Source organism: Lolium perenne, chromosome 7, assembly GCF_019359855.2.
Source record: "Lolium perenne isolate Kyuss_39 chromosome 7, Kyuss_2.0, whole genome shotgun sequence".
NCBI lineage: Eukaryota > Viridiplantae > Streptophyta > Magnoliopsida > Poales > Poaceae > Lolium > Lolium perenne.
Window position 1 is genome coordinate 261,886,843 of NC_067250.2, and position 72,089 is coordinate 261,958,931.

A 72,089-nucleotide genomic window follows, 5' to 3' on the forward strand; every position below is an offset into this window, starting at 1 on the left:
ATAACTAATTTATTATTGCCTCTTGGGCATATCTCCAACACAAGGTCCACACAATCAACAAACACCGCCAAAGATTCATCAAACAAAATCCTGTCCCCCGTACAAGCTTCAATAATATCCATCGAATCCGACTCTGCTATGATAGTAGAGCATCCCAGTTGGACGGCCAGGGTTAATCCCTCTTTCATCGCTCTTGCCTCAGCTGCCCTAGCCGATCAAGTATTCTGGAGGAAAATAGAAGTCGCCGCAATAAACTTACCCTTATAATCCCTTAGGATAGCTCCGGCTGCCCCATTCATAGAATCAGAGAAAAAAGAACCATCAACATTCAGTTTGATTTGGTGCATACCCGGTTTATTCCATCTTATCACCTGGACCCTCTTACTATCATGAGCTTTAGCGCAATTTGCTGCAATTGCTAGCACCGACATTCTGCATTGGGCCATAGGCGGAATGTTCTCATCATGAGTTCTTCGGTGATGAATCCACCATAAATACTAGCATGCGCGCGATGACGATGGTTTCCTTCAGTCCAAAAGTAAAACCCTGGAACGTGTTGTCCTGGAGCATCATGATATGTTCAAGAACTGCTGATCCAGCCCAATCAGCTAGCATTGCTTCATCAATGACATGGTCGAGACCCAATAAGGACCACAATGCCGATGCAGGTTGGCATTGGAATAGAAGGTGTAGAATATCCTCCGGAGCCTGAGAACAGATCGGACACTATCTGCTAGTACCAACATATCTATTAGCTAGGATAGATTTCAGGGGCATCAGCCCATGAAGAGAACGCCATGCAAAAATATTGATTTTACTTGGTATTTTGAGCTGCCATAATTCCTTCCAAACTGGGTTATGGATGGATGTTCCAAGGATAGCCATATTACCTGACCGATGAGCAAAGGAATGCTTCCATTCGAGGTGGTACGCTGATCGGACCGAGAACTGACCATTCCGATTATGATTCCATGCGATAAAACCATCAAACCCATGAATGTTTAAGGGAATTTGGAGTATACTGTTAACATCAATAGAATAAAAGTGAGCCCTGAGAAATCCCTCATTCCACGTCCCAGTATTAGGATCAATTAATTCATCCACCTTTCTAAACCCGAGGTGTAAGAACTCTTCTATCAGCACTCGAGGGGATCCATGGATCACGAAAAATATCAACTTTCTCGCATGTACCGATCCTCCATATATATCCTCTTTTAAAGGTGGTTAATCCAGCGACAATGCTTTGCCATGTGAATGAGGAGGCCGCCTTTGGACCCGCCTTAAGGATATCCCCGTGAGGGTAATATTTAGCCCGAAGCACCTTCGCACAAAGAGAATCAGGCTCGCAAATGAGGCGCCAGACTTGTTTACTCAGCATTGCCAGATTGAAGGAGTGAAAATCACGGAAGCCCAACCCTTTATCTCGTTTTGGGTAGCACATTTTACACCAGGCTAGCCAATGCATTTTTTGTCATTTTCATCATCACCCCACCAGAATTGTGGTATTGCATCTGTCATGCGCTTGCAGAGCCCTTTTGGAATTTGAAAAATCGACATTGTATAGACCGGGATAGCCTGTGCCACAGCTTTTAAAAGGATCTCCTTACCACCAATGGAGAGATGCTTCTCCTTCAACCCATTGATTCGTTGAATAATTCTCTCGATAAAATGCTCAAAGCAATCACTCCTATCCGCTCCCACCAAAGCAGGCAATCCCAAGTATTTATCAGAGAGAGCCTCAGTGTCAATATGGAGGTCCTCACATATCTCATCTCTCACTAGAGCATGCGTATTAGGGGAAAAAATATGCTTGATTTAGGCAAACTCACCAATTGCCCAGAATTAGCACAATAGGTATCCAGAACTCGCTGTAAGGAAGTTGCATTATTCATATCCGCCTTCATGAGAATAAGGGAATCATCAGCAAATAAGAGATGTGAAACTGATGGTGCATTTCTGCACACCCTGACCCCATCTATGCCACCAACTTCTTCTTCATACAGCAACATACTAGATAAACCTTCCGCGCAAATAAGGAACAAATATGGAGAAAGAGGATCCCCTGTCTAAGACCACGAGTAGGAATAAACGTATCACTATCCTCAGAATTGACCCTACAATCTCTCGACAAACTTTCTAGGGCGTCGGCCGCCGCTAGCTGGTGTTTCCCCTCTTCAGCCGCCAGATGATAGGAAGGTACTCAGATCAGGTGCCATCAAGTCCGTCAATTCCCGCACGCTGCTCGCCCTCGATCGCCACGCGCCTCCATTGCCCGCTCCCGCTCCTCCGGTGTGATGCCTCGCCTCGCGCACCCCTGGCCCCACGCGCTCGCGTCACGCGTGGTGATTCCCCGCCTGGTCCGCACTCTGCTCGCTTGCCTCGTCTCCGTTCGATCCTGCCGCTCGGGCCGATATATCCGGCCCAATATTCCTGTTTTTTTTTTAGCTACTGCCCGTAACTAATTCGGTATTGATGGACTAATTAATTACGTCCTAGCAGTATAGTCCATTCGTACACCAGCATAAGCAATGTATATGTTTATTAATGAGATGTTTCTTAGATTTTTTTTATCTGCTAGCCTTCTATTCCTATATTCCTTTGTTGTTGATTCAGTTAAAGTGTTCGTGAATGAAAGAACACTTTTTTTCAGCAATTTCATTCAAGAAAAGAATATATAATCATAATTGATGGTCCAAAATATGGTTAAGTGGCAATCGGTGTTGAATTAGCCTCCATATGTATAGAAATGTAGATGTCTCACGTGAAGACTACTTGAAATTGCTTGACAAGGTCTATTTTTTCATAAATATTCTCACAAAGTTTACACAGTTCGACTTTAGCCAAACCTAAAAGGCGGTGTAATTGTGATCGGAAGGAGAAGTGTATGAAAAGCAGATAATCTGATCAATGTAAAAAAGGAATTTTGTTGTTGTCAGCACAAGAATCAAAATCAATCAAGCTTCTTGCCTTTGGCTGGCTCTGAGCCGGCACATACATTAATTTTCTTCACAAAAGAATAATGATCAAACCCAGGAAGAAATTAAACTAATAGATGATCTCCTGGAGCGGTCTGTGTCTCTTCTCTCTTTGTTGTAAAAAATCAAAAATAAAAAAGATGAAAATTAATTTACGTGGTAGATTACAAATACGAAGAAAGAAATCATGCATGCCACGCAGGAGAGTGCCTGGTGGCAACGATCCCCAGGATGCACGCGTGGTCTGGTGGTTAATTATCTCTTCAAAACTGGCTTATGTCGGATGCCAGACGGTGTGGAAGAATGGCTAGCTCACGCGTCACAGCTGTTAGCCTTGTCGACACCCTTAGCGGTGACCTTGGCGTTGGTGCAAACAGCCATGGTCTTGTTGTTCTTGCCGGTGTACTCAATCTTGACGTCGTTCATGGTGACACCTTCACACGGCTTCTTGTCGGAGCAAAGCAGGCTGACGGCCTCGGGGGTGGAGGAGGTGCCGGTGATGTTGGTGAATGTGACGTCCTTGACGGTGACCCTGGCGGAGTCTCCCTTGGAGGTGCAGATCTTGTTGGGGCAGTACTTCTGGTCGATGATGATGGGGTAGCCGACGTCGTCCATCTGAACGTTCTCGTAGTGGAAGTTGGACGCTACGACCGGCGACTTGGCGTCTTCGTACGACTTGATCCGGAGGCCGTTGGTGGAGCCCTTGAGCACGCAGTTCTTGACGGTGACGTCTGTCACGTCCTTCTCGTCCTTGTACCGTCCGAGGCTGCCCACGCTGATGCCGTGGCCTGGACCGCAGGTGACGCCGCTGATGTTGACCTCCTTGCTGCCGGGGCCGATGGAGATGCAGTCGTCGCCGACGCCGATCTTGGTGTCCATGATTGTGACCTTGGAGGAGTCGCCCATGTGGATGCCGTCGGTGTTGGGGCTGTCCCCAGGCGCGCTGACGATCACGTCCTTGACAGTCACGCCCTTGCACTCGTAGATGTTGAGGTGGAAGAACTTGGAGTTGAGGATGGTGATGCCTTCGATGAGCGCGTCGTCGCAGAAGTCCAGCACCAATGACTGCATCGCCACATGCATTGATTTGATTATTTGAGAAATAAGCACGTCAATGAAATGTTTGCAAGAACGATGCAATTATACACACGTACGTTGGGCAGGATCTTGCAGTCGTAGCTCTTGGCGCAGCTGTTCTTGGTCCAGACGGCCTTGCCCTGGCCGTCGAGCGTGCCTTTGCCAGTGATGGCGAGGTTCTTGACGCGCATGATCTCGATCCAGTTAGACTTGTACTTGGCCAGGTCGTTGGAGGCCAGAAGGTTGCCCTCTAGCTTGATGGTCACGCTGTCCCCCTTACATGGTCCGGTGAAATTCAGAGGTCCAGTCAGGAAATCCCCCTTTGGGATGACGATCGTCTGTTTCCCGGTGCCACCGCATGCCGAAGCCCATGCCTCCTCCACCTCCTGCCATCGCATCGCACCACGACCACATGATCAGTTATCGTAACTCATCGTCACCCATGCATATCGTCGTCGTTTCTTGATTGCGTACCTTGGTGCAGTCTGTCTTGCCATCGTCTTTGGCGCCGAGCTTGGTGATGTCGTAGGTCCCGTCAGCCTCGGACGCTGCGCCCTCCGTCTTCTCATCCTTCTTCTCATCCTTCTTCTCCTCCTTGTCTTTGGCGTACGCCACGCTCACCACCAACAAGAGGAAGAAGACTCTGATCGCAACATCCCTGATCGCCATTTTGGTTGTGCAAGCTCCCTGGTCCTTGATGCTGTGAGAAGCTCGAGTGGTGAAGCTTTATATACATCTAGGTTCGGGGGACAAGTGTTCGCTATGTTTATGGCATGCCCATTTGCTATTTTCTGGTTGTGGATGCCGGTTAAGCAGGGTTGCTGTCCACTAGTTATTTTTAGTTCACCTCTGTGAGATCAGAGTAGCTACTAATTTGGGTAAGACCTAGCTAGGGATGAGATACTGTAGCGGAACTTTTATTTATTAGTTTTCTTTTTCTCTTTTTTCGCTGTGTGCATTCGTAATGTTATTAGGACATTGCGTTGTCGTAGAGGCTGGGTGTAATTGGTATCTTCTGATATTAATATAGTTTTTTATCGAAAAATATTTGATGTCAAGCGACTAGTCATCAGTTCGCTATAGACGGTTTAAGTTTTACATGCATGGTGGTCTCCAGGACACCGCTGCAAAATTCTTGGCCCAGCGGCTATAAAAACAGGAACCATCAGCGGCTTCCTTAACCTTCCGATTTATTTAAGCGAGCGCTCTTGCGCATCTGATCATGGGAGTACAAAATGGTTATTATGTATCAAAAAAAATTCAGTGTACGTAATGCTGGTCTTCAATAACTTTTCCTATAGTCTGTCAAGTCACAAAAATAGGGTGCAAAAAATCTTCTAATGGTACAAAATAATCTCACATGTAACATTGTACACCACTTATGTAACAAATGTTAGTCCCTACTGAGGTTTCACTTTAAATGGCTGATAAATCTACTGCTATTTTTATTGGTAGATGTGAAGATGTTTCTATCATGATTGCTAATGTGCAAATTCCTACGAATTTTGTGATATTAGAAATGGCTGAAGATGATAACTTATCTATTATTATTGGTATATATTTTCTAAATACTACATGAGCTGTGATAAATTGTACTGAAAGCAATTTCACCTTCCATGTAAAAGGTAAAGAGCACACTATACATTTTCCAAAGAAAAATTCTGTTGAATTAGCCAAGAAAAGTGTTAATGCTATTAAACCAAGGGTTCTTAAAATTGGAAGATTTGAAATACCGATTCCTCCTCCAACACCCAAGTACCAAACATTAATGGTTGGAACGATTCCAATTCATTATGAGGCACCCTGCAAATTTCCTTCATTTTATTATTGAATCATTGTTTCTATCTTTATCATAGTGATAATGAGACTTCATCAACCTCATTCTTAACATGATAATGATAAGATAATGATTCCCATTAAATTATTGTTGCATTAGTAGCAAAGTTATTTGAATTCTTTTACTTAATGTTGAGTTTCTTTAATTATTTTCTGCCGTATTTTGATAGTTGTTGAGTTCTGAAATGTTTTACATAGAAAAAGTTCTCCAAAAAACGCCAAAAAAATTCCCAGGTCATTTTTCTGCAGGGGATGCACCAGGCGAAAAGACAAGGCAAAATAGAAAACATGGGAGAAAATAGCACTGGTGGCGCGCCCACCCATGCAAGGTGCGCCACCTGGCCTTGTGGGCCCCGCAGGGGGAGTTAGGTGAGGACCAAGCTCCTAGGCTCTTCCCCTCGACTCAAAACCTGACCAGGTACCACTCAAAAAATAAAAAATCTCCTGCTCCCTTCCCGCTCAATTTTGATCTCCAAATTTGGGCAACTATTTTCACATCCCTTTGGAGGGATTGCTCCTTGGTATGTGACTCCTGCACCGATCCAATTTATTTTTGATATAATGCTTTATATTTTGAGGAGGATGCTGCTTTTAGTGTCACATATTATGCTGAGAAATCCATGGATTTGCAAATTTTAGGTTGAAATAACTTATAGTTTTGCTTGGTAGAGCCTTCTGTGAGTATTCTTAGGTGGTTATAATTTGCTAGATCTAATTACTTAGTTGTTTGTGGTTAAGGTGATGCAAGGTTTCATCACCCATGGACAAGGAAAAGGGACTCTTTAGTGGGCTAAGGTCAAGAAGGAACTCCAAAGTGTACATACCTTGATGATGAACATCAGTGGGAAAATGATATGATTTGCAAGGCGGAATGCTTAGACATGCACACCACAAGATGGCAAGATCCAAGTATGTTGAGTGTGCTGCATGTAAAGGAATATTTCAACCACTTCATGAATCAAACAAGGTTTGGAGGCTTTGCAAGCTACCCACAAAAGACTTATGCGGAGATAAGTCGTGAATTCCCCGTCACCTTTAGGTTTGTGCACACAAAAGAAAAGGTAGACATGAAAGGTAAAATCACTCCTAGCACCTTTGATGTTAAATTTTTTAGGATGCAACACAGATTTGTCATGTCCTTGGATGAATTTTGCAAAGCTATTGATGTTCCTAATCTAATGAGTTGGGAAGAAATCCCAAATGACAATGATGCTAGCCTCCAGGATTTCTGGAGAAGCATAAGTGTAGATGTACCCATGGACAACCATAGAGGAAAATTTACTCATATTCAACATCCTAGGCTTACATATTTTGCTTTGTTCCTAGTTAGGGGATTCTTGGCTAGGAAGAACACCACTCCTTGCACTTGTCCTATATTTACTTATTGAGTGTGCAAAGGAGGGAACATTTCATGATTATAATTTGGGTGCAATTCTTGGTAGGACATTGTCATATGTTGTAGCCCATAATTATTCTAAACCTATTTATGCTGGAGCTATTGCCACCATGATCTATGAACATATTAAAATTTAGAGGAAGTTTAAACATTAAAGGAACTGAAATCCTAGAATCTAACCTGTTGGATTCCACTTTGTTGCTTAATATGGGAATAATAAGAATGTGGAATAATGACATTGTCACATATAGATACATGGGTAGGCGTGGTATCTTTGAATGTACTTTGCTCCCTCGTCTTCAATATTTTGACTGGTTATCAAACAAATAAATTGTTGAGGTGGAAGAACATCAATGGGAAGCAGCTCCTGCAACACCAATAAATGATGCATGGTAGGAGGTTCCTGAACCCCAACCAGGATGTGTTGGAGGAGATTCCTGCACCACCAGCCCAGGACGCATGGGAGTATGCGCCTGAAGCACCTGAGTACCACCATGGGGAAGGATTTTTTTCCTAGTGGGGGAATGAGGGGGATCCTTCAGAGTGGGCACAGTGGGGGTAGAAAGTACCCTACTATGATGATGAATCATATGGTCGGGGGCCAAACCCTGACTACCCTGGCTACTAACTTCCACCCAAGCTTGGGGGAGTATGTCTTATTTTCCTCATCTCCATTGTATATTTTCATGCTAGCCTTGTTTAAGTTGATTGGATTGCAGTTTTTGTTAGTTTACGATTTGGAAAACCCAATTTTTTTTTATTTTATCCTTTGCATGTTGTTTTCTTTTAGCAAAAACCCAAAAAGGTTTTCGTTTTTTAAAGCAATGTAAAGAGAGTAACAAAATCTGCATGATGATGCCCAATGTTTTATTTTTAGTTCTTCACCTGTAAATCCGACTGGGATGATTTTTTGGCATAAATTATAACTTTGCATCTCCCACACTCACAAAAATTGGTAAAAATTCTTGGGATGTTTAAGTATGTCAAAACGTGGATGCATAGCTGCTGGAATTTGTTGGCAGATTTTGATTTTCATCACTAAAAGTGGCTAGTGGAACTTGCAAATGATCCAAAATGAATGCTATAAATATATGGATCACATCCACCATGAATCACCTTATTGACATCATTCTATTAAGATTGCTAAATGATGTTTTGAGTGAACCAAGTATCTGTTAACTCTATATGTGAGCATATTGCGCAGTTCAAGTTGGGAGACGAAGAACAACAATGATAAATCAGTATGTGAGGATTTATGAAAGAGGTATGACACCTTTTCTATATTTATGTATGGAATTTAACAATAGAAAATACGTGTGCATAGTTTCACCAATACTTGGGAAAGTGATATTAGATGTTTACTATCTTTGTGTTCTCCTCGCTATATATGATGCAAATGAGATATTATTGATGAACATTACTTATACTTGATTGAGAGATAGTATCTTTGAATAAAAGTCTATGCATCCCATTATGCTTGTTATTGCGGACTTGGTACATATTCAACGATGAATAATATTCCTATGTGTCTTTAAAATATGAAGGTTGATGTTTGTGTGATGGTCTAGTCTTTTAAATACTAAACATCATAGTTGAAGCATATGTAAGTTGGTTGATAGTATATTTAGTTGACCAACCAACCTCCTACTAGTCTTTGAACCAATGATCCACCACCTAGAAAAAGAAAATGAAAAATGAAAAAAAAGAAATAGGAAAAGGAAAAGGAAAAGAAGAAAAGAAGAAAAAAAAAAAGAAGAATAGAATGAACCCAATGAGTTGGCCATTATGATGACACCAAAAAAAAAGGGCTAAAACAAAGAAGTGCCCAAAGGCAAATCAAATAAATGCCTATACACTCCAAAGGGGAAAGGCCTTAGCCACTCATATAAGGTGTTAAAGCTAACAAGCAAGCACATATCCCACTTCCACTCTATCATTTGGTCAACTAAAGATACTAGCTACTTACTCATGTATGAGTCTTCTATGCGTGTTTAATATTATAGGACTGGAAGGATAAAACATCCTCCCATTATTTGGTTTGCGATGCAAGCATGATGAATTACTAGTCAACAATTGAAGAAATCAAATGTCTCAAAAACCTTGCTAATGAGTCATGGTTCAGTCAAATGCGATGTCGGAGAATTTTACTTATTGCTACTATCAATTAATCATATCCAAATAGTGTTGCCATATATTATTTCTTTTACACCATGCATAGATAGCAGTTCTCAACACCCGGATTTTTAAGTCCAGATGCCTATTATGCCATTCATCGCAATCCCAGGAATATTGTTTTTGCGAGACATAATAGATTGATATCATAACACATCATTCACTACAACACATAATCATCTTACAACAAAGGATCACATGATCCAGTCTTAATACATCATAGTGGATCTAGAGATCCTATTACAAAACACATAGAGGAAGCGAAGTAGCGGTCTGGTTCATCTGTTCCACATGCAACTATTGACGTCAGGAGTGGTCCTAGTTGTCGTAGACGTCCTGCTGTCCATCTTCAGTGTACTGGTTCTGATACTCCTCTTCACAGTCTGGCCAGTTGAATAGCCAGGGATAAAGCCATGAGTACTTTAAAGTACTCGCAAACTAATACTAGTGTAAGCACTATCAACTATAGTAAGGGGGTGCTAAGCTCTAAGTTTATTTGCATAAAGCCAATTTTAGTTCACAAACCTTTAGTAAAAGCCTCTTAATTTGCTAACTAACTCAAGTGGGAACATTAGTGTCATTCCCACAACTCTGTTGTGTTTCAATTCAAATTCACCATTCACCTTTCAAGTTCAAGTCACAAGTCACATGTCACATTTTTGAAAATGATCCGATGACGGAACAGTATGGCCTTTCCAACCGTCCATAGCCGTGGACGCGGCTATTCGAATAGTTTTACACTCTGCAGAGGTCGTACACTTGTGCCACAACATTTGCAATAATCCGTCAGGGTTAACTGGCCCTGATTTATCACACTCCGTGTGCGGACTACCAACCATAACCTTTCACTTACATATCCTAGTATAGGCACCTCTCCCCTTGAGCTTGGCCTCCCAGTGAAGACAAACGGTCAGCCTGGGAACTGCATAGGGCTTGGGCTGGACATTCACCTCATTTCACGTCATTTCACATCATTTCTTTTGTTGTAGAGGCAGCTTTCGGCATAACCCCGATGACACTTGTTTAGAGGGAACCCATACTAAGATACATAAACTTCCAGTTAAGCCCTTACCCATAATCAGGTATTGTGGGGGTACTTGTAAAATTGGAATGGTATCGCATCCGAACCCAACCATCAGTTTTTGTAAAATTCACCATGTCATTCACCCGTTATATTCACCTTCAAAATCTTTCAATAGAATGACTCCTCATTCCAAAGTTTTCAAAGTCATTTCATTTCACATGCTCCCATCTAGAGTAGTCAATTTTATTTGTTAGCACTAGCAACTAGTCATGAGGGGTGCTAATTAGCTGGTATTGCTCTAGGCTAAATTTGATGCTCTTGTACTACTCCATATCTAGACCAAGTGAATCATGAATCAAAAAGTAAACTTTGATAAACCAAAGTCAAAACTTGTAAGGTAAAAACTTGGGATAGGATCATTAAGCATAAAGTAATATGTAATGGTGCCTTGCTCTTGTAGAGCTTTGCATTAGGGTAGCTTGCAAGAATATTAGCTTGCCTTCAGTGGTGTATTGATCAAAGTTCTCTTCTTCTTCTTGGTAGAATACCTCCTCCTCTTGATAGTCTCCGGTACTAGCGTCTATAAACGAATACGAGGATACAATCACCAAACAAAACTTAAATGCTAGACTAAGCACACACATGAGTCACACAAGTTAGGCTAGCATCACAACATTATTATTATGTTGGTTGACTTTGTTTTCTTCTTAAGAAAAATAATTTCCTCTCATTACAAATATTAATTAAGGTTTCTATTTAATTCTTTGGAGAAATAATTTCCTCTCATTGAATCTTGTTAAGATTTAATTTCCTCATATGATAATATATGAACTCATGTTGACCAAGGTCATCACTTCATAATCATCATTTGGGAAAATGATTTAAATGAGGTGCTACACCTCATGCAATTTAATACTAACATGGTAATGATTTAATGTCCTCAAATAATTCAATATGAGATAAAAATTAGACCATAGTTACTACCTCATGTTGATTTACTTAAGACAAAGATTTAATTGAGAAGAATCCATCTCAAATAACAATGTATGGTCACATGTTGACCAAGGTCAACACTTCCCACTTATTATTTGAGAAACATAATTTAAATGAGGTTCTATACATCATGCAATTTAAATCCTATTTGATTTAATATCCTAAAGTGAGCAAATATGAGACCAAGCAACAAGGGTCATCACATTACTTCATACCACTTGGGAATATGATTTAAATAAGGTGCTACACCTCATAGATTTAAAATCCTAAATTTGGAAATAATTTAAATGGGCTAGTATTGACTAATTTTTTTGATTCTAGCCCATGATCATATGAAGCAACCCTATCATATTCTTACATAATCAATTAGAGTATTTGAAATGTGAATTATGAGAATTTGAAACACCTCAAAATTCATTATGGTTGATTTTATAAATTTATTTGAATTCTGAAAACTCTCTGTCTTGTTATTTTTACTATTTAAATTCTATAATAGATCTTGATGTAAATCCAGTGGGGTTGGATAGAACATTTCATGAGCTTTCCCAGTATATAAAATTTGTCAAATTTGGTTTGGTGGATTTTGTTTTATTTAAATTTAAAGAGGACATCTGTAAGCATTTGAATTAATTTGATTTAACCTAGTTTTGAATTCACGGGCCGGCGGGAAAACAAGGTGGGCTGCACAGAGGGGAAAAGGATTGGGCCGGCCCAGCTAGCGCGTCTCGCCCGCAGCGGGCCGCCTGACAATGGCCCCCGCTTGTCAGTGGCTCTATAAAACCGAAACGGTATGGTTTGGTTTGGACCGTAAGATTATAAGTGAGATCAACGACTCACGTGCGTCGTCCACGTCGACGAGAGGGGAGGTGCTGGCATGGCGGAGGAAGGGGGTCGGCGTCGATCCTGGGCTCCGGCGAGCGGCGGCGTTGACGCGAGGCGACGTTGTCGACGACGGCGAGCTCAACGGTGGTCGTGGGAGCTCCGGGGATGGACGAAATCGACGACGCCTTATGCAGCTCCGCCCGGACTTGAGCTGGCGATTGGGGTTCTACCGGCGACAATGTGGAGAGGTGGTGGGCGGAGGAGGATCAGAGAGAGGAGGGAAGTCGATTGGTGTGAGAAATGGAGGCTGGGGTGCTCCCCATTTATAGCGGCGCTAGGTGGCCGAGGGTGCGGGTGAGGTCATCGCCGTCGACGCGCCTACAGTGGGCTAGCGTCACGGGCGAGGGTGCTGTAGGGTTGGTGACGTCGAGGCGGACACGACGGGCGTCCGGGCGTTGAAAATGGAGCACTGGAGCGTCGTCGTCATTATCGTGTACCCGAGCACGGCGGCGGACAGTCGTCGTCCGTGACGATAGCGACAGTGCTCCCCCATCCAAAACACCATGTCTGGGAGCTAGCTTACGTCGTGGAGGGTGTTCGTGTAAAAAGAGAGAGGGAGGGAAGGTCTGAGGCGGTGAGGTACTGCCGTGCCCTGTCGTGTCCAGAGCGTCGTTGTGCACGCTCTGGCACGACCTGGCCGCGGTGACCACATCACGGTCTGGCGTGTGTCGTGTTCCCCTTGACCTGAAATCATGTCTGGCGTGTTCAGGGTGATGAGGTCGACTGGTTTGACAAGATTAGAGAGGTAGGAGAGGACAAGGGGCAGGTGGTGTGATGGTGGTGAGCAAGGGGGCCGGCATGGTCTTGTTCTATGATTTTGTGTGCATACTTCGTTGTCTCTGAGGGCATGGCAAGCATGAGTGAGGTGAGGCCAGGCTATTTGACATGGTGGGCAAGGTGGGAGTGAGCTAGGGTATGCACAAATGATCAATGTCAACATGTGTGTGACATATGCAATGACTTGGAGTGTCCTTGTGTCAAGGTGATCATGGCAAGGCTAGATGAGGTCATTGAGAGTGGTTAGGGGTACAATGTACTATGGATGATCACAAGAGAGAGAGGGTGAGGTGGTGAATAGTGGTTAAATAGTGGTTGTACCCTAATTCTATTCTATGTGCTCCACATACATGGCAAGCAAAAGTCTCTTGTGAGTTGAATTTTGACCAAAATTCTGCATGGTTGAGTTCTAAATAATGTTTGGCATCCAATGGTGGCATTGGTTTGGGTTTTGGAGTTGATTTGTGACAATTCTAAATATTTGGGTAATCTAGAATCTATTTCAAAATGGCATCTTGGCATGCTTATATTGAGAGTTTGACTTTGAACCAGCAAGGTTGACTTTGATCAAGTTGTTCACTTTCATGAGTTCTTGGATGAGGTGCAAATAGTTGGCAAGGTTTGGTTTAAGAAACTCTTAATAAAAGGGCTCAAAGTGGGTAAGATATTAAATATGGCACAAGTGACCATTATCACATGCAATTTGGAATTTGTATTTCTTTGATTTTTGATTTGATTTTTCTTGACCCAAATGATGTTGTTTAGTGTTAAAATGGTATAGGGTAGTGATCCAACCATTCATACCAAGTATTGAGGTCATTTTCTCAAATTTACATTTTTGCCAATTCCTCTCATATGCCTCTATGGACATTTTGATTTTTCTTTATTTTGTTTTGTTTCACCTTGGCTTGGCTTTGTTGAGTACTAGGTAGGGTTTCTTAATATTTTCAAACCATCTAGCAAAGGTAGATCATGTCCTAGACCTAGTTTTCAAATATAGTCTTAGGCTCATATGTGTATTTCTATTTTTATCTCCTTTTCTTTTTATTTGATCAAAGGGCATGGTGTAGGGTTTATTTAAGGTTAGATGAGGTTTAGTGTTGGTTTCAAACCATTTGGACAAGGTAGAGGTGCTTAGGTCAAGTTTTGGTAATATGGCTATGTGCCACATATGCCTCTATGCATATGTTTATTTTATTTTTGTTTCTCACTTGATTTGGTTGGTAGGTACTAGGTTAGGTTTGTTGATGTTTTCAAAACCTCTAAACAAGGTAGAAAAGCCTAGGTAAAAGTTTTACCAAAAATAGCCATAGGCACATAGGCCCTTTTTTATTTAATTTAATTTCTTTTTATTTTGTTCATAAAGGATGGTGAGAAGAGGGGTGAGGTTTAGGGTTTAGTGGGGTCTAACAATGGTTCACCACTATTTAGAAAAGTAAGAAGGGTATTAGTCAAGATTTGCATACTAGGGCTATATGCCCACATATGTCTTTATATTTTATTTTAGTTTCTTCATATTTGACCTATTTGGTTTTGAGAAGGTTAGGGTTTGGGGTTTTGGAATTATGTTCAAAGTAATAAACAAACAATCATGGCAATAACACAAGTATTGGGTATGAGCACTATGCATAGCTTCATATGTAATAATTTTTTTTGTTGGTTCTCATTTTTGGAAAAAGGAAATTCATTTTCTTCTTTGTTTGAAAATTTGGGATGTTACAAACCCTCCCCCCTTAAACAAATCTCGTCCCGAGATTTTAAGAAAAGTTAGGTTCCTAAGAGAGATTGGGCAATTGGATTAACAGGAAAACATACTTGGCATGGCCTGAGGGGCTTCCTGTGCTTCTGTTGTATTGGTGTGGTAGAGGCGGCCGTTGCGGTTGTTCTGGTTCCTTTTTGCTGCAAAACGGCGCTGTTGCTGAGCAGCTTGTGCAACCGGAGTTGTTATAAGAGATGAAAAAGGAGGCTTCATTACAGCTAGAAGCAAAAAAATTTACCATGCTTTTGATGGCGGATCCAGAGAAATGGGAAAGTATGTATGGTCAGCATTACTTTGCTTCTACCTGTGCAGCGGTGTTGGCGGCAATCTTGGCAAGCTTCTTGGGGCACTCATTGGAGTAGTGACCCACAACTCCACATTCATAGCATTTCACAGTTGACTTGTCTTTGGGGTTGACGGGAACAGCGTTGCTTCCAGTCCTAGGGGCAGTATTGGAGTTGTTGTTGTTACCATTGAAGTGGTTGTTGTTACTGTTGTGGGTGTTGTTGTTGTTGTTGTTGTTGTTGTGGTTGCCTCCGGGCTTCGGGGGTCCTCCGTTGTTGTTGGTGTAGTTTGGGCGGTATGACTGAGCAGGGGGGTTGTTGTATCTTGAGGCAAATCCTCCAGTTGAGTTGTTGCGGTGTTTCTGTGCATTGTTGGGTCCATTCTGGTTCATCATTCTTCTCTTGCGGTTCTCGTTGGCTTGGTGCAGCTTTCCTTCCATCTGTATTGCTGAATCTACCAGGGCTTCGAGGTCAGCGAACGGAATGTTCACTAACACAGTTTGCATTTCGTCATGCAGTTCGTTCAGAAATCTCTCCTTCCTTTTCTCGTTGGTGTCGGTCTCATCCGGGGCGTACCTTGACAAGGTGAGAAACCTGTCGCGGTATTCCACCACGGACATCCTTCCTTGCTTGAGTTCGCGGAACTCGTCTCTCATCTTCTTGATCAGTCCTTGGGGCACGTGATACTTGCTAAACTTCAGTTTGAAGTCTTCCTAGTTCATCATTTGTCCGGCATTCATTGCGCGGGCACTCGTCCACCAGGCTCTGGCAGGTCCTGATAGGTAGTGGGTGGCAAATAGTACTTTCTCTGCGGCTTCAACTCCCGCAACTTCTAGGTTGTTCTCCATTGTCTGGAGCCAGTCATCTGCATCAAGGGGCTCTTCTGTTTTGCTGAACATTGGAGGGTTGGTGTTCTGAAAATTCTTCAGCTTCGATCCAGGGTGATCGTGGTTTCCATGGCCTTGATTGTTGTTAGCAATCTGTTGCAGTGCAGCTATGTTGGCTTGTCTTTCAGCTCTCTCGGCTTCGCGGTCTGCCATCATCATCTGGATCATCTGCATCATTGCGTCTTGGTTGGTGCTGCGGGTTGGAGGGGCCATCTGATCATTGAGGTAGATAATAAGATAAGAGGGAAATTTCTATGGTTTGTTTGAGTTTAAAGTTTCACAAAGTTTCAAAACTGGAGTAGTGTTGAGGGGGTAAAAACCAACAACACTTTTTCATTCATACCAAACATCACATATTACAAAGCTAACACACCGTTGGTTTTAAGAACCATTCATTCGCTCTACGATACAAGGGGATCCTGATACACACTCACGCATACTAGTGCTCTCTTGCGTAGGTGTGAGTTCTACTAAAGTGATCAAGTGTGTAAAATTTTAGGTAGAATTTCAAGGAAGAGTAGAGCATGGATTTCTTTTTTTTGAAAAGATCTCAAAGATAAGGGTGAGAATAAGTTTTCATAAATATTCCCTTCATTTGTTTTGGAAACTAAGTTTTTCAGACGTCCATTCTAACTAGGATCTCCTAAGGTCAACAATGGCTCTGATACCAACTTGTCAACACCCGGATTTTTAAGTCCAGATGCCTATTATGCCATTCATCGCAATCCCAGGAATATTGTTTTTGCGAGACATAATAGATTGATATCACAACACATCATTCACTACAACACATAATCGTCTTACAACAAAGGATCACACGATCCAGTCTTAATACATCATAGTGGATCTGGAGATCCTATTACAAAACACATAGCGGAAGCGAAGTAGCGGTCTTGTTCATCTGTTCCACAGGCAACTGTTGATGTCAGGAGTGGTCCTAGTTGTCGTAGACGTCCTGCTGTCCATCTTCAGTGTACTGGTTCTGATACTCCTCTTCACAGTCTGGCTATTTGAATAGCCAGGGACAAAGCCATGAGTAATTTAAAGTACTCGCAAACTAATACTAGTGTAAGCACTATCAACTATAGTAAGGGGGTGCTAAGCTCTAAGTTTATTTGCATAAAGCCAATTTTAGTTCACAAACCTTTAGTAAAAGCCTCTTAATTTGCTAACTAACTCAAGTGGGAACATTAGTGTCATTCCCACAACTCTGTTGTGTTTCAATTCAAATTCACCATTCACCTTTCAAGTTCAAGTCACAAGTCACATGTCACATTTTTGAAAATGGTCTGATGACGGAACAGTATGGCCTTTCCAACCGTCCATAACCGTGGACGCGGCTATTCGAATAGTTTTACACTCTGCAGAGGTCGTACACTTGTGCCACAACATTTGCAATAATCCGTCAGGGTTAACTGGCCCTGATTTATCACACTCCATGTGCGGACTACCAACCATAACCTTTCACTTACGTATCCTAGTATAGGCACCTCTCCCCATGAGCTTGGCCTCCCAGTGAAGACAAACGGTCAGCCTGGGAACTGCACAGGGCTTGGGCCGGACATTCACCTCATTTCACGTCATTTCACATCATTTCTTTTGTTGTAGAGGCAGCTTTCGGCATAACCCCGATGACGCTTGTTTAGAGGGAACCCATACTAAGATACATAAACTTCCAGTTAAGCCCTTACCCATAATCAGGTATTGTGGGGGTACTTACAAAATTGGAATGGTATCGCATCCGAACCCAACCATCAGTTTTTGTAAAATTCACCATGTCATTCACCCGTCATATTCACCTTCAAAATCTTTCAATAGAATGACTCCTCATTCCAAAGTTTTCAAAGTCATTTCATTTCACATGCTCCCATCTAGAGTAGTCAATTTTATTTGTTAGCACTAGCTGACATAGGCATCCCCAATGGGCCTGCCGAAGATGGTACCCGGGGTTTACTAAAGGCCCACGACCCGAAGAATAAGAAGATTCGGAAGCCCAAGATGCTATTAAGGAAAGCTAGAGTTGTATTAGGAAACGATATTTGTAATCTTGCGGGACGGGTCAGAAACCCTCCCGGACTCTGTAAACTTGTGTATTACGAAACCCTCGGCTCCACCTCCTATAAAAGGGGGAGTCGAGGGACAAAGAAAGGATCGAATTTACTGTCAACACAACCCTAGTTCTATATTCGTCGAGTACTTTTCGGCTGAAACCTTCGAGATCTACTTGCCCTCTACATCCAACTAAACCCTAGTCTACAATCCGTAGGCATTGACAAGTTAATACCTTGTTAATTGGCGCCGTCTGTGGGATTTAGAGGCGACTAGGAGCTGATCTCGATGGCACGTTCAAGATCGTCGACTTCATCGGTAGCAAGCAACATCATGGACAGAGGTAAACAGATCGAAACTGGTCTCGTTGATTTTGTACCTCACCCGCCCTCCCGTTTGGATGCATATGCGTATCTGGAGGAGCCCATCGAGATGACGTTGGGAGAGTTCCACTTCCGCGTCGAGAAGGAAGGATCATATCGTCTCGAAATTCCGATCTCGTCGGGATCATCGGCGGTCGATCCCGATATTTCGAATTCAGCATCGTCAACAGAGTCAAGCGACGGAGAAATTTCATCGCCACGCTTCATCAGCACCAGGGCAAGCGAAAAGCTCGCCAAAATCTTCAGTGACATATCCTTCGAGTCATCCGCGGACTCCGATATAAGCGATGACTCGAATAGCGTCGACAGCTTCAACTTCATCGACAGATCCACTACTGTGGGCAAGGTCTTCACCAATCTATATGATGGTGTCACCAAACCCAGCAAAGTTAAAAATTCAAAATATCATCAGGTTTATGCCATTGGAGAAACAAGTCGCGATCAGGAGGAGACATCAGAGGCTTTCGACGAATTGGGAAATCCATATGTCGATCCCTCTGACCTAAGGCGAGGTTTGGGCACTAAATACATCGGGCCTACACCATGTGTCAGAGTTCAACTTCCACAAGCAGCATGGGATAGAGCAGCGAGAGCTATGGATGGTTCTGAACCAATGGAGACAACCGCTACGGTGGAAGAACTGCAAGCATACCAGTATAGGCTCGCCAGAGCGAGAAGACAATTGGAAAAAGAGACAGCTGCTCTGAACAGAAGAAGGGAGGCAGCTTCCGCATCAAGCAGGCGAAGAGCAGAGTTAAGTCGACATTCAGGAACTTCGGAAGATAGTCATAGAGAAGCTCGTAGGAGAGCAAGATCTCGGCTGCAAAACATACCTGAAGCAGAAAGAGAGACTCTAATCCAAAACCTCGACATGTCCTTTATGTCAATTGACACGACGGGGAATATTATTCCAAAAACACCGGAAGCAGGGTACATGGCGACACAAGCTTTCATCCTAGCGTCCAGGCCACCTCCCGGAGATCCAAGAGAAGCGTTGTATAACATGGCCATGGCAGGATGTGGAGCCATGGGAGCAGCGTTCGCAGCTACACCTCCCGAAGGAACTGCAAGGCAAAATAGTCCGAGACCTACCGCAGCAGTGCAAGATCCACCGAGAGCAAGTGGAGTCAGAGACACAACGACTCAGGCCAGAGTGGATAGAGCGCGACAAGAAAGAAGGGAACATCGGCATTCACCAGAAGTTGCTGATGAAGATATGTGTGGACTCCCGTGTTTTACGAGACGAGTTCGAAAAACTCGAGTCCCGTCAGGATTCAAGTTACCCGATAGTTTCAAGAAATTCGATGGCCTGCAAGATCCTGAGGATTGGCTAGTCGATTATCTGGAGACGGTGAAATTGATAGGTGGCACCAGGGCAACAGCAATGCAGAGTATTCAAATACACCTGAGTGGAGCCGCAAGATCATGGATAAAGAAACTTCCTCCGGGATCCATCGACAGCTGGGACAGTTTTGAGGATGTGTTCATCAAGAACTTCCGATCAATCTGCAAAAAACCAGCATCACTTGAAGAGCTGAAATCGTGTCGACAAAAACATGATGAATCGATGAGAAAGTACATCCAAAGGTGGAACATCATCAAAAACTCGGCAGAGAACATATCTGACGAGAGAGCAATAGATGCGTTTGTGGCAGGAATTCGGCGAGGAGATTTCGTCGAAGACTTGGGGAGAACTAACCCAAGGACAGTGTCAGCACTAATGGAGATAGCAAACAGATGGGTAGACGGAGAGGATGTCGTTCATAATAAGCGACACAGGTCACCAGAGGAGGACCGTAGCCGAAACTTTCAAAATAGAAGGCGATTTCCTCGGCAATTCTCGAGTTACGATGCTCCTGGTCAAATATCGGCTGGTTTTCGGGGAAACAACGGAGGAAACAATAGAGATGAATATAAAAGAAGTAATGAGCAGCGAGGCGACAATAGAGATGATTCTCGAAATAACAGGCAAAATAGCGGATCAAGGTTTCAGAGATCTTTTGTAACTCCCGAAGATATGATGAACGGGCCATGCCAGATGCATTTTTATGTCGACAACAATGGAAGAAGGCAGTCAGGACATCTGCAGAAGGACTGCCGTAATTTTCAAGCAATGCTGCGAGTAGCAGGGATAGCCAACGCTCAAGCCACAAATCGAAACCCTCAAGGGCCTAGGAGTGAGATCCACTTACCACCTCCTCCCGCGGTTACAGACGAAAATCGACACCAGCTCAGAATAGCGGCAGCACCACACCCACCTCCATATGTGGACCCTAACTCCAACGGTGCGGTTTCGATGATTCAGAAAGCTAGGCCATCTAACAGGGCTCAGAAGGTAATCTCGCGGCAAGTGTTCATGGCAGAGAAGATGCCTCCACCAACGATAGAATACTTAAATTGGTCGGGACAGGACATTGGCTTCACAATTGCGGATCACCCGTAGCAAGTTCCTCGACCAGGGCAGTCAGCACTTATCTTACCAGCGGTGATCGCTGGATTCGACGTATCTCGAGTCCTCATAGACGGAGGCAGCAGTCTAAACCTTATGTATGCAGATACATTGAGGAAGATGAACATATCCCTGGAAAATCTAAAACCAACTGACACGCGTTTCCATGGAATCACACCAGAGAAGCCGAGTTATCCGTTGGGAAGGATTAATCTCGACGTTCAGTTTGGGACCCGAGAAAATTACAGGATAGAATGGTTGGAGTTTGAAGTTGTGGATTTCCCATCACAATATCACGCCTTGTTGGGGCGACCAGCATATGCAAGGTTTATGGCGGTACCACATTACACGTATCTGCTATGGAGGTTGCCTGGGCCCAAGGGACCAATCACAGTCAAAGGAAGCTTCGCGCTAGCTGATAAATGTGACAAAGATTTTCATCGACTATCAGAAACTTTCGGGATGCAAGCAGAGTACGCAGTGTCAAGGCTCATGACTGATTATGATGTGTTGCCAGATGTAGGGAGATTTAACAAGGAACCAACCTTTAACACGACGAAAGATTCCAAGGAGGTGCAGATCCACCCGACAGATCCGAAGAAAACGACGTCCATCGCGACAAACATGGACCTCGCATAGGAAAGCGCGCTCGTCGAGTTCCTCCGTGAGTACTGGAAAATCTTCGCATGGTGTCCAGCTGACATGCCAGGAGTACCCAGGGAACTTGCCGAGCACCACCTAAACTTGGATCCAATAGCGAGACCAATCAAACAACCTTTGCGGCGTTTTTCGGAACCTAACCGCAAAGCAATGCTGTCAGAAATCGATCGACTAAGAGAAGCTGGTTTCATCAAGGAGCTGCATACAGAGGCCACATGGGTAGCAAATCCAGTGCTGGTCCCGAAGAAAAACACTAACGTCCTTCGCATGTGTGTCGACTTTACGTGTCTCAACAAACATTGTCCAAAGGATCACTTTCCCATCCCAAGGATCGATCAAATTATCGACTCCACGGCAGGCTATGAACGTCTTTTCTTCTTGGATGCATACTCTGGTTATAACCAGATCAGATTAAAAGAAGAAGATGAGGTCAAAACAGCGTTCATCACACCTTACGGCGTATTCTGCTATAGAACAATGCCTTTTGGTCTGAAAAACGCGGGAGCAACATATCAGCGGATGATGTAGAAGTGCTTAGCAACACAGATCGGGAAAAACGTACAAGTATACATCGATGATGTCATCATAACATCAAAGAAGGGGGCAACGTTAATCGAGGACTTGAAGGAAACCTTCGACAACCTTGACAAATTTTGTCTCAAGCTGAATCTGACGAAGTGTTCTTTCGGCGTCCCTGCGGGAGAACTTCTTGGGTTCCTGGTCTCAGCAAGAGGGATTGAAGCTAATCCTGAAAAAATCCAAGCTATCGTAACAATGAGGAAGCCAACAAAGTTGAAAGAAATACAGCAATTAACTGGGCGAGTCGCAGCTTTAAGCAGATTCGTCGCCAGGTTGGGAGAAAAGGCGCTACCGTTTTACGCCTTAATCAAACAAGGGGAGAAGTTCCAGTGGAATGAAGAGGCAGATAGAGCCTTCGAGGATCTTAAACGCATAATTTCGACACCACCAATCTTGGTGGCGCCAAAAGAAAAGGAAAACTCCATGGAGTGCAGAGACCGGTATACTTCATCAGCGAAGTTTTATCGCCTTCAAAACAGCGGTACCCGCAATACCAGAAGCTAGCATACGGAGTGTTTACAACCGCAAGAAAATTGCGGCACTATTTTTCGGCGCATCCGATAATAGTGGTCAACGAGGCGCCTCTATCCAATATACTAAACAATCCAGAAGCCATAGGTCGTGTCTCCCTTTGGGGAATAGAACTTTCTCCTCGGGACATCACGTACGAAAAAAGGAAAGCAATAAAGTCGCAAATTCTGCCAAATTTCATCGCAAAGTGGATGGAGCTGCAAAATACAGGACCTCCGGATTTATCGAGAACCTGGACTATGAACTTCGATGGATCCAAAAGGATAGAAGGAGCTGGAGCAGGCGTGATACTAATATCACCTGAAGGCGACAAATTAAAGTATGTCTTACGGATGACGTTCCCAAACGCATCTAATAACGAGGCAGAATACGAAGCTCTTATACATGGGATGAAGATGGCGAAGGCTTGTGGTGCAACTCGACTGAAAATCTTTGGCGACTCACAATTGGTGGCCCAACAAGTCATGAACCAATGTGATGCAGTCAATGATAGTATGGTGGCGTACAAGGAAATATATAACGAGCTGGAGAAACTGTTTGATGGATGCGAGGTGAACCACATCAGCAGGCTAAGCAATGATGAAGCCAATGTTCTTGCAAACATTGGGTCGCAGTGTCTCGCGATTCCTCCAGACGTGTTCTGGGAAGAGATAACAGAGAGATCCACAAAGCCGAAGAAATCAAAAAAGAAGGAGAAGGATGAAAAATCCTCGGGGGCTGTGCAAGAAACACTGGAAGAAGAAGAGGAACATGATCTAGTATTGATGGTGCAAATCCCATGGATGCAGGTGTACATATCATACATCCTAAGGAAAGCAATACCCGACGACCCAGTTGAAGCAAGGCGAGTTATTAGGCGCTCCAAAGCTTTCACTGTGATCAAAGGAGAGTTATACAAACGAAGTATTTCGGGGGTGTTACAAAGATGCGTTACACCCGAAGAAGGAAGGGTAATTCTGAAGGAAGTACACGAAGGAGTATGCGGTCATCACGCAAGTAGCCGAGCTATTGCGGCCAAAGTTTTTCGAGCTGGATTTTACTGGTTAACAGCAATCGAGGATGCGAAGGAGATAGTACGAACTTGTGACGCGTGCCAGAGATTTGCCGCGAAGCCTCATTCTCCGGCAGCGGAGCTGATGCCAATACCAATATCTTGGCCTTTTGCTCAATGGGGCCTCGATATGGTGGGAAAGTTACACAAGGCCTCGCCAGGAGGATACGAGTATATGCTCGTTGCTGTCGACAAATTCACCAAGTGGATAGAAGCAAAGCCGATAAATTCACCAGACGCAGCATCAGCAATAAAGTTTGTGAAAAGCATTGTTTTTCGATTTGGAGTACCTCATAGCATCGTCACGGACAACGGAAGTAACTTCACATCCAAGGAATTCAAGGCATACTGTGCAGAGGTGGGCATCAAATTGCACTTTGCGTCAGTTGCGCATCCGCAAACAAACGGCCAAGTCGAGAAAGCCAATGGTATAATCTGCAATGGTATCAAGAAGCGCTTGTTAGGACCACTGGAAAAAGCTCGACATACTTGGCCAGAGGAGCTGCCAAGTGTGTTGTGGAGTATCCGAACAACACCAAACACGGCGACACAGGAAACTCCGTTTTTTCTAGTCCATGGAGCTGAGGCAGTACTGCCAATAGAGATAGAGCATGATTCTCCAAGAGTCACTGAGTTTGATGAAGAAGCTTCTAGGAAAGCATTGGAAGACGATGTCGATGCATTGGACGAAGCCAGAGACGAAGTACTGTCGCGGGTCACTAAGTACCAGCAAGACATGAAAAATTACCATAGTCGACGTTTGCGGCCAAGATCCTTCCATGTTGGAGACTTAGTTCTGCGACTCAATCAAAATAGTACTGAAAAACTCGAGTCGCCATGGCTTGGCCCTTACATCGTCACAGAAGTAATCGAAGGAGGAGCATACAGGATAAAGGACAAGAAGACGGGGGATCCCGAGAAAAACCCCTGGAACGTGGCGCAGCTAAGGCGTTTCTACGCCTAGAATCGAAATATAGTCCTCCTTGTAAAAATACAATGTACTGAAATGCCCGCGAGTTTTCAGACGCACTCTTTTCCTTTTTCGGGGCACCGAGTGAGGCAGGGAAAGGTTTTTAATGAGGCGGGCTCGCGGTGCTGCAATATAATAAAGATAGTCGAGATATATATCCTTTTTCGATAGGATCGGAGGTTTATGTCCAAAAATTACAACATATATTACTGACAAATATTTCGCTTTGGTGGAAAACACCTCGTGAAATAAACGAAGAGACAAAATAGCAATCAGCACAAAAACACTCGGGGGCTCGTACCCGCAAATACAGTATATTCAATATAGTTTAGTGGCTTTGGTTTAAACCTCGCATACACAATAAAGAGATCCACCACCGAGTCACTCGGGGGCTTGATGAAGAAAAATAAATACTTTAGCTGGCTTTACAATATAGAATATGTTTACAACATACAAGATGCAATTCCTGAGAAGGCTCGACAAGCTACAAGAAAAAATATCAATTCCTGCCTAATATACTATCTATGGATAAACCTTTGTTATTCGCAGCAGTTGTCGTATGTTCAGCATAGCTCCCTTTGATAAAGAATTCAGAATCCATCCGAAGAAGTTCGTCCATCATTTCTTCGGCTACCGGAGTTACAATATCATTGATTTTGTCGATGTTCCTTTTTCGTTTCGACTGCTTGGCCAGGCACTTGGAGACAATCGTCGTCAGGTCTAATTTTCGGTAGCAGATCTGTATCATAATCATGGCGAATCTTGCTCCCGCGGACAATTGAGCTCGCACAAAGTTATGGATACGAGGAGCATCCCGAAATTTTTCCATCAAACCAAGAAGAGTGTCGGGTGCCTCGTTCCGAGGAAACATTGTCTTGTAAACCAAGGACAAGGTCCTGGTGCAGAAATCAAGGAAGTCGCGAACCTGACAGGCGCGGTCTTGAAACCTGACAATCTATCGGGTACGTTCTGGAGTGGCCCAGAAAAGAGAACCATGGTCAAGAGAAAGGTTAACGAGAAGATTTGTCCTTGTGTTCACCCTTTCGTCTTCGGCAGCAGCGTCGAGAAAGGAACCTATTTGGCGACGGCACAGGAATTTCAAAAAAAAGATACAGCAGGAAGACAGAAGTTTTGATTTGAGAAAGCATACCTGACATATCCGCACTCGCTTCATTCATCAAATCGAGCATAAAACTCTCTCGAGTGGTAGCCTTTTCAGCTTCAGAAACGGCGGCTTCCTTAGCAGCTATGGCTTCTCGAGCTTCTTGAAGTGCAGTTCTCTCTTTTTCGGATGCCTTGCGAGATTGCTCCATCATCACGAGTGTTTGTTTCTTCGCATACTGAAGTTGTTGACGGAGTTCTTCCAAGTCTTGCGATAAATTCTTACTCGAGGAATCTTCACCAAGTTCAGTATTAACAAGCGCTTCCTTCGGGCGAGAAAAAGTAGGCAAAACATCGGAAGGGGCAGGAGTTGGTGTATAGTTATCGAACGTTAACTGAAAGAAAAGGCTCGACATCAATCATCAAGCAAGACAGAATTCCATTAATTTTCAGAATATTTACAAGACATTACAATGGAGAAAGCCCTAACAAACTAGTGGGGTAGGCGTCGCCAAAGATACTTTGGCGACATCATCAAAAGAACAAAGAAAAGAAAAAGAAAGGGTGGTCTACTTGACCTCCGGCTTGGACGCGCTTGGAGCAGGAGTTGGTTTAACACCAAGGAAGGAAAGGATTGGCTTTGAGGGAGGCTTGGCGGCTCTAATTAAAGATTGCCATTTCTTCGTTTCCATCTCCCCTATGTCGCCAACCTTGGTCCAGTCGACGTTTTGCTGGCCATTAGCAATCAGCGCGATGGTGCCCTCAACGCCAATCTTCAGGCCCTCTTGGCGAAGTTTGAGCCCAAGATCTTCCGGCACGTTGAAGGATTTGGCAAGAGCAACAAAAGTGTTGGGCTCCTCTTTCTTCGGGAAGAAGTAGGGGAAAAGCTTCGACAGACCTGCCTCGGCGTCAGCAAGGTCTTCGCGTGCTTCATCCCCATGGATTTCAAGAAGAGTCAGCGCGTCGAGAAGCTCGTCGCCTTCAGGACCATCCACTTCGTATTCTTGATGAGTTCTCCCTGAAGACAAACAAAGGATAGCTCATAAATACATGCTCGGAAAATATGAAGTAACCCGAGAAAAACAGCAGGGATCAAAGCACTTACTAACAAAACGTCGACTCTGCGACTCCAGGCGAGTGAGGATTTCTGTTTCTCGAGCAGATTGCTGTTCTATATTCTCGCTCAAAGAAGTTTCCGCGTCATGAAGTCTTTTTCGAAGATCTTCGACGGCGGCAGCATCGGCTTCAGCTTTCTTACGGGCCTTTTCGCTCTGCTCTAACTTGGTAGCAAGAGCGTCAGCACGCTTATTGGCTTCCGCAAGATCTCCTGGCAAAATAAGCGACAATCAAATATTATGACAAAAATAGTGGAGTACATGCAACAAAGGAGGAGGATAACAAAAGTACCTTCCAACTTTTTGGTATGATCATGATACCGAACAAATTGGGTACCAAGACGGATAAATTCCTTCATTAAAGGCTAAAGAGAGAACAAAAAGAAACAGAAGTCAATATTGCCAGTCTAGATTCGACAACATATCGCCAGAAACAACGGAGATGAAAGTACTGAAAGGTTCGGAACATAAACAAAAAGAGAAGATTGAAACACTTACGTCATCTAATGAAGGTGTCGAAGAGCTACCAGGGAACAGGATAGGTTCCTTGGATGGCTCGACCCTTGCCCTCTTTGGCGAAGAGGCACGGGGGCTTGCAGGTGGAGTCGAATGCTCGACGTTTTGCTGTGGGGGCGAAGTTTCATCCCCATCATGCTGAGCTTCGGATACAACTAAAGTACGCGACGTACTCATTCGAGCAGCCGCGTCAATAGGTTGTTCTTCTTCCTCGTCACCACTACAGTAAAATGGCGACAGTATAAAAAGCAAGATAGACAAAAAACGTCAAGAGCAAAAAAGTAAGAAGTAAGGAGTAACTTACGAGCTGACGAGGGCATCATTGTATGGATTGAAATCTGCCTTCCTATCTGAAGGATCAGCTTCTTCGGCTTTGGAGGTGCCGGAATCTTTGACTTCATTCCTCTTCCTCTTGTTCTTGGGAGAAACAGGAGGAAGGGAGTGTGTCGAGGAAGTGGCTTCAGACTCAGCGTTTTTTTCAGAAGAAGCCGCGGATTTGTGAGAACCCGCGACTTCACTGTCAGGGCGCGAGGTTCCTTGGTTGTCATCATCGACAACGGCACGATCTTCAACTTCTCCACCCCCAGGAAGAGGAGGAAGAGAAGTGCGAACGGGATGGTTCTGGGAAAAAGAAAGAGTGTCGATGAAAAAAGGGAATTTATGCAAAAAAAGATAGCAAGACAGTAGTCGATGAAAAAGTAAAACTCGAGGAGACAATATAGCAATTAAGTGGAAAAATTACCTCAGGTAGGGGATTGGCGCCACTATATGGCGCAATGCGGCAAGAAGTTGGAATGCTGTCCTTCTTGCTAAGCTTTGACATCCTTCGGATCAATTTCTCCAAGTCCTTCACAGGAAGGTCCTTGGAAATTCTCTTGACATCTTCATCACCAGCATACATCCAAAGGGGATTTTTGCGAGCTTGTAGAGGTTGTACTCTAATCCTAAGGAAATACCCTGTGATCTGGATACCCGACAATTCCTTGCCACGGGTGACAAGGTATTAACTTGTCAATGCCTACAAGTAGTACACTAGGGTTTCGTTGGATGTAGAGGGCAAGTAGATCTCGAAGGTTTCAGCCGAAAGGTACTCGACGATGTAAAAACTAGGGTTTGTGAGACAATGAATCGATCCTTTCTTTGTCCCTCGACTCCCCCTTATATAGGAGGCGGAGCCGAGGGATTCGTGATACACAAGTTTACAGAGTCCGAGAGGGTTTCTAACCCGTCCCGCAAGATTACAAACGATGACTCCTATTACAACTCTAGCCTTCCTTAATAGTATCTTGGGCTTCCGAATCTTCTTATTCTCCGGGTCGTGGGACTTCAGTAAACCCCGGGTACCATCTTCGGCAGGCCCATTGGGTATGCCTATGTCAGTAGCCCCCGAGATTTTGCTTGAATCGTAGAGTCAGGGAAAATCTCTACCTTTATATTTTCTCAATAGCACTAAGCTTTACCATATATCTTTGCATACAAATTTCTATATTGTACAGGGATAATGGTAATTGGGGCTAGTTCATCTGACGGATCAGGTACTAGTTAACTGCTCTAGTGGCAATCCGCAAAAACCTACTTCAAGATCACGTCCCTGGACATGATCTCGGGATACTGGTGTAAACTTCGACAGGTGCCGCTTAAGGTCTTACCATTCTGTCGAGTCCCAGTCATATTTTATCGGGTACCTAACGCGTCCGTTAGGGATTTTCTTCGTATTTGTTGATACGGAAAAAAGTAGCAAACCGACATCAGAGACGGCGCCACGCCGCTCAGAACGGATCTGGGGTCTTACCTTCGCAAATTTTTGCGGCATTCAGAGATTTATTCGCAACTTTGGCGCTCTGAGAATATATTGTCGAGTGCTTATTCGGCTGTTGGAATAGCACATTTTATTGAGTCAACGGATGACTTATATTGCTCTCCCGATGGGAGTATATGCAGAGTTATTTGTATAACTCGAAATATACTCACTTCCTCTTTCTTTTTCTTTTTTCTCTCTTTTTTTTTATAATTTCATCGGGCACGCGATCAGCGTTCCCGATGGGAGTAGCCCCCGAGGCTACAGTCAAGAACTTGTGCTTGAGTGTAGGCTCCATGATACGTCTCCGACGTATCGATAATTTCTTATGTTCCATGCCACATTATTGATGATATCTACATGTTTTATACACATTATATGTCATATTTATGCGTTTTCCGGAACTAACCTATTGACGAGATGCCGAAGGGCCAGTTCCTGTTTTCTGCTATTTTTGGTTCCAGAAATCCTAGTAAGGAAATATTCTCGGAATTGGCCGAAATCAACGCCCAGAGTCTTATAATTGGACGAAGCTTCCAGAACACCCGAGAGCCGCCAGAGGGGAGCCCTGGGGGCCCCACACAACACCCTGGCGCGGCCAGAGGGGGGGCCGCGCCCCCCTAGTGTGTGGGCCCACCAGGCCCCCTCCGAGGCTGCCCTTCCGCCTACTTAAGGTCTCCGTCGCGAAAACCCTATCACGTTGGACGAAACCAGAGAAAACCTTCCAGAGCCGCCGCCATCGCGAAGCCAAGATCTGGGGGATAGGAGTCTCTGTTCCGGCACGCTGCCGGGACGGGTAAGTGCCCCCGGAAGGCTTCTCCATCGACACCACCGCCATCTTCATCAACGCTGCTGTCTCCCATGAGGAGGGAGTAGTTCTCCATCGAGGCTCGGGGCTGTACCGGTAGTTATGTGGTTCATCTCTCTCCTATGTACTTCGATACAATAATCTCATGAGCTGCCTTACATGATTGTGATTCATATGATGATGCTTGTAATCTAGATGTCATTATGCTAGTCAAGTGGGTTTTACTTATGTGATCTCCGGAGACTCCTTGTCCCACGTGTGTAAAGGTGACAGTGTGTGCACCGTGTGGGTCTCTTAGGCTATATTTCACAGAATACTTATTCACTGTTATGAATGGCATAGTGAAGTGCTTATTTATATCTCTTTATGATTGCAATGTGTTTTGTATCACAATTTATCTGTGTGCTACTCTAGTGATGTTATTAAAGTAGTTTATTCCTCCTGCACGGTGTAATGGTGACAGTGTGTGCATCGTGTAGTACTTGGAGTAGGCTATGATTGTGATCTCTTGTAGATTATGAAGTTAACTATTGCTATGATAGTATTGATGTGATCTATTCCTCCTTTCGTAGTGTGAAGGTGACAGTGTGCACGCTATGTTAGTACTTGGTTTGGTTATGTTGATCTGTTATGCACTCTAAGGTTATTTAAATATGAACATTGAATATTGTGGAGCTTGTTAACTCCGGCATTGAGGGTTCGTGTAATCTTACATAGTTAGTGGTGTTCATCATCCAACAAGAGGGTGTAGAGTCTAGCATCTATTTATTTATTCTGTTATGTGATCAATGTTGAGAGTGTCCACTAGTGAAAGTATGATCCCTAGGCCTTGTTCCTAAATACTGCTATCGCTGCTTGTTTACTGTTTTACTGCATTTTTACTTCCTGCAATATTACTACCATCATCTGCACGCCAGCAAGCACTTTTCTGGCGCCGTTACTACTGCTCATATTCATTCATACCACCTGTATTTCACTATCTCTTCTCCGAACTAGTGCACCTATTAGGTGTGTTGGGGACACAAGAGACTTCTTGCTTTGTGGTTGCAGGGTTGCATGAGAGGGATATCTTTGACCTCTTCCTCCCTGAGTTCGATAAACCTTGGGTGATCCACTTAAGGGAAACTTGCTGCTGTTCTACAAACCTCTGCTCTTGGAGGCCCAACACTGTCTACAAGAATAGAAGCGCCCGTAGACATCAAGCACTTTTCTGGCGCCGTTGCCGGGGAGGAAAGGTAAAAGGCACTCATACTCCGGTCCCAGGTAAAGTACTTTTCTGGCACCGTTGTGTGTGTGCTCGAAGCTATTTCCTTTAGATCCTGCAATTGCATCTTTTTGTTTTTTGTTTACACTAGTTAGGCATAATGGACAACAATGAGCTTCTTATTCAATTTCCTGATTTAAGACATGGATGGTTTGATGCGAAAATTAAAAAACCTATGGAACATATTAGTATGAACGCTTTGAACACCATTGTTGCTAATGATATGGAAAATTCTAAGCTTGGGGAAGCTGGCTTTGATGAGCATGATATTTTTAGTCCCCCAAGCATTGAGGAGAAAATTTACTTTGATGATACTTTTGCCTCCTATTTATGATGATTATAATGATATTGGTCTTTTAGTACCGCCTGTTATGCAGGATAAATTTGATTATGATTACAATATGCCACCTATATTTGATGATGAGAATAATAATGATAGCTACTTTGTTGAATTTGCTCCCACTACAACTAATAAAATTGATTATGCCTATGTGGAGAGTAATAATTTTATGCATGAGACTCATGATAAGAATGATTTATGTGATAGTTATATTGTTGAGTTTTCTCATGTTGCTACTGAAAGTTATTATGAGAGAGGAAAATATGGTTGTAGAAATTTTCATGTTACTAAACCACCTCTCTATATGCTGAAATTTTTGAAGTTACACTGGTTTTATCTTCCTATGCTTGTTACTTTGCTCTTCATGAACTTGTTTAATTACAAGATTCCTATGCATAGGAAGCATGTTAGACTTAAATTTTTTTTGAATTTGCTTTTTGATGCTCTCTTTTGCTTCAACTCTTATTTCTTGCGAGTGCATCATTAAAACTGCTGAGCCCATCTTAATGGCTATAAAGAAAGCACTTCTTGGGAGATAACCCATGTGTTTATTTTGCTACAGTACCTCTATTTTATATTTGTGTCTTGGAAATTGTTACTACTGTAGCAACCTCTCCTTATCTTATTTTATTGCATTGTTGTGCCAAGTAAAGTCTTTGATAGTAAAGTCAATACTAGATTTGGATTACTGCGCAGAAACAGATTTCTTGCTGTCACGAATTTCGACCTGCCTCTCTGTAGGTAACTCAGAAAAATCTGCCAATTTGCGTGCTTGATACTCAGATATGTACGCAACTTTCATTCAATTTGGGCATTTTCATCTGAGCAAGTCTGGTGCCATTTTAAAATTCGTCTTTACGGACTGTTCTGTTTTGACAGATTCTGCCTTTTATTTCGCATTGCCTCTTTTGTTACGTGGGATGGATTCCTTTATTCCATTGACTTCCAGTAGCTTTGGGCAATGTCCAGAAGTGTTAAGAATGATTGTGTCACCTCTGAACATGTTAATTTTTTATTATGCACTAACCCTCTAATGAGTTTGTTTCGAGTTTGGTGTGGAGGAAGTTTTCAAGGGTCAAGAGAGGAGGATGATATACTATGATCAAGAAGAGTGAAAAGTCTAAGCTTGGGGATGCCCCGGTGGTTCATCCCTGCATATTTCAAGAAGACCCAAGCATCTAAGCTTGGGGATGCCCAAGGCATCCCCTTCTTCATCAACAACTTATCAGGTTCCTTCTCTTGAAACTATATTTTTATTCGGTCACATCTTATGTACTTTACTTGGAGCGTCTGTGTGCTTTTGTTTGTGTTTTTGTTTGAATAAATGCTTGTGTGGGAGAGAGACATGCTCTGCTGGTTCATATGAACACATGTGTTCTTAGCTTTTAATGTTCATGGCGAAGGTTGAAACTGCTTCGTTAATTGTTATATGGTTGGAATCGGGAAATGCTACATGTAGTAATTCTAAAATGTCTTGAATAATTTGATACTTGGCAATTGTTGTGCTCATGTTTAAGCTCTTGCATCATATACTTTGCACCTATTAATGAAGAAATACATAGAGCTTGCTAAAATTTGGTTTGCATAATTGGTCTCTCTAAAGTCTAGATAATTTCTAGTATTGAGTTTGAACAACAAGGAAGACGGTGTAGAGTCTTATAATGTTTACAATATGTCTTTTATGTGAGTTTTGCTGCACCGGTTCATCTTTGTGTTTGTTTCAAATAACCTTGCTAGCCAAAACCTTGTATCGAGAGGGAATACTTCTCATGCATCCAAAATCCTTGAGCCAACCACTATGCCATTTGTGTCCACCATACCTACCTACTACATGGTATTTCTCCGCCATTCCAAAGTAAATTGCTTGAGTGCTACCTTTAAATTTCTATCATTCGCCTTTGCAATATATAGGTCATGGGACAAATAGCTTAAAAACTATTGTGGTATTGAATATGTACTTATGCACTTTATCTCTTATTAAGTTGCTTGTTGTGCGATAACCATGTTCCTGGGGACGCCATCAACTACTCTTTGTTGAATATCATGTGAGTTGCTATGCATGTCCGTCTTGTCTGAAGTAAGGGAGATTTACCACTCATTTAATGGTTAGAGCATGCATAATGTTAGAGAAGAACATTGGGCCGCTAACTAAAGCCATGAATCATGGTGGAAGTTTCAGTTTTGGACATATATCCTCAATCTCATATGAGAAAATTAATTGTTGCTAATTGCTTATGCATTAAAGAGGAGTCCATTATCTGTTGTCTATGTTGTCCCGGTATGGATGTATAAGTTGAGAATAATCAAAAGCGAGAAATCCAAATGCGAGCTTTCTCCTTAGACCTTTGTACAGGCGGCATAGAGGTACCCCTTTGTGACACTTGGTTAAAACATGTGTATTGCGATGATAATCCTGGTAATCTGAGCTAATTAGGACAAGGTGCGGGCACTATTAGTATACTATGCATGAGGCTTGCAACTTGTAAGATATAATTTACATGATACATATGCTTTATTACTACCGTTGACAAAATTGTTTCATGTTTTCAAAATAAAAGCTCTAGCACAAATATAGCAATCGATGCTTTCCTCTTTGAAGGACCTTTCTTTTACTTTTATGTTGAGTCAGTTCACCTATCTCTCTCCACCTCAAGAAGCAAACACTTGTGTGAACTGTGCATTGATTCCTACATACTTGCATATTGCACTTGTTATGTTACTTTACATTGACAATATCCATGAGATATACATGTTATAAGTTGAAAGCAACCGCTGAAACTTAATCTTCCTTTGTGTTGCTTCAATACCTTTACTTTGATTTATTGCTTTATGAGTTAACTCTTATGCAAGACTTATTGATGCTTGTCTTGAAAGTGCTATTCATGAAAAGTCTTTGCTTTATGATTCATTTGTTTACTCATGTCATTACCATTGTTTTGATCGCTGCATTCATTACATATGCTTACAATAGTATGATCAAGGTTATGATGGCATGTCACTCCAGAAATTATCTTTGTTATCGTTTACCTGCTCGGGACGAGCAGGAACTAAGCTTGGGGATGCTGATACGTCTCCGACGTATCGATAATTTCTTATGTTCCATGCCACATTATTGATGATATCTACATGTTTTATACACATTATATGTCATATTATGCGTTTTCCGGAACTAACCTATTGACGAGATGCCGAAGGGCCAGTTCCTGTTTTCTGCTGTTTTTGGTTCCAGAAATCCTAGTAAGGAAATATTCTCGGAATTGGACGAAATCAACGCCTAGAGTCTTATAATTGGACGAAGCTTCCAGAACACCCGAGAGCCGCCAGAGGGGAGCCCTGGGGGCCCCACACAACACCCTGGCGCGGCCAGAGGGGGGGCCGCGCCCCCCTAGTGTGTGGGCCCACCAGGCCCCCTCCGAGGCTGCCCTTCCGCCTACATAAGGTCTCCGTCGCGAAAACCCTATCACGTTGGACGAAACCAGAGAAAACCTTCCAGAGCCGCCGCCATCGCGAAGCCAAGATCTGGGGGACATGAGTCTCTGTTCCGGCACGCCGCCGGGACGGGGAAGTGCCCCCGGAAGGCTTCTCCATCGACACCACCGCCATCTTCATCAACGCTGCTGTCTCCCATGAGGAGGGAGTAGTTCTCCATCGAGGCTCGGGGCTGTACCGGTAGCTATGTGGTTCATCTCTCTCCTATGTACTTCAATACAATAATCTCATGAGCTTCCTTACATGATTGAGATTCATATGATGATGCTTGTAATCTAGATGTCATTATGCTAGTCAAGTGGGTTTTACTTATGTGATCTCCGGAGACTCCTTGTCCCACGTGTGTAAAGGTGACAGTGTGTGCACCGTGTGGGTCTCTTAGGCTATATTTCACAGAATACTTATTCACTGTTATGAATGGCATAGTGAAGTGCTTATTTATATCTCTTTATGATTACAATGTGTTTTGTATCACAATTTATCTGTGTGCTACTCTAGTGATGTTATTAAAGTAGTTTATTCCTCCTGCACGGTGTAATGGTGACTGTGTGTGCATCGTGTAGTACTTGGCGTAGGCTATGATTGTGATCTCTTGTAGATTATGAAGTTAACTATTGCTATGATAGTATTGATGTGATCTATTCCTCCTTTCGTAGTGTGAAGGTGACAGTGTGCATGCTATGTTAGTACTTGGTTTGGTTATGTTGATCTGTTATGCACTCTAAGGTTATTTAAATATGAACATTGAATATTGTGGAGCTTGTTAACTCCGGCATTGAGGGTTCGTGTAATCCTACACAGTTAGTGGTGTTCATCATCCAACAAGAGGGTGTAGAGTCTAGCATCTATTTATTTATTCTGTTATGTGATCAATGTTGAGAGTGTCCACTAGTGAAAGTATGATCCCTAGGCCTTGTTCCTAAATACTGCTATCGCTGCTTGTTTACTGTTTTACTGCATTTTTACTTCCTGCAATATTACTACCATCATCTGCCGCCAGCAAGCACTTTTCTGGCGCCGTTACTACTGCTCATATTCATTCATACCACCTGTATTTCACTATCTCTTCGCCGAACTAGTGCACCTATTAGGTGTGTTGGGGACACAAGAGACTTCTTGCTTTGTGGTTGCAGGGTTGCATGAGAGGGATATCTTTGACCTCTTCCTCCCTGAGTTCGATAAACCTTGGGTGATCCACTTAAGGGAAACTTGCTGCTGTTCTACAAACCTCTGCTCTTAGAGGCCCAACACTGTCTACAAGAATAGAAGCACCCGTAGACATCACTCCACGCCTTATGTCGCTATATTTTTGTCCTATCGCATAATTTTCAAATCTATCGGGTGCGCGAACAGCGCTCCCGATGGGAGTAGACCCGAGGCTATGAACAAATACTTGTATTTGATCATAGACTCTCGCCATTTCTATTTTGACTTGCTCAACTTTTTCATTTTTTCCAAAGTAGCCCCCGAGCATTTGGGCAAAAACTTGTATTTGTTCAAAAGCTCTCGAAACAATCTTATGCTGTCGCCGTTCTTGCAAAGCTTCATAGCCGAGATTTTCTTTTACCAAGGTGACAGCACCGCTGATGACAGCCACGACCAATGTATCAGGAAATCACGAGAGCCTCTCTCTCTGGCTTGTGGGCCTAAATTTCGCACCAGTTTGACACGTCGCGCAAGTGGGGGACACACGTCCTCCGCTTTTCCTGGCGCACGTACTGTAGCTGCTGCACTTTCTCACTTATATCAAATTACCGTTTACCCCTTGTCCACGTGTACACCATCTGTTCCGCAATCTTTCAATCCAACGGCGTGACGGTTCACCGCACCTCTATATAAGGGCGTCGTCTTCCTCCTCTAGTCCTTTCGCTCGCGCCGCTCCTCTGCTCTCCTCTGCCAAAATTCTCCCTTGCGCCTCCAAGCTCTTGAGCTCAACCATACTCACACCTTACTCCGGCGCCATTGTTGATGCCTCCGCGCAGACTCACCAGGCACAGTACGCCTGAATCGAAGATGGCAACCGAAGATCTAGGGAGCACGGAGTGGGAGAGATCCAAAATCTCCCCTCAAGACATCAACCTGTTGAAGAAACTGGGGATCAACAAGAAGCAGGACGCGCTTCGCTTCCCCAGCGAAGAAAGCTATCCAACCCCTCCAATGGAGTATCGGGTCAGTTTTGTCGACCACCTCATCCGTGGTCTTTCTGACCCCATCCATAATTTCTTACGGGGGTTGCTTTTCATGTACGGACTGCAACTTCACCACCTTACCCCCAATTCCATCCTCCATATCTCAATCTTCATCACGCTTTGTGAAGCTTTCCTTGGAGTCCAGCCTAACTGGTCTCTATGGAAACGCATTTTCTTTTGCCGCCGTAATGGCTCTGCCAATGTTTCTTATAACATTGGTGGCGTTGTTATTTGCGTCCGCCCCGACGTTGAGTACTTTGATGTCAAATTCCCTGACTTAGTACAAGGGTGGCGCAAAAAGTGGTTATACATTCATGAGGAGAATCATGGCTCTGCTGAAGACAACATTCCTCCTTTTGATGGTACCGAGAAAATTTGTCGCCGTCGTTCCTGGGACGCAGAGGCTACCGACGAAGAAAAAGCGGCGACAGAAGCCTTGATGACGCGCATCCATCAGCTCCAAAACACCCGAGGACAAGAATTGTCGGGGGTCCAAATCATGGCGTACTTCCTTAGGATCAGGGTGCAACCTCTGCAAGCCCGAAAAAAATCCCCTTTGGATGTATGCTGGCAACGAAGATGTGGATCGCTTGTCGACAGATTTATCGGTCCAGGACTTAGAGAAACTTGTCCGAAAAATCTCGTCGCTGAACAAGAAAGACGCCGTTCCTTCAACTTGCCGCGTGACACCATTCAGCGCCACCAACGCACTTCCTCAGGTGATATATTGTTGTCATATGTTTATTTATGGACTCCTTCTTTTTCCCCTTTGGTACTGTCAGTTCTTGGATTGCTATGACTGATATGAATCTATGTCGACATATTTCTATTTTGTGCAGAACCATGATACTACATCACCTCTTCCTCCCCTTCCTGAAGGTGGAGATGTCGAAGAACGGGCTGTTGTCACCGACGACAACCAAGGTACTTCTCGCCTTGAGAGTGAAGTCGCGGGTTCTCGAAAATCCGCGGCATCCTCTGAAAAAGAGATTGAAACTGAGGCCACCGAATCAACACGCTCTTCTCTCCCAGCTGCTTCCCCGAAGAATAAGAGAAAAAGGGATGACGTTGTTGATTCCGGCACCTCCGAAGCCGGTGTTGCACGTGCCAAAGAACCTGCACCTAATGCTGAAAAGAGAGCCTTTGACCCTTACGAGGCTGCTCTTATCATCTCGTAATTTTTTGATGCACTATACTTGTTTATTTTTGATAATGCTCTCTTTTGTTTCTTATCTTGTCGCTTTATTTTTGTAGTGGCGACGAAGATGAGGATACACCTATTGATGCGACTGCTCGAACGAGCACGTCCCGTACTTTAGTTGTTTCTGAATCTCGACCCGATGGGGACGAAACTTCGCCTCCCCAACAAAACATCGAACAACCACCACCAGTTGAGAGCCCCCGAGCTTCTTCTCCAAAGAGAGCGAGGGTCGAGCCATCCAAGGAACCTATCCAATTCCCTGGTAACTCGTCGACACCTTCATTGGTTGACGTAAGTTCCAAGCCTTTTAATGCTTCCATCTCCCCTTTGTTTTTTTGCTAAATGTTGTCAAATTTATACTGGCTATATTGACTTCCTTTCTCCCTTGGTCATCTCTTCAGCCTTTAATGAAGGAATTTATTCGTCTCGGTACTCAATTCGTCGGGTACCGTGACCATACCAAAAAGCTGGAAGGTATTACGTTTATTCTCCTCCTCTGTTGCATGTGTACCATTCTTTTGATCATGATATCTGACTGTCGTTCATTTGGCCAGGAGATCTTGCGGAGGCCAACAAACGTGCTGACGCTCTTGCTACTAAGTTAGAGCAAAGCGAAAAGGCTCGCGGGAAAGCTGAAGAGGATGCCAAGAAGGCTAAGGAGGATGCCGCCACTGTCGGAGAACTCCGAAAAAGACTTCACGACGCGGAAACTTCTCTGAGTGAGAACATAACTCAACAATCCGCTCGTGAACAAGAAATCCTTACTCGCTTGGAGTCACAATGTCGACGTTTTATTAGTAAGTGCTCAGATCCTTGCTGTTTCCTTGTGTCGTTTTTGTTCCCTTTTTCATTTGACCAACTCTTTTTCACTTTATTCAGGGAGAACCGGTCAAGAATATGAGCTAGAAGGTGCCGAAGGTGACCAACTCCTTGACGCGCTTTCTCTTCTTGAGATCCATTGTGATGAGGCTCGCGATGGCCTTACTGAAGCGAAGGTTGGGCTGTCGCGGCTTTTTCCATACTTTTTCAAGAAGAAGGAAGTGCCCGCGACTTTTGTCGCTCTCGCCAAGTGCTTTAGTTCTCAAGAAAACCTTGGACTCCAACTTCGCCAAGAGGGGTTAAAAGTTGGCGTTGAGGGTACAATTGCCTTGGTTGCTGACAGCCAGCAAAACGTCGACTGGGCAAAAGTTGGCGACACGGAGGAAATGGAGACGAAAAAGTGGCAGGCACTGATTAAGGCTGCCAAGCCCAACTCGAAGAAGATCCTTGCCTATCTTGGATCCGGTCCAAATCCTGCGCCTAGCTCGTCGAAGCCGGAGGTCAAGTAGACCAACTTGCCTCTGCTTCTAGTTTTAACTCTCTTTTGGCGCTTGATACGTCTCCGACGTATCGATAATTTCTTATGTTCCATGCCACATTATTGATGATATCTACATGTTTTATACATACTTTATGTCATATTTATGCGTTTTCCGGAACTAACCTATTGACGAGATGCCGAAGGGCCAGTTCCAGTTTTCTGCTGTTTTTGGTTTCAGAAATCCTAGTAAGGAAATATTCTCGGAATTGGACGAAATCAATGCCCAGGGTCCTATTTTTACACGAAGCTTCCAGAAGACCGGAGGGGAGACGAAGTGGGGCCACGAGGTGGCCAGACACTAGGGCGGCGCGGCCTGGGCCTTGGCCGCGCCGACCTGCTGTGTGGGGCCCTCGTGTGGCCCCCTGACCTGCCCTTCCGCCTACTTAAAGCCTCCGTCGCGAAAACCCTACCAAGTTCGACGAAACCAGAGAAAACCTTCCAGAGCCGCCGCCATCGCGAAGCCAAGATCTGGGGGACAGGAGTCTCTGTTCCGGCACGCCGCCGGGACGGGGAAGTGCCCCCGGAAGGCTCCTCCATCGACACCACCGCCATCTTCATCAACGCTGCTGTCTCCCATGAGGAGGGAGTAGTTCTCCATCGAGGCTCGGGGCTGTACCGGTAGCTATGTGGTTCATCTCTCTCCTATGTACTTCAATACAATAATCTCATGAGCTGCCTTACATGATTGAGATTCATATGATGATGCTTGTAATCTAGATGTCATTATGCTAGTCAAGTGGGTTTTACTTATGTGATCTCCGGAGACTCCTTGTCCCACGTGTGTAAAGGTGACAGTGTGTGCACCGTGTGGGTCTCTTAGGCTATATTTCACAGAATACTTATTCACTGTTATGAATGGCATAGTGAAGTGCTTATTTATATCTCTTTATGATTGCAATGTGTTTTGTATCACAATTTATCCGTGTGCTACTCTAGTGATGTTATTAAAGTAGTTTATTCCTCCTGCACGGTGTAATGGTGACAGTGTGTGCATCGTGTAGTACTTGGCGTAGGCTATGATTGTGATCTCTTGTAGATTATGAAGTTAATTATTGCTATGATAGTATTGATGTGATCTATTCCTCCTTTCGTAGTGTGAAGGTGACAGTGTGCATGCTATGTTAGTACTTGGTTTGGTTATGTTGATCTGTCATGCACTCTAAGGTTATTTAAATATGAACATTGAATATTGTGGAGCTTGTTAACTCCGGCATTGAGGGTTCGTGTAATCCTACACAGTTAGTGGTGTTCATCATCCAACAAGAGGGTGTAGAGTCTAGCATCTATTTATTTATTCTGTTATGTGATCAATGTTGAGAGTGTCCACTAGTGAAAGTATGATCCCTAGGCCTTGTTCCTAAATACTGCTATCGCTGCTTGTTTACTGTTTTACTGCATCTTTACTTCCTGCAATATTACTACCATCAACTGCACGCCAGCAAGCACTTTTCTGGCGCCGTTGCTACTGCTCGCATTTATTCATACCACCTGTATTTCACTATCTCTTCGCCGAACTAGTGCACCTATTAGGTGTGTTGGGGACACAAGAGACTTCTTGCTTTGTGGTTGCAGGGTTGCATGAGAGGGATATCTTTGACCTCTTCCTCCCTGAGTTCGATAAACCTTGGGTGATCCACTTAAGGGAAACTTGCTGCTGTTCTACAAACCTCTGCTCTTGGAGGCCCAACACTGTCTACAAGAATAGAAGCACCCGTAGACATCAAGCACTTTTCTGGCGCCGTTGCCGGGGAGGAAAGGTAAAAGGCTCTCATACTCCGGTCCCAGGTAAAGTACTTTTCTGTTGCCGTTGTGTGTGTGCTCGAAGCTATTTCCTTTAGATCCTGCAATTACATCTTTTTGTTTCTTGTTTACACTAGTTAGGCATAATGGACAACAATGAGCTTCTTATTCTATTTCCTGATTTAAGACATGGATGGTTTGATGTGAAAATTAAAAAACCTATGGAACATATTAGTATGAACGCTTTTAACACCATTGTTGCTAATGATATGGAAAATTCTAAGCTTGGGGAAGCTGGCTTTGATGAGCATGATATTTTTAGTCCCCCAAGCATTGAGGAGAAAATTTACTTTGATGATACTTTGCCTCCTATTTATGATGATTATAATGATATTGGTCTTTTAGTACCGCCTGTTATGGAGGATAAATTTGATTATGATTACAATATGCCTCCTATATTTGATGATGAGAATAATAATGATAGCTACTTTGTTGAATTTGCTCCCACTACAACTAATAAAATTGATTATGCTTATGTGGAGAGTAATAATTTTATGCATGAGACTCATGATAAGAATGCTTTATGTGATAGTTATATTGTTGAGTTTGCTCATGATGCCACTGGATATTATTATGAGAGAGGAAAATATGGTTGTAGAAATTTTCATGTTACTAAAATGCCTCTCTATGTGCTGAAATTTTTAAAGCTACACTTGTTCTATCTTCCTATGCTTGTTACTTTTTTCTTCATGAACTTGTTTATTTACAAGATTCCTATGCATAGGAAGTATGTTAGACTTAAATTTGTTTTGAATTTGCCTCTTGATGCTCTCTTTTGCTTCAACTACTATTTCTTGCGAGTGCATCATTAAAACTGCTGAGCCCATCTTAATGGCTATAAAGAAAGAACTTCTTGGAAGATAACCCATGTGTTTATTTTGTTACAGTACTTTTATTTTGTATTTATGTCTTGGAAGTTGTTACTACTGTAGCAACCTCTCCTTATCTTAGTTTTGTTGCATTGTTGTGCCAAGTAAAGTCTTTAATAGTAAAGTCAATACTAGATTTGGATTACTGCGCAGAAACAGATTTCTTGCTGTCACGAATCTGGGCCTAATTCTCTATAGGTAACTCAGAAAATTATGCCAATTTACGTGAGTGATCCTCAGATATGTACGCAACTTTCATTCAATTTGGGCATTTTCATTTGAGCAAGTCTGGTGCCACTTTAAAATTCGTCTTTACGGACTGTTCTGTTTTGACAGATTCTGCCTTTTATTTCGCATTGCCTCTTTTACTATGTTGGATGGATTTCTTTGTTTCATTAATGTCCAGTAGCTTTGGGCAATGTCCAGAAGTGTTAAGAATGATTATGTCACCTCTGAACATGTAAATTTTTATTGTGCACTAACCCTCTAATGAGTTTGTTTCGAGTTTGGTGTGGAGGAAGTTTTCAAGAATCAAGAGAGGAGGATGATATAATATGATCAAGAAGAGTGAAAAGTCTAAGCTTGGGGATGCCCCGGTGGTTCAGCCCTGCATATTTCAAGAAGACTCAAGCATCTAAGCTTGGGGATGCCCAAGGCATCCCCTTGTTCATCGACAAAATTATCAGGTTCCTCCCTTGAAACTATATTTTTATTCCATCACATCTTATGTGCTTTGCTTGGAGCGTCGGTTTGTTTTTGTTTTTGTTTTTTTTTGAATAAAATGGATCCTAGCATTCATTGTGTGGGAGAGAGACACGCTCCGCTGTTGCATATGGACAAATATGTCCTTAGGCTTTACTCATAGTATTCATGGCGAAGGTTGAATCTTCTTCGTTAAATTGTTATATGGTTGGAATCGGGAAATGCTACATGTAGTAATTCTAAAATGTCTTGAATAATTTGATACTTGGCAATTGTTGTGCTCATGTTTAAGCTCTTGCATCATATACTTTGCACCCATTAATGAAGAAATACATAGAGCTTGCTAAAATTTGGTTTGCATATTTGGTCTCTCTAAAGTCTAGATAATTTCTAGTATTGAGTTTTGAACAACAAGGAAGAAGGTGTAGAGTCTTATAATGTTTACAATATGTCTTTTATGTGAGTTTTGCTGCACCGGTCCATCCTTGTGTTTGTTTCAAATAACCTTTCTAGCCTAAACCTTGTATCGAGAAGGAATACTTCTCATGCATCCAAAATCCTTGAGCCAACCACTATGCCATTTGTGTCCACCATACCTACCTACTACATGGTATTTCTCCGCCATTCCAAAGTAAATTGCTTGAGTGCTACCTTTAAATTTCCATCATTCGCCTTTGCAATATATAGCTCATGGGACAAATAGCTTAAAAACTATTGTGGTATTGAATATGTACTTATGCACTTTATCTCTTATTAAGTTGTTTGTTGTGCGATAACCATGCTTCTGGGGACGCCATCAACTCTTTGTTGAATATCATGTGAGTTGCTATGCATGTCCGTCTTGTCTGAAGTAAGGGAGATCTACCACTCATTTAATGGTTAGAGCATGCATAATGTTAGAGAAGAACATTGGGCCGCTAACTAAAGCCATGAATCATGGTGGAAGTTTCAGTTTTGGACATACATCCTCAATCTCATATGAGAATATTAATTGTTGTTACATGCTTATGCATTAAAGAGGAGTCCATTATCTGTTGTCTATGTTGTCCCGGTATGGATGTCTAAGTTGAGAATAATCAAAAGTGAGAAATCCAAATGCGAGCTTTCTCCTTAGACCTTTGTACAGGCGGCATAGAGGTACCCCTTTGTGACACTTGGTTAAAACATGTGTATTGCGATGATAATCCTGGTAATCCGAGCTAATGAGGACAAGGTGCGGGCACTATTAGTATACTATGCATGAGGCTTGCAACTTGTAAGATATAATTTACATGATACATATGCTTTATTACTACCGTTGACAAAATTGTTTCATGTTTTCAAAATAAAGCTCTAGCACAAATATAGCAATCGATGTTTTCCTCTTTGAAGGACCTTTCTTTTACTTTTATGTTGAGTCAGTTCACCTATCTCTTTCCACCGCAAGAAGCAAACACTTGTGTGAACTGTGCATTGATTCCTACATACTTGCATATTGCACTTGTTATATTACTTTACATTGACAATATCCATGAGATATACATGTTATAAGTTGAAAGCAACCGCTGAAACTTAATCTTCCTTTGTGTTGCTTCAATACCTTTACTATGAATTTATTGCTTTATGAGTTAACTCTTATGCAAGACTTATTGATGCTTGTCTTGAAAGTACTATTCATGAAAAGTCTTTGCTTTATGATTCAGTTGTTTACTCATATCATTACCATTGTTTTGATCGCTGCATTCATTACATATGCTTACAATAGTATGATCAAGGTTATGATGGCATGTCACTCCAGAAATTATCTTTGTTATCGTTTACCTGCTCGGGACGAGCAGGAACTAAGCTTGGGGATGCTGATACGTCTCCGACGTATCGATAATTTCTTATGTTCCATGCCACATTATTGATGATATCTACATGTTTTATGCATACTTTATGTCATATTTATGCGTTTTCCGGAACTAACCTATTGACGAGATGCCGAAGGGCCAGTTCCTGTTTTCTGCTGTTTTTGGTTTCAGAAATCCTAGTAAGGAAATATTCTCGGAATTGGACAAAATCAACGCCCAGGGTCCTATTTTTACACGAAGCTTCCAGAAGACCGGAGGGGAGACGAAGTGGGGCCACGAGGTGGCCAGACACTAGGGCGGCGCGGCCTGGGCCTTGGCCGCGCCGGCCTGCTGTGTGGGGCCCTCGTGTGGCCCCCTGACCTGCCCTTCCGCCTACTTAAAGCCTCCGTCGCGAAAACCCTACCAAGTTCGACGAAACCAGAGAAAACCTTCCAGAGCCGCCGCCATCGCGAAGCCAAGATCTGGGGGACAGGAGTCTCTGTTCCGGCACGCCGCCGGGACGGGGAAGTGCCCCCGGAAGGCTCCTCCATCGACACCACCGCCATCTTCATCAACGCTGCTGTCTCCCATGAGGAGGGAGTAGTTCTCCATCGAGGCTCGGGGCTGTACCGGTAGCTATGTGGTTCATCTCTCTCCTATGTACTTCAATACAATAATCTCATGAGCTGCCTTACATGATTGAGATTCATATGATGATGCTTGTAATCTAGATGTCATTATGCTAGTCAAGTGGGTTTTACTTATGTGATCTCTGGAGACTCCTTGTCCCACGTGTGTAAAGGTGACAGTGTGTGCACCGTGTGGGTCTCTTAGGCTATATTTCACAGAATACTTATTCACTGTTATGAATGGCATAGTGAAGTGCTTATATATATCTCTTTATGATTGCAATGTGTTTTGTATCACAATTTATCTGTGTGCTACTCTAGTGATGTTATTAAAGTAGTTTATTCCTCCTGCACGGTGTAATGGTGACAGTGTGTGTGCATCGTGTAGTACTTGGCGTAGGCTATGATTGTGATCTCTTGTAGATTATGAAGTTAATTATTGCTATGATAGTATTGATGTGATCTATTCCTCCTTTCGTAGTGTGAAGGTGACAGTGTGCATGCTATGTTAGTACTTGGTTTGGTTATGTTGATCTGTCATGCACTCTAAGGTTATTTAAATATGAACATTGAATATTGTGGAGCTTGTTAACTCCGGTATTGAGGGTTCGTGTAATCCTACACAGTTAGTGGTGTTCATCATCCAACAAGAGGGTGTAGAGTCTAGCATCTATTTATTTATTCTGTTATGTGATCAATGTTGAGAGTGTCCACTAGTGAAAGTATGATCCCTAGGCCTTGTTCCTAAATACTGCTATCGCTGCTTGTTTACTGTTTTACTGCATCTTTACTTCCTGCAATATTACTACCATCAACAGCACGCCAGACAAGCACTTTTAAAGCGCCGTTGCTACTGCTCGCATTTATTCATACCACCTGTATTTCACTATCTCTTCGCCGAACTAGTGCACCTATTAGGTGTGTTGGGGACACAAGAGACTTCTTGCTTTGTGGTTGCAGGGTTGCATGAGAGGGATATCTTTGACCTCTTCCTCCCTGAGTTCGATAAACCTTGGGTGATCCACTTAAGGGAAACTTGCTGCTGTTCTACAAACCTCTGCTCTTGGAGGCCCAACACTGTCTACAAGAATAGAAGCACCCGTAGACATCAGCGCTGTTGCCTTACTAGATTTGATGACAACTGCTTCAGTAGTTCACTAGGAGTCCTTCTTTTGTAACAGCTATGTATATATTTGGAGAATTAATGGAAATCTATCTTTGCTTGATGATTGATGTCGAGAATCTTTATTTTTCAGTTCATTTTTGACAACTATACTGCGACTCCTCCTTCCGATCCTTTTCCTGCGTCCTGTTTGAAGAAACCTGTGGCTGTCGAGCAATTTGAAGATTCGTCGAGTAAGGGTTCGGCACAAGACTTGGAAGAACTTCGCCAACAACTTCAATCTATGAAGAAACAAACGCTTATGATGATGGAGCAGTCTCGAAAATCTTCCGAGAGGGAAAAAATTGCGCTTCGGCAAGCTCAAGATACCATGGCCGCAAAGGAAAACGCAGTTGCTGAGGCTGCTGTAGCTTCTGCTCGAGAAAATTGCATGCTTGAACTAATGGCGGAATCAAGCTTGGATATGGCAGGTATGCGTCATTAACTTGATCATACTGAATTTTTATCTTGCTTGTTTTCCCTTTGTCTGCTAATTCTTTTCTTGAAACAGGTTCTTTTTTGGACACTGTGACCGAGGATGAACGTGTTGAAGCTCGATCCGCTGTGCTTCTCAGACTTGCGAAGGAGCATGGTTCCAATTTTTGGGGCACACCTGAACGTACTCGCCAGATCGTCAGATTTCAAGACCGTGCACTTCAGGTCCACGAGTTTCTTGACTTCTGCACGAGAACCTTGTCTTTAGTTTACGGCACCATGTTTCCGCGTAATAAAATGCCAGAAACCCTTCCTGCTCTGATGGAGAAATTTCGGGATGCTCCTCGAATCCATGGCTTTGTGCGAGCTCAATTAGCTGCTGGCGCAAGGTTTGCTATGATTATGATAAAGATCTACTGCCCAAAGTTAGACATGGGTCAAATTGTTCCCGGGTGCCTGGCCAAGATGGCGAAAAGGAAAAGGAACTTCGGCAAGTATGATGATATTGTAACCCCTGTTGCAGAGGATATGATGGACGAGCTTCTTCGGATGGACGCCGGCTTCTTCGTAAAGGGCAGCTATGCTGAACATAGTACTCGTGCTGTGAGTAATGAACGGTCGACTATAGATAATATACTGGGCAACAATTGAAGATTTATTGCCCAAGTATTGTATCCTGTATGTTGTAGACATAATCTATATTGTAAAGCCAACAAATGTATTTATTTTTCCTCATCAAGCCCCCGAGTGTTTCGATGACTGATCTCTTTGTTGTGTATGCGAGGTTTTTAGACCAAGGCAATCGGAATATACTATATTTGCGGGTCCGAGACCCCAAGTGTTTTTTGCTCTGTTTTGATTGCTATTTTGTATCTTCTTTTTGTCTGGCGAGGTATTTGGTATCAAGGCGAAATATCTTTGTCAGTTAGATTCATCTATATTTTATATATATATTGTAGCTTTCGAGGTTTAAGCCCCCGTGCGTTGTCGAAGGAAAAGATATATATCTCCACTATCTTTATTATATTGCAACACCGCGAGCCCGCCTCATTAAAAACCTTCTCCGGCCCCACTCGGTGCCCCGAAAAAGGAAAAGAGTGCGTCTGAAAACTCGCGTGCGTTTCATTACATTGTAGCTTTACAAAGGAGGGCTATATTTTGGCACTAAGCGTAGAAACGCCTTAGCTGTGCTACGTTCCAGGGGTTTTTCTCGGGAGTCCCTGTCTTCTTATCTTTGATCCTATATGCTCCTCCTTCGATTACTTCTGTGACGACGTAAGGGCCAAGCCACGGCGACTCGAGTTTTTCAGTACGATCTTGATTGAGTCGCAGAACTAAGTCTCCAACCTGAAAGGACCTTGGTCGCAAACGTCGACTGTGGTAATTTTTCAGGTCTTGCTGATATTTAGTGACCCTTGACAATACTTCGTCTCGAGCTTCGTCGAGTGCATCGACGTCATCTTCCAATGCTCTCTTGGAAGCTTCTTCATTGTATTCAGTGACTCTCGGAGAATCGTGTTCTATTTCTATCGGCAATACTGCCTCTGCTCCATGGACCAGGAAAAATGGGGTCTCCTGTGTCGCTGTATTTGGTGTTGTTCGGATGCTCCATAGCACACTCGGCAGCTCCTCTGGCCAAGTATGTAGAGCTTTTTCCAGTGGCCCTAACAAACGCTTCTTGATGCCGTTGCAGATGATACCATTGGCTTTCTCGACTTGGCCATTGGTTTGAGGATGCACGACTGACGCGAAGTGTAATTTTATACCCACCTCTGCACAATACACCTTGAATTCCTTGGACGTGAAGTTACTGCCATTGTCGGTGACGATGCTATGAGGCACTCCAAATCGAAAAACAATGCTCTTCACGAACTTTATTGCGGACGCTGCATCTGGTGAATTTATCGGTTTCGCTTCTAAACACTTGGTGAATTTCTCGACAGCGACGAGCATATACTCGTATCCCCCTGGCGAGGCCTTGTGTAACTTTCCCACCATGTCGAGACCCCACTGAGCAAAGGGCCAAGATAAGGGTATTGGCATTAATTCCGCTGCCGGAGAGTGAGGTTTTGCGGCAAATCTCTGGCACGCGTCACAAGTTCGCACTATCTCCTTCGTGTCCTCAATTGCTGTCAACCAGTAGAATCCTGCTCTGAAAACCTTGGCTGCGATAGCTCGACTGCTTGCATGATGGCCGCATACTCCTTCGTGTACTTCCTTCAGAATTACCCTTCCTTCTTCGGGTGTAACACATCTTTGTAACACACCCGAAATACTTCGTTTGTACAACTCCCCTTTAACCACCGTGAAAGCTTTGGATCGTCTGATAACTCGCCTTGCTTCAACTGGATCGCCGGGTATTGTTTTCCTTAGGATATATGATATGTACGCCTGCATCCATGGGATTTGCACCATCATTACTAGATCCTGTTCCTCTTCTTCTTCTTCCGATGTTTCTTTTGCAGCCCCCGAGGGTTTCTCGTTCTTCTCCTTCTTTGTTGATTTCTTCGGCTTTGTGGATCTCTCTGTTATCTCCTCCCAGAACACGCCTGGAGGGATTGCAAGGCACTGCGATCCGATGTTTGCAAGAACGTCGGCTTCATCATTGCTCAACCTACTGATGTGATGTACCTCGCATCCATCAAACAGCTTCTCCAGCTCGTTATACATTTCTTTGTACGCCACCATGCTATCATTGACTGCATCACATTGGTTCATGACTTGCTGAGCCACCAATTGTGAGTCGCCAAATATTTTTAGTCGAGTTGCGCCGCAGGCTTTTGCCATCTTCATCCCATGTATAAGAGCTTCATATTCTGCCTCATTGTTAGATGCGTTTGGGAACGTCATCCGTAAGACATATTTCAATTTGTCGCCTTCAGGTGATATGAGTATCACGCCTGTTCCAGCTTCTTCTAACCTTTTGGACCCGTCAAAGTTCATAGTCCAGGTTCTTGATAAATCCGGAGGTCCTGTGTTTTGCAACTCCATCCACTCTGCGATGAAGTCTGGTAGAATTTGCGACTTTATTGCCTTTCTTTTTTCATACGTGATGTCCCGAGGAGAAAGTTCTATTCCCCAAAGGGAGACACGGCCTGTAGCTTCTGGATTGTTGAGTATATTGGATAATGGCGCCTCATTGACCACTATTATCGGATGCGCCGAAAAATAGTGCCGCAATTTTCTTGCGGTTGTGAATACTCCATATGCTACTTTTTGATACTGCGGGTACCTCTGTTTTGAAGGCGATAATACTTCACTAATGAAATATACTGGCCTCTGCACTCCATGGAGTTTCCCTTCTTCTTCTCTTTCGACAACTAGCGCCGTGCTGACTACCTGGGGTGTAGCCGCAATGTATAGCAGGAGGGGTTCCTTCTCTTTTGGCGCCACCAAGATTGGGGTTGTCGAGATTGCACGTTTAAGATCTTCAAAAGCTCTATCGGCCTCTTCGTTCCACTAGAACTTGTCTCCTTGTTTGATTAGGGCGTAGAACGGTAACGCCTTTTCTCCCAGCCTGGCGACAAATCTGCTTAAAGCTGCGACTCGCCCAGTTAGCTGTTGTATTTCTTTCAACTTTGTTGGCCTCCTCATTGTTACGATAGCCTGGATTTTTTCCGGATTAGCTTCGATCCCTCTTGTTGAGACTAGGAACCCGAGAAGTTCTCCTGCAGGGACGCCGAAAGAACACTTCGTCGGATTCAACTTGAGGCAAAATTTGTCAAGGTTGTCGAAAGTTTCCTTCAAGTCCTCGATTAATGTTGCCCCCTTTTTTGATGTTATGACGACATCATCGATGTACACTTGTACGTTTTTCCCAATCTGTGTTGCTAAGCATTTCTGCATCATCCGCTGATATGTTGCTCCCGCGTTTTTTAGACCAAAAGGCATTGTTCTATAGAAAAACACGCCGTAAGGTGTGATGAACGCTGTTTTGACCTCGTCCTCTTCTTTCAATCTGATCTGGTTATAACCAGAATAAGCATCCAGGAAGGAAAGACGTTCACATCCTGCCGTGGAATCCATAATTTGATCGATCCTCGGGAGGGGAAAGTGATCCTTTGGACAATGTTTGTTGAGACACGTAATGTCGACACACATGCGAAGGACTTTAGTGTTTTTCTTCGGGACCAACACTGGGTTTGCGACCCACGTGGCCTCTGTATACAGCTCCTTGATGAAACCAGCTTCTCTCAGTCGATCAATCTCCGACAGCATAGCTTTGCGGTTTGGTTCCGAAAAATGCCGCAAAGGTTGTTTGATTGGTCTCGCTATTGGATCCAAGTTTAGGTGGTGCTCGGCAAGTTCCCTGGGTACTCCTGGCATGTCAGCTGGACACCATGCGAAGATTTTCCAGTGCTCACGGAGGAACTCAACGAGCGCGCTTTCCTATGCGAGGTTCATGTTTGTTGCGATGGACGTCGTTTTCTTCGGATCTGTCGGGTGGATCTGCACTTCCTTAGAATCTTTGGCGGTATTGAAAGTTGATTCTTTGTTGGGCCTCCCTACATCTGGCAGCACATCATAATCAGTCGTGAGCCTTGACGCTGCGTACTCTGCCTGCATCCCGAAAGTTTCTGATAGTCGGTGAAAATCTTTGTCACATTTATCGGCCAGCGCAAAGCTTCCTTTGACTGTGATTGGTCCCTTAGGTCCAGGTAACCTCCAAAGCAGGTACGTGTAATGTGGTACCGCCATAAATCTGGCATATGCTGGTCGTCCCAACAAAGCGTGATACTGCGACGGGAAATCTACAACTTCGAATTCCAACCTTTCTATCCTGTAATTTTCTCGGGTCCCAAACTGAACGTCGAGATTGATCCTCCCCAGTGGGTAAGTTGGCTTCTCTGGTGTGATTCCGTGGAAATGTGTGTCGGTTGGTTTCAAATTTGCTAGGGAGATGTTCATCTTCCTTCGCGTATCTGCGTACATAAGGTTTAAACTGCTGCCGCCATCTATAAACACTCGAGATACGTCGAATCCTGCAATTACTGCTGGTAAGATAAGTGCTGATTGCCCTGGTCGAGGAACTTGCTGCGGGTGATCCGCTATTGTGAAGCCGATGTCTTGCCCTGACCAATTTAAGTACTCAACCGTTGGTGGAGGCATCTTCTCTGCCATAAACACTTGCCGCGAGATTACCTTTTGAGCCCTGTTAGATGGCCTAGCTTTCTGAATCATCGAGACCGCGCCATTGTTGTTAGGATCAACATATGGAGGTGGTTGCGGTGCTGCCGCTATTCTGAGCTGATGTCGATTTTCGTCCGTGATTGCGGGAGGAGGTGGTAAGTGGATCTCACTCCTGGGCCCCTGGGGGTTTCTGTTTGCTGCTTGAGCATTGGCCATTCCTGCGACTCGCAACATTGCCTAAAAATTACGATAGTCCTTCTGCAGGTGTCCTGACTGCGTTTTCCCGTTGCTATCGAGATAAAAATGCATCTGGCATGGCCGTTCATAATATCTTCGGGAGTTACGAAAGATCTCTGAAACCTTGACCCGCTATTTTGCCTGTTATCTCTATTGTCGCCTTGCTGTGCATTACTTCTTTGGTAGTCATCTCTATTGTTTCCTCCATTGTTTCCCCGAAAACCAGCCGATATTTGGCCAGGTGCATCGTAACTCGAGAATTGTCGAGCAAATCGGCGTCTATTTTAAAAATTTCGACTGCGGTCCTCCTCTGGGGACCTATGTCGTTTGTTATGTACCACATCTTCACCATCTGCCCATCTGTTTGCTATTTCCATTAATGCTGATACTGTCCTTGGGTTTGTCCTTCCCAAGTCCTCCATGAAATCTCCTCGTCGAACTCCTGCTACAAACGCATCTATCGCTCTCTCGTCAGATATATTTTCTGCCGAGTTTTTGATGATGTTCCACCTTTGGATGTACTTCCTCATTGATTCATCATGCTTTTGTCGACATGACCTCAGCTCCTCTAGTGTCGCGGGTTTCTTGCAGGTTGATCGGAAATTCTTGATAAACACATCCTCAAAACTCTCCCAGCTGTCGATGGAGCCTGGGGGAAGCTTCTTTATCCATGTATTTGAATGCTCTGCATGGCTGTTGCTCTGGTTCCGCCTATCAATTTTACTGTCTCGAGGTAATCGACTAGCCAATCCTCGGGATCTTGCAGGCCATCGAATTTCTTGAAACTATCGGGTAGCTTGAATCCTGATGGAACTCGAGTTTTTCGGACCCGTCGTGTAAAACACGGGAGTCCAAACATATCTTCTTCAGCAAGTTCTGGTGAATGCCGACGTTCCCTCCTTTCTTGTCGCGCTCTATCCACTCTGGCCTGAGTCGTTGTGTCTCTGGCTCCACTTGCTCTCGGTGGATCTTGCACTGCTGCTGTAGGTCTCGGACTATTTTGCCTTGCAGTTCCTTCGGGAGGTGAAGCTGCGAACGCTGCTCCCATGGCTCCACATCCTGCCATGGCCATGTTATACAACGCTTCTCTTGGATCTCCGGGAGGTGGCCTGGACACTAAGATGAAAGCTTGTGTCGCCATGTACCCTGCTTCCGGTGTTTTTGGGATAATATTCCCCCTCGTGTCGATTGACATAAAGGACATGTCGTGGTTTTGGATTAAAGTCTCTCATTCAGCCTCCGGTATATTTTGTAACCGAGATCTTGCTCTCCTCCGAGCTTCTCTGTGACTATCTCCCGAAGTTCCTGATTGTCGACTTAACTCCGCTCTTCGCCTGCTTGACGCGGAAGCTGCCTCCTTTCTTCTATTCAAAGCAGCTGTCTCTTTTTCCAATTCTCTTCCAGCTCGGGCAAGCCTATACTGGTAGGCCTGTAATTCTTCGACCGTAGCAGTTGTCTCCATTGGTTCAGAACCATCCATAGCTCTTGCTGCTCTATCCCATGCTGCTTGTGGAAGTTGAATTCTAACGCGTGGTGTAGGCCCGACATATTTAGTGCCTAAACCTCGCCTTAGGTCAGAGGGATCGACATATGGATTTCCCAATTCGTCGAAAGCCTCTGATGTCTCCTCTTGATTGCGACTTGTTTCTCCGATGGCGTAGATCTGATGATATTTTGAGTTCTGAACTTCGCTTGGTTTGGTGACACCATCATAGAGACTGGTGAAGACCTTTCCAATAGAGATGGACTTGTCGATGAAGTCGAAGCTATCGGTGTCGCTCGAATCATCGCTTATATAGGAGTCCGCGGATGACTCGAAGGACATGTCGCTGAAGATCTTGGCGAGTTTTTCGCTTGCCTTGGTGCCGATGAAGTGTGGCGACGAAATCTCCCCGTCGCCTGACTCGATGGATGATGCTGAGCTTGAGGAGTCAGGATCAACCGCCGATAATCCCGACGAGATCGGAACTTCTAGATGATACGCTCCTTCTTTCTCGACGCGGAAGTGGAACTTTCCAAACGTCATCTCCATGGGCTCCTCCAGATATGCATATGCATCCAAACGGGAGGGTGGGTGAGGTACAAAATCAACTAGAACAGTTTCGATCTGTTTACCTTTGTCCATGATGTTGCTTGCTACCGATGAAGTCGACGATCTTGAACGTGCCATCGAGATCAGCTCCTTGTCGCCTCTAGATTCCACAGACGGCGCCAATTGACAAGGTATTAACTTGTCAATGCCTACAAGTAGTAGACTAGGGTTTCGTTGGATATAGAGGGCAAGTAGATCTCGAAGGTTTCAGCCGAAAGGTACTCGACGATGTAAAAACTAGGGTTTGTGAGACAATGAATCGATCATTTCTTTGTCCCTCGCCTCCCCCTTATATAGGAGGCGGAGCCGAGGGATTCGTGATACACAAGTTTACAGAGTCCGAGAGGGTTTCTAACCCGTCCCGCAAGATTACAAACGATGACTCCTATTACAACTCTAGCCTTCCTTAATAGTATCTTGGGCTTCCGAATCTTCTTATTCTTCGGGTCGTGGGCCTTCAGTAAACCCCGGGTACCATCTTCGGCAGGCCCATTGGGTATGCCTATGTCAACGGGTGTTCTGGAGCTCACGGATGCGAGTCATCAGCGCCTCTGTCGCCGATTTCTCTTCTTCGGTAGCTTCAGCGTCCCAGGATCAGCGGCGAAGAATCTTGGTTTTTCCGTCAAAGGGAGCAATGTTGTACTCCACTGAATCAGAGCTCTGTTCATGTATATAGAGCCATCTCTTGCGCCACCCTTGGACAGAATCGGGGAATTTGACGTCGAAGTATTCAACGTCAGGACAAACACAGATAACGACGCCGCCGATATTATAGGCGACGCCGTGGGCGCCATTACGGCGGATGCAGAAAATGCGCTTCCACAAAGCCCAATTAGGATGGACTCCGAGGAAGCACTCACACTGTGTGATAACAATCGACACGTGGAGAATGGAATTGAGCGTCAGCTGATGAAGCTGAAGCCCATAAACAAAAAGAAGACCACGGAGAAACTCGTGGATGGGGGGAGAAAGACCGCGGATCAGATGGTCAACAAAACTGACCCGATACTCCATTGGAGGTGATGGGTAGCTTTCCTCGGAGGGGAAGCGCAGCGTGTTCTCCTTCTTGGTGAACCCCAGCTTCTTCAGTAGGTTCATATCTTGATTGGAGATCTTGGATCTCTCCCACTCCAGATCTTCGGCGGCCATCTTCGACTCCGGAGTGATGTGCCTAGTCAAACGGATGCGAGGCGGCATCAATGAGCTTGGTGGCGAAGGGTGTGAGTATGGCTGAGCGCTTGAAGCAATGAGAGCAATGGAGGATCTTGCAGAGGAGAAGCAGAGGTGCGGCGTGAGCGAAAGGACTGGAGGAGGAAGATGATACCTTTAGATAGAGGTGCGCTGAACCGTCACGCTGTTGGATCGAAAGATTGCGGGACAGATGGTGTACACGTGGACAAGGGGTAAAAAGTAATTTCATATAGACGAGAAAGCACAGCAGCTACAGTACGTGCGCCAGGAAAAGCGGAGGACGTGTGTCCCCCACTTGCGCGACGTGTCAAACTGGTACGAAATTTGGGCCCACAAGACAGAGGGAGAGAAGTTCTCGCGTTTTCCCGATACAGTGATCGTGGCTATCGTCAGCAATGATGTCACCTTGGCAAGAGAAAATCTCGGATACGAAGGTTTGTAAGAATGGCGGCAGTAGAAGATTGTTTCGTGAGCTTTTGAACAAATACAAGTTTTTGCCCAAATGCTCGGGGGCTACTTTGGAAAAAAGAAAAATTTGAGTATGACAAAATAGAAATGTCGAGAGCCTATGACCAAATGGAATCATTTGTTCATAGCCTCGGGGGCTACTCCCATCGGGAGCGCTGGTCGCGCACCCGATAAATATAAAAATTCGAGAAAGAATGAAAATATATTGACATGAGGCAATAAAGTGTTGAGCCTACAACCAAGCACAAGTCCTTGGCTGTAGCCTCGGGGGCTACTCCCATCGGGAACGCTGTTCGCGTGCCCGATGAAATTATAAAAAAAAAGAGAGAAAGAAAAAATAAAAAAGAAGAAGTGAGCATATTTCGAGTTATACAAATAACTCGACATATACTCCCATCGGGAAGGCAAAATAAGTCATACATTGACTCGATGAAATGTGCTATTCAAACAGCCGAAAAAGCACACGACAATATATTCTCAGAGCGCCAAATTAGCGAATAATCTCTGAATGCCGCAAAACATTGCGAAGGTAAGACCCCAGATCCATTCTGCGCGGCGTAGCGCCGTCTGTGACGTCGGTTTGTACTTTTTTCCGTATCAACAGATACGAAGAAATATCCTAACGGACGCGTTAGGTACCCGATAAAATATGACTGGGACTCGACAGAATGGTAAGACCTTAAGCGGCGCCTTTCGAAGTTTACACCAGTATCCCGAGATCATGTCCAGGGACGTGATCTTGAAGTAGGTTTTTGCGGATTGCCACTAGAGCAGTTAACTAGTACCTGATCCGTCAGATGAACTAGCCCCAACTACCATTATCCCTGTACAATATAGAATTGCATATCTAAAGATATGTGATGAATTCGGCAGATGTGTTGAATGATAAAATTTGGGATTTTCCATGACTCTGCGATTCAAGCAAAATCTCGGGGGCTACTGACATAGGCATCCCCAATGGGCCTGCCGAAGATGGTACCCGGGGTTTACTAAAGGCCCACGACCCGAAGAATAAGAAGATTCGGAAGCCCAAGATGCTATTAAGGAAAGCTAGAGTTGTATTAGGAAACGATATTTGTAATCTTGCGGGATGGGTCAGAAACCCTCCCGGACTCTGTAAACTTGTGTATTACGAAACCCTCGGCTCCACCTCCTATAAAAGGGGGAGTCGAGGGACAAAGAAAGGATCGAATTTACTGTCAACACAACCCTAGTTCTATATTCGTCGAGTACTTTTCGGCTGAAACCTTCGAGATCTACTTGCCCTCTACATCCAACTAAACCCTAGTCTACAATCCGTAGGCATTGACAAGTTAATACCTTGTCACTAGCAACTAGTCATGAGGGGTGCTAATTAGCTGGTATTGCTCTAGGCTAAATTTGATGCTCTTGTACTACTCCATATCTAGACCAAGTGAATCATGAATCAAAAAGTAAACTTTGATAAACCAAAGTCAAAACTTGTAAGGTAAAAACTTGGGATATGATCATTAAGTAAAGTAATATGTAATGGTGCCTTGCTCTTGTAGAGCTTTGCATTAGGGTAGCTTGCAAGAATATTAGCTTGCCTTCAGTGGTGTATTGATCAAAGTTCTCTTCTTCTTCTTGGTAGAATACCTCCTCCTCTTGATAGTCTCCGGTACTAGCGTCTATAAACGTATACGAGGATACAATCACCAAACAAAACTTAAATGCTAGACCAAGCACACACATGAGTCACACAAGTTAGGCTAGCATCACAAAATTATTATTATGTTGGTTGACTTTGTTTTCTTCTTAAGAAAAATAATTTCCTCTCATTAAAAATATTAATTAAGGTTTCTATTTAATTCTTTGGAGAAATAATTTCCTCTCATTGAATCTTGTTAAGATTTAATTTCCTCATATGATAATATATGAACTCATGTTGACCAAGGTCATCACTTCATAATCATCATTTGGGAAAATGATTTAATTGAGGTGCTACACCTCATGCAATTTAATACTAACATGGTAATGATTTAATGTCCTCAAATAATTCAATATAGATAAAAATTAGACCATAGTTGCTACATCATGTTGATTTACTTGAGACAAAGATTTAATTGAGAATAATCCATCTCAAATAACAATGTATGGTCACATGTTGACCAAGGTCAACACTTCCCACTTATTATTTGAGAAACATAATTTAAATGAGGTTCTATACCTCATGCAATTTAAATCCTATTTGATTTAATATCCCCAAGTGAGCAAATATGAGACCAAGCAACAAGGGTCATCACATTACTTCATACCACTTGGGAAGATGATTTAAATGAGGTGCTACACCTCATAGATTTAAAATCCTAAATTTGGAAATAATTTAAATGGGCTAGTATTGACTACATAGCAAATTTTTGATTCTAGCCCATGATCATATGAAGAAACCCTATCATATTCTTACATAATCAATTAGAGTATTTGAAATGTGAATTATGAGAATTTGAAACACCTCAAAATTCATTATGGTTGATTTTATAAATTTATTTGAATTCTGAAAACTCTCTATCTTGTTATTTTTACTATTTAAAATCTATTATAGATCTTGATGTAAATCCAGTGGGGTTGGATAGAACATTTCATGAGCTTTCCCAATATATAAAATTGGTCAAATTTGGTTTGGTGTATTTTGTTTTATTTAAATTTAAAGAGGACATCTGTAAGCATTTGAATTAATTTGATTTAACCTAGATTTGAATTCACGGGCCGGCGGGAAAACGAGGTGGGCTGCACAGAGGGGAAAAGGATTGGGCCGGCCCAGCTATCGCGTCTCGCACGCAGCGGGCCACCTGACAATGGCCCCCGCTTGTCAGTGGCTCTATAAAACCGAAACGGTATGGTTTGGTTTGGACCGTAAGATTAGAAGTGAGATCAACGGCTCACGTGCGTCGTCCACGTCGACGAGAGGGGAGGTGCTGGCACGGCGGAGGAAGGTGGTCGGCGGCGACCCTGGGCTCTGGCGAGCGGCGGCGTTGACGCGAGGCGACGTTGTCGACGACGGCGAGCTCAACGGTGGTCGTGGGAGCTCCGGGGATGGACGAAATCCATGGCGCCTTCTGCAGCTCCGCCGCGGACTTGAGCTGGCGATTGGGGTTCTACCGGCGACAATGTGGAGAGGTGGTGGGCGGAGGAGGATCAGAGAGAGGAGGGAAGTCGATTGGTGTGAGAAATGGAGGCCGGGGTGCTCCCCTTTTACAGCGGCGCTAGGTGGCCGAGGGTGCGGGTGAGGTCATCGCCGTCGACGCGCCTACAGTGGGCTAGCGTCACGGGCGAGGGTGCTGTAGGGTTGGTGACGTCGAGGCGGACACGACGGGCGTCCGGGCGTTGAAAATGGAGCACATGAGCATCGTTGTCATCATCGTGTACCCGAGCACGGCGGCGGACAGTCGTCGTCTGTGACGACGGCGACAGTGCTCCCCCGTCCAAAACACCGTGTCTGGGAGCTAGCTTACGTCGTGGAGGGTGTTCGTGTAAAAGGAGAGAGGGAGGGAAGGTCTGAGGCGGTGAGGTACTGCCGTGCCCTGTCGTGTCCAGAGCGTCATTGTGCACGCTCTGGCACGACCTGGCCGCGGTGACCACGTCACGGTCTGGCGTGTGTCGTGTTCCCCTTGACCTGAAATCATGTCTGGCGTGTTCAGGGTGATGAGGTCGACTGGTTTGACAAGATTAGAGAGGTAGGAGAGGACCAGGGGCAGGTGGTGTGATGGTGGTGAGACGGGGGGCCGGCATGGTCTTGTTCTATGATTTTGTGTGCATACTTCTTTGTCTCTGAGGGCATGGCAAGCATGAGTGAGGTGAGGCCAGGCTATTTTACATGGTGGGCAAGGTGGGAGTGAGCTAGGGTATGCACAAATGATCAATGTCAACATGTGTGTGACATATGCAATGACATGGAGTGTCCTTGTGTCAAGGTGATCATGGCAAGGCTAGATGAGGTCATTGAGAGTGGTTAGGGGTACAATGTACTATGGATGATCACAAGAGAGAGAGGGTGAGGTGGTGAATAGTGGTTAAATAGTGGTTGTACCCTAATTCTATTCTATGTGCTCCACATACATGGCAAGCAAAAGTCTCTTGTGAGTTGAATTTTGAGCAAAATTCTGCATGGTTGAGTTCTAAATAATGTTTGGCATCCAATGGTGGCATTGGTTTGGGTTTTGGAGTTGATTTGTGACAATTCGAAATATTTGGGTAATCTAGAATCTATTTCAAAATGGCATCTTGGCATGCTTATATTGAGAGTTTGACTTTGAACCAGCAAGGTTGACTTTGAACAAGTTGTTCACTTTCATGAGGTCTTGGATGAGGTGCAAAGAGTTGGCAAGGTTTGGTTTAAGAAACTCTTAATAAAAGGGCTCAAAGTGGGTAAGATATTAAATATGGCACAAGTGACCATTATCACATGCAATTTGGAATTTGTATTTCTTTGATTTTTGATTTGATTTTTCTTGACCCAAATGATGTTGTTGATAGTTAAAATGGTATAGGGTAGTGATCCAACCATTCATACCAAGTCTTGAGGTCATTTGCTCAAATTTACATTTTTGCCAATTCCTCTCATATGCCTCTGTGGACATTTTGATTTTTCTTTATTTTGTTTTGTTTCACCTTGGCTTGGCTTTGTTGAGTACTAGGTAGGGTTTCTTAATATTTTCAAACCATCTAGCAAAGGTAGATCATGTCCTAGACCTAGTTTTCAAATATAGTCTTAGGCTCATATGTGTATTTCTATTTTTATCTCCTTTTCTTTTTATTTGATCAAAGGGCATGGTGTAGGGTTTATTTAGGGTTAGATGAGGTTTAGTGTTGGTTTCAAACCATTTGGGCAAGGTAGAGGTGCTTAGGTCAAGTTTTGGTAATACGGCTATGTGCCACATATGCCTCTATGCATATGTTTATTTTATTTTTGTTTCTCACTTGATTTGGTTGGTAGGTACTAGGTTAGGTTTGTTGATGTTTTCAAAACCTCTAAACAAGGTAGAAAAGCCTAGGTAAAAGTTTTACCAAAAATAGCCATAGGCACATAGGCCCATTTTTTAATTTAATTTAATTTCTTTTTATTTTGTTCATAAAGGATGGTGAGAAGAGGGGTGAGGTTTAGGGTTTAGTGAGGTCTAACAATGGTTCACCACTATTTAGAAAAGTAAGAAGGGTATTAGTCAAGATTTGCATACTAGGGCTATATGCACACATATGTCTTTATATTTTATTTTAGTTTCTTCATGTTTGACCTATTTGGTTTTGAGAAGGTTAGGGTTTAGGGTTTTGGAATTATGTTCAAAGTAATAAACAAACAATCATGGCAATAACACAAGTATTGGGTATGAGCACTATGCATAGCATCATATGTAATAAAAGTTTTTGTTGGTTCTCATTTTTGGAAAAAGGAAATTCATTTTCTTCTTTGTTTGAAAATTTGGGATGTTACAACAGTACACCAACATAGTGGATATTTAGTAACACTTTACTATTCATTGATGAAGTTATGTATCAAATACTTGCCATGTTTAATCGATTATGCATGCATAGAGAAAAGTTCTTGTCAAAGTCTTTTATCTCTTCTACACTATGTTTGAGTTGTTTGAGGACAAACAACGAGCTAAGTTTGGGGAGCTGATACACCTCAAATGTATCTACTTTTCCAAGCACTTTTCTCAAGGATTTGCTCCGGAATCTCACCATACTTGGATAAAACTGCTGAATCTGACGGTGTTTTTAGCAAAAGTCTTCTTTCTGTCTATTTTCGCAGGAAATAAAATCGGGGAAAAATACCACATAAGTTTTTCACCAAAAGACGGGACCTTGATGACCCACAAGTATAGGGGGTGTATCGTAGTATCTTCGATAAGTAAGAATGTCGATCCCAACGAGGAGCAGAAGGTGTTGACAAGCAGTTTCGATGAAGGACTCACTGTAAATGCTCACAGACAAGTATTCAGGGGGTTTTGATGTAACAGATGAATAAAGTACGAGTAAGTAAAGTGCGAGAGTAATAATTGCAGCGAGTGGCCCAATCCTTTTTAGCACAAAGGACAAGCCGGTTTGTTTACTTATAATGACCAAACGTTCTCGAGGACACACGGGATTTTAGTCTAGTGCTTTCGCTACATACGGCTAGTTAATCTTCATTGTTTTGATAAGTGTTGTGTGGGTGAACCTATGCTAATGTACCGCCCTTCCTAGGACTAATACATACTTGTGATTATACCCCTTGCAAGCATCCGCAACTACAAGAAAGTAATTAAGATAAATCTAACCACAGCCTTAAACTCTAAGATCCTGCTATCCCTCCTGCATCGATATACCAACGGGGGCTCAGGTTTCTGTCACTCCGGCAACCCCGCAATTGGCAAACGAGTACAAGATGCATTCCCCTAGGCCCATAAAGGTGAAGTGTCGTGTAGTCGACGTTCACACGACACCACTAGAAGAATAACACCACAACTTAAATATCATAACATTGAATATTACCCAACCATACTTTACTACTAACATTTAGACTTCACCCATGTCCTCAAGAACTAAACGAACTACTCACGAGACATCATATGGAACATGATCAGAGGTGATATGATGATGAATAACAATCTGAACATAAACCTTGGTTCAATGGTTTCACTCAATAGCATCAATAACAAGTAGAAATCAACACCGGGAGAGTTTCCCCTATCAAACAACCAAGATCAAACCCAAATTGTTACAGCGGTGACGGTGTGCAGCGGTGGAGACGGCGGTGATGATGATGAAGGTGATGATGATGGTGATGGAGATGATGTCCAGCTCGATGACGGTGACGACGGCGTCGATTTCCCCCTCCGGGAGGGAATTTCCCCGGTGGATCTCAGCCTGCCGGAGAGCTCTTTTCTCTCTGGTGTTCTCCGCCCCGCAGAGGCGGCTGTGGCTCTTCGCGATGTACCCTCTGGAGCTTAGGTTTTTGGGACGAAGGCGTACGCGAAGAAAAGGAGGCGAGAGAGGGCTGTGGGCCCCCTCCTCACAGGGCGGCGCGGCCAGGCCTTGGGCCGCGCCGGCCTATGAGGTGGGCCCACCTCGGGTCCCCTCGGCTCCCCCTTCTGGCTCCCTTCGTCATCTGGAAAAATAGGATTTTTCGTATAATTTCCGTCAACTGTTGATCTTCCGAAATATTGCATTCTGAAGGTGCTTTTTCCAGCAGAATCCTGGCTCCGGTGCGCGATCCCCAAATAATCATGAAACATGCAAAATAGATGAAATAACATAAGTATCATTTCCAAATATGAAATATATCAATGAATAACAGCAAATTATGATATAAAATAGTGATGCAAATTGGACGTATCAACTCCCCCCAAGCTTAGACTTCGCTTGTCCCCAAGCGAAACTGAACTCGGTAAACAGGACCACATGTTTATGGAGTGAAGAGTCGATAAATCAAATACGGACAAGAAGCATCATATTTATTCACACAAGACATTCTAGTGAACAACCTCCTCATATAACTCAACTTGAAACAAGTATAAGGTAATCACAAATAAAGGTGCATAAGAAATCATAGTTGGTGATGGCAAACTTTGTTCTTGGTCAGAGAACAGTTAACAGATTATACTTATCTATGGAACAACGCTTTCATATTAAAGCTTATGGTAAACTTGCATACTCAATCATAGTAATCATTGATAACTTTCAAAGCTATATTCATTCAGATAAAACTTGTACTAAACAAGGAAGAGTAAAAGACATGATGAAGTAAATCACAATATAATGGTTTGATCACAACAACTCAAATGCTTGCTTAAGATGGAGGGGAATAGGTTTACCGACTCAACATAAAGTAAGAGACAGACCCTTCGCAGAGGGAAGCATGGATTACTATTTTTGTGCTAGAGCTTTTCATTTTGAAAACAAGAAACAATTTTGTCAATGGTAGTAATAAAGCATATGTGTTATGTATAAGACATCTTATAAGTTGCAAGCCTCATGCATAGTATACTAATAGTGCTCGCACCTTGTCCTAATTAGCTTGGATTAACACAGATTATCATTGCATAGCACATGTTTCAACCAAGTGTCACAAAGGGGTACCTCTATGCCGCCTGTACAAAGGTCTAAGGAGAAAGCTCGCATTGGATTTCTCGCTTTTGATTATTCTCAACTTAGACATCCATACCGGGACAACATAGACAACAGATAATGGACTCCTCTTTAATGCATAAGCATTCAACAACAATTATTATTCTCATAAGAGATTGAGGATTAGCTGTCCATACTGAAACTTCCACCATGAATCATGGCTTTAGTTAGCGGCCCAATGTTCTTCTCTAACAGTATGCATACTCAAACCATTTGATTGTGAAAACCGCCCTTACTTCAGACAAGACGAACATGCATAGCAACTCACATGATATTCACCAAAGGTAAAAGAGTTGATGGCGTCCCCAGAAAACATGGTTACCGCACAACAAGCAACTTACTAAGAAATAAGACACATAAGTACATATTCTTCACCACGATAGTTTTTAAGCTATTTGTCCCATGAGCTATATATTGCAGAGGTAAAGGATAGAAATTTTAAAGGTAGCACTCAAGCAATTTACTTTGGAATGGCAGGGAAATACCATGTAGTAGGTAGATATGGTGGACACAAATGGCATAGGTTTGGGTTGAGGTTTGGATGCACGAGAAGCATTCCCTCTCAGTACAGGTCTTTGGCTAGCAAGGTTAATTAGCAAGAACAAAAGTTGAGGGAAACAAACAAATATACATGTGATAGAAACAATCATGCATCTTTCTTGTAAGCACAAACAATTTTAACTTCAGAATAATAAGCTATGAGCTAACAAGAAAGGAAGACAATGAAACAACTATATATATTTCTCTTTTCTACTTAAACCTCAAGGTGTTGTTGCTATTGACCAATGCTAAGTTTGCCAAAACCAAATAGATTTACTCAATGCTCCCAAAGTGGTACCAATACTAAAATCAAGATCAATCATATAATAGAAATTGCAAACTAAAATAAGGTGTGCAATATGTAAATGATAAGACTTCTCATTAATATTTCATAACGATAACTCACACCAAGGGATACATAGACAACCAACTAAAGGAGAGATACTTCTACACTGCAACCCATCTTATATGATAACTTCCCTACTCATGATATGACACTACTTGATAGTAAAAAGTAAAGGGTAGTGATGATGTGATACCGCGGCACTCCCCCAAGCTTGGAACAAACCAAGGGGATGCCAATACCGATGATGAATTACTCCTTCGGTGGTGATGGTGGATTCTTGACAAGCTTCTCAACAAGCTCCTGGAGCTCATCAATCTTGTACATGAGGTTGCGGATCATCTCCGAATTGTGCTCGACGCGGTTAAGAAGTATGTCCGACGGCGAGTCCCAACTCTTGGAGTTATTTCCCCACTCTTCAGTTTCAGGCTTCATCCTTCCTGCAGTGTTAGAACGATCTATATCCCAATTGCTAGGCAATGCTGCCTTGGGAGTCCTTTCAATTTGATTATTATAAATTAGATTGCAGAAGGGGTGATAAGTGCCTGGAGAAGATGTCTTTGGAGCTAGATAGTGACGTGGAAATCTTCCTCCGGTGCGAATTCTTGCGCTCTTCTTTGCATTAAAAGGGTTCTCCACCACCTCGATGCTTGCAATGGTAGCACGCGGGTATGCGCACGAGTCTTCCTCCACTTCTTCTTCATCTTCTTCCTTGACGCTCTCGTCCACCTCTTTCCACTCGGGATCTTGAATATTTTCCTCAATAGGCTCCTTGTCTTTGTTGTTGGAGACCATGATGCTTCTAGATCAAGAACAAATCCTGGCAGAAAACAGCTAGAAACAAAACGCGACGAGAAAACGATATACGGACCTCCAGGGGTCCGGGGGATTATATAGCAGGAATTTTTATGACAAACGGAAAGTACTAGGTCGAACCAGAGTCGGAGAGGGGCAACGAGGCAGCCTCCTCACAGGGCGGCGCGGCCAGGCTGGGGCCCGCGCCGGCCTGTGGGGGCACCTCCTCGTGCGCCTCCTCCACTCCGTTTCGATCTCGTAATTTTTCATATTTTCCAAAAACAGCAAAAACATTGTTCGGAAAGCAAATCACGAACTTTTTATTACCTGTACTGTTACCTATTCAAAATCGAGTTCTGGCGGACTGTCAATTTGACCTTTGATGAAAGCCTCTGGTGTTTCCACTCGAATAACATCAACATCTACATTATAAGAATCACCTGAGATATAATGCTTGAGTCTTTGTCCATTCACCACTTGCGTGGCATTGCCTTGGAGGGAACTAATTTTAATTGCTCCTGAACGATACACCTCCTCAACAACATACGGTCCTTACCATTTCGAGAGTAATTTCCCTGCAAAGAATCTGAGACGAGACCGATACAATAGGACTTTATCCCCAATATTAAACTCTCTTTTGGTAATCCTTCTATCATGCCATTTCTTAACTTTCTCTTTAAAGAGTTTAGCATTTTCATAAGCTTCACTTCTCCATTCATCTAGAGAACTTAATTGCAACAACCTTTTATCACCGGCCAGTTTAGGATCTTTGTTTACTTCTCTAACAGCCCAATAAGCTTTGTGCTCTAGTTCTAAAGGTAAATGATAAGCTTTTCCATAAACCATTTTATAAGGTGACATTCCCATGGGGTTTTTATAAGCAGTTCTATAAGCCCATAGTGCTTCCTTCAATTTACTAGCCCAATTCTTTCTAGTTTTATTAACAGTCTTTTGCAAGATAGATTTAATTTCTCTATTTGATAGTTCTACTTGCCCACTAGTTTGAGGATGATAAGCGGAAGCAATTCTATGATTAATACCATATTTAGCAAGAGTCTTTCTAAAACCACCATGAATAAAATGAGCACCTCCATCTATCATAATATATCTAGGAACTCCAAATCTAGGAAAAATAATGTCTAAAAGCATTCTTAAAGAGGTCTCACCATCAGCACTTTTTGTAGGTATGGCTTCCACCCATTTAGTAACATAATCAACAGCAACAAGTATATGAGTGTTACCTTCTGAAGAGGGAAAAGGTCCCATGAAGTCAAATCCCCAACAATCAAACGGTTCAATAACAAGAGTATAATTCATAGGCATTTCATTGCGTCTGGAGATATTACCAACCCTTTGACATTCATCACAAGATAAAATAAACTTCCTTGCATCTTTGAAGAGAGTTGGCCAATAAAAACCTGATTGTAGAACCTTTTGCGCGGTTCTATCTCCGGCGTGATGTCCTCCATAAGCACTCCCATGACATTTACTCAATATCTCTTGTTGCTCATATTCGGGCTTTATATAAGTGTGGATCATCCCAAAAATAATGCCTCAAGTCATAAAACAATTTCCTCCTTTGCTGAGCTGAAAAGGTTGGAGGCAAGTACTTGGAAACAATAAAGTTAGCATAATCAGCATACCAAGGACTGTCTCGCGAGCTCACCTTTATTACAGCCAATTGTTCATTTGGAAAACTATCATTAACAGGAACAGGATCATAAGCAATATTTTCCAATCTCGACAAATTATCAGCAACAGGATTATCAGCACCTTTCCTGTCTACAATATGCAGATCAAATTCTTGCAAAAGAAGTACCCATCTAATAAGCCTTGGCTTAGCATCTCTCTTTGTCATAAGGTATCTAATTGCAGCATGATCAGTATGAATAGTAACTTTTGAATCAACGATATAAGATCTAAACTTATCACAAGCAAAGACTACAGCTAACAATTCCTTTTCAGTAGTAGCATAATTTCTTTGAGCAGCATCAAGAGTTTTACTAGCATAATGAATAACATTCAGTTTTTTATCTACTCGCTGTCCAAGAACAGCGCCTACAGCAAAATCACTAGCATCACACATAATTTCAAATGGTAAGTTCCAGTCAGGAGGTTCAACTATAGGGGCAGTTGTTAAGGCTTTCTTTAGAGTTTCGAAAGCTTCCTTACAATCATCATCAAAAAAAAAAGGTACATCTTTTTGAAGAAGATTAGTAAGAGGCTTTGAAATCTTGGAGAAGTCTTTAATAAACCTCCTATAAAACCCAGCATGACCAAGAACACTACGAATACCTTTAACATCCCTAGGATAGGGCATCTTCTCAATGGCTTCAACTTTAGCTCTATCAACTTCAATACCTCTCTCGGAAATTTTATGTCCCAATACAATTCCTTCATTAACCATAAAGTGGCATTTCTCCCAATTAAGAACAAGGTTAGTTTTTTCACATCTCTGCAAAACTTTATCAAGGTTCCGCAAGCAATTATCAAAAGAATTTCCATAGACGGAAAAATCGTCCATGAATACCTCTACAGTACTCTCACAAAAGCCATGAAAAATAGCAGACATGCATCTTTGAAAAGTAGCAGGAGCATTACATAAACCAAAAGGCATACGCCTATAAGCATAAGTTCCATAGGGACAAGTGAAAGTGGTTTTCTCTTGATCTTTAGTTTTAACAGCAATTTGTGAAAACCCAGAATAACCATCAAGAAAGCAAAAATGAGTATTTTTAGATAACCTTTCTAACATTTGATCAATAAAAGGCAAAGGGTAATGATCTTTCTTAGTAACCTTATTAACTTTTCGATAATCAATGCACATTCTATACCCTACAACTACTCTTTGAGGTATGAGCTCATCATTATCATTAGGCACAACAGTCATTCCTCCTTTCTTAGGAACACAATGCACAGGACTAACCCATCTACTATCAGCAATAGGATATATAATACCAGCTTCAAGGAGTCTTAATACCTCATTTCTTACCACATCCTTCATCTTAGGAATTAGACGACGCTGAGGTTCAACAACAGGCTTCGCATCATCTTCCATATTAATGGCGTGTTGGCAAATAGAGGGAGAAATCCCCTTCAAGTCATCAAGAGTGTAGCCAATAGCACCTCGGTGTTTCTTCAGTATTTCCAATAACCTTTCTTCTTCAAACTCTGAAAGCTTAGAACTAATAATAACAGGATATATTTTCTTATCATCAATATGAGCATATTTAAGATTATCAGGCAATGGTTTTAAATCAAAGACAGGATCTTCCTTTGGTGGTGGTGTTGTACCCGGATCTTCCACCGGTAAATCATGCTTAAGAATAGGTTGACGAAGGAAAATTTCATCAAGCTCATCTCTTTCTTCCCTAAAAGCTTCACTCTCACTATTCTCCAAATGTTGCTGCAAAGGATTACTAGGAGCAAGAGCAATAGATGCACACTGTTCAACTTTAAAATCACTATTAGGCGAATCAATTTTATAAGGAGTTTTGGTAAATTTAGAGAAGTTAAACTCATAAGATTCACCAGCAAATTTAGTCAAAATTTTCTCTTTCTTGCAATCTATAATAGCTCCACAAGTATTTAGAAAAAGTCTACCAAAAATAATAGGACAATATTTACTAGCAGCAGAACCAAGTACCAAAAAGTCAGCAAGATATTTAATCTTACCACATAGAACTTCCACATCTCGAACAATACCAATTGGAGAGATAGTTTCTCTATTAGCCAGCCGAATAACCACATCAATATCTTCAAGTTCACAAGAACCAATTTCGTGCATAATCTCCGTGTAAAGCTCATAAGGAACAGCACTAATACTTGCACCAATATCACATAAACCATAATAACAATGATCACCGATTCTAACAGATAGCATAGGAACACTAGCTTTCCTAGACTTATTAGGATGCGAAACAATATTAGAGGCATCTTCACAGAAAATAATATGACCATCATCCACATTTTCAGTCACAAGATCTTTAATAATTGCAACAGCAGGTTCAACTTTTATTTGTTCTTCAGGTTCTATAGGTTTCTTTTCACTTTTATGAACCGCACTATTTATAACAGAGTACTCCTTCATTTTAGCAGGGAAAGGAGTTTTTTCAATATAAGCTTCAGGAATAACATGATCAACAGTTTCCACTACAACACATTTATTTATAGATGAATCAATTTTATCTTTATACGGTTCATGATACTTATCAAAGTTATTCTTAGGCAATTCATAATGAGAAGCAAAAGCTTTATAAAGATTTGCAGCAACTTGAGAATCAAGACCATAAGTAGCACTCATATTACGAAATTTATCAGTATCCATAAAAGCTTCAATGCATTTATAATCATAATTTATACCTGATTCTCTATCCTTGTCGTTCTCCCATCCTTCAGTATTTTCTTGGATCCGATTAAGAAGGTCCCTTTTAAACTCTTCCTTGTTGCGTGTAAATGATCCAGAACAAGAAGTATCCAGCAAGGTCTTGTCTTGAAAAGAAAGTCTTGCATAGAAATTATCAATAATAATATTACCAGGAAGCTCATGAATGGGGTATTTGAGCATTAAAGACTTCAATCTCCCCCACGCTTGGGCAATACTCTCTCCTTCATGAGGCCAAAAATTATATATGCGATTCCGATCTTTGTGAATCTCACTTGGAGGATAGAACTTAGAATAAAACCGGGGCACAATATCATTCCATTCAAGAGAATCCCCATTATCCAAGTAATTTATACCAATGCGCCGCTTTACTGCAGACGATATAGAGAATAGTTTCTTCCTCACTTCATCCATAGCAATACCTGCACATTTGAATAAACCGCATAATTCATGTAAAAACAGTAAATGATCTCCAGGGTGGACAGTTCCATCCCACATATACGGTTACCCACTACACGTTCAATAATTTTCATAGGTATTTTGTATGGTATTTCTTCCTTACCTGGCGCCTCATCCACTACCTTTGCAGTAGTAGTAGATTTCCCAAATAAACACTCAAGAGAAGATCTCTCCATAATGAATTATAGCAGCAGGCAGAAATAAAATCAGCACAAACAGTAGAAAATAGTCTTGATGACCCACAAGTATAGGGGGTGTATCGTAGTATCTTCGATAAGTAAGAATGTCGATCCCAACGAGGAGCAGAAGGTGTTGTCAAGCAGTTTTGATGAAGGACTCACTGTAAATGCTCACAGACAAGTATTCAGGGGGTTTTGATGTAACAGATGAATAAAGTACGAGTAAGTAAAGTGCGAGAGTAATAATTGCAGCGAGTGGCCCAATCTTTTTTAGCACAAAGGACAAGCCGGTTTGTTTACTTATAATGACCAAACGTTCTCGAGGACACACGGGATTTTAGTCTAGTGCTTTCGCTACATACGGCTAGTTAATCTTCATTGTTTTGATAAGTGTTGTGTGGGTGAACCTATGCTAATGTACCGCCCTTCCTAGGACTAATACATACTTGTGATTATACCCCTTGCAAGCATCCGCAACTACAAGAAAGTAATTAAGATAAATCTAACCACAGCCTTAAACTCTAAGATCCTGCTATCCCTCCTGCATCGATATACCAACGGGGGCTCAGGTTTCTGTCACTCCGGCAACCCCGCAATTGGCAAACGAGTACAAGATGCATTCCCCTAGGCCCATAAAGGTGAAGTGTCGTGTAGTCGACGTTCACACGACACCACTAGAAGAATAACACCACAACTTAAATATCATAACATTGAATATTACCCAACCATAATTTACTACTAACATTTAGACTTCACCCATGTCCTCAAGAACTAAACGAACTACTCACGAGACATCATATGGAACATGATCAGAGGTGATA

At 43.1% G+C, this 72,089-nt stretch overlaps 1 protein-coding gene across 1 annotated transcript; it reads right to left on the bottom strand.

Moving 5' to 3' along the window:
* Positions 1-2,944: 2,944 nt before the first annotated feature.
* Positions 2,945-4,774, bottom strand: LOC127313005 (exopolygalacturonase). Its single transcript, XM_051343542.2, has 3 exons — positions 4,527-4,774; positions 4,130-4,438; positions 2,945-4,040 (listed from the first exon to the last, which is right to left on the bottom strand). Exons 1-3 carry the CDS (start codon positions 4,719-4,721, stop codon positions 3,288-3,290), a joined length of 1,257 nt encoding a protein of 418 aa, XP_051199502.1. The 5' UTR covers positions 4,722-4,774; the 3' UTR covers positions 2,945-3,287.
* Positions 4,775-72,089: the final 67,315 nt, after the last annotated feature.

Bases quoted from the DNA above. Each gene is read 5' to 3' on its own strand.
- LOC127313005 (XM_051343542.2), bottom strand. From the start codon at position 4,721: ATGGCGATCAGGGATGTTGCGATCAGAGTCTTCTTCCTCTTGTTGGTG. The intron at 4,439-4,526 runs GTACGCAATCAA...ATGCGATGGCAG, and splicing joins GCAAGACAGACTGCACCAAG to GAGGTGGAGGAGGCATGGGC. The intron at 4,041-4,129 runs GTACGTGTGTAT...GTGGCGATGCAG, and splicing joins ACTGCAAGATCCTGCCCAAC to TCATTGGTGCTGGACTTCTG.